Source organism: Cryptomeria japonica, chromosome 2 (assembly GCF_030272615.1).
Source record: "Cryptomeria japonica chromosome 2, Sugi_1.0, whole genome shotgun sequence".
In the NCBI taxonomy this organism is placed as follows: domain Eukaryota; kingdom Viridiplantae; phylum Streptophyta; class Pinopsida; order Cupressales; family Cupressaceae; genus Cryptomeria; species Cryptomeria japonica.
Window position 1 is genome coordinate 640,872,990 of NC_081406.1, and position 72,089 is coordinate 640,945,078.

At 36.3% G+C, this 72,089-nt stretch overlaps 2 protein-coding genes across 2 annotated transcripts; one reads left to right on the forward strand and one right to left on the reverse strand.

The window, feature by feature from the left end:
• Nucleotides 1-38,196: 38,196 nt before the first annotated feature.
• LOC131869174 (vegetative cell wall protein gp1-like) lies at nucleotides 38,197-38,892 on the reverse strand. Its single transcript, XM_059215730.1, has one exon. The coding sequence runs from the start codon at nucleotides 38,890-38,892 to the stop codon at nucleotides 38,197-38,199; it is 696 nt and encodes a 231-aa protein (XP_059071713.1).
• Nucleotides 38,893-41,400: 2,508 nt separating this feature from the next.
• On the forward strand, nucleotides 41,401-43,535 carry LOC131055199 (probable carotenoid cleavage dioxygenase 4, chloroplastic). Its single transcript, XM_057989800.2, has one exon. The coding sequence runs from the start codon at nucleotides 41,514-41,516 to the stop codon at nucleotides 43,320-43,322; it is 1,809 nt and encodes a 602-aa protein (XP_057845783.2). The 5' UTR covers nucleotides 41,401-41,513; the 3' UTR covers nucleotides 43,323-43,535.
• Nucleotides 43,536-72,089: the final 28,554 nt, after the last annotated feature.

Genomic DNA, 72,089 nt, shown 5'->3' on the forward strand with positions numbered 1-72,089 from the left:
GAGTCAGTTAGGAGATATGATAAGCAATAATTAACAGCCATAAGTAAGAATGCATGCTATTGGAAATGTATTCTTGTCAAGTAAAACATCTTGCAAATAGATCTTTTGTTTAATCAATTCAATTCCAGGATATCTAGCCTCTTGCATTGTCGTTGTCATTTGTTGGTTTTTCTAATCCTTGTTGTCTTGCTACTTGTTTGGTTTGATGTTTAAAACTCTCAAGGCGAAATGCCCCCAGCAAGGTCACAAACCTGCCCCCACTCTAGATAGTACTTGATATGGATATTTACACTGATCACCAAGCCATGGTGGGATATGATTTAGATTATCAAGGACAGTGACTACGCTAAGTATGTCCAGGATGATGTGGTGTGTATAAGTATTCTACGATGGCTATGGGCTTAGATCAGATGGATCAAAGATATGATATAATTACTGATAGATGGAGGAACCTCTCTCTCAAAAGTGGTGCTTGTTGCCAAGTTTTCATCACTTGTTTTTATTGCACTTTTGGATTTCTTTTTATTTTTCTTGTATTTTTCTGATTTTATTTTTTTTTGCTTTTTTTTCTTGATCTGTGCATTGGATGACTCAAGTGTAGAACTTATTCAGATGGATGTTGTTGGTTGGTTCGGCAAGCACGTCCCCTTCTGAAGCTGGCAATTGATATGCTCTTGATCCATAGCTGATATGATGACAAATGGTCCCAACTAGTTGGGCTCAAATTTTCCCTTTTTTTCTCGGTCTTGCTGATTTCTGGGATTTTCTTTTAGGACTAGATCACCCATTTTAAAATCCCTTGGGATGACTTTGTGATTATAGCTTTTGCACATTTGTTGCTGATATGCCTTGAGATGGTCATAGGAATGTTGTCTCTTTTCATCAGGAAGCTCTAGTTCCTACAACCTATTCACTCAATATTCCTCATCTAGTATGAGGCCCTACAAAGATACTCAGAGAGATGGGATTTACACCTCAAGAGGTAGAATTTATTTTGAACCATACACCAATGAATATGGTGTAGCCTCTATAGGTGTGAAGATGCTCGTTCTATAGGCCCAAAGTGTTGGATTGAGTTATACATGCCAATCCTTGCCAGCATCATTCACTGTTTTCTTGAGGATTTTTAGGATTGTTTTGTTTTATGCTTATGCTTGGCCATTTCCTTGTGGATAGTACGGTGTGGAAAAGCAATGTTGGATTTTGAATCGTTCACATAGCTCTTGCACATCTTGATTCTTGAAAGGACGCCCGTTATCTATGATGATGGAACTAGGAATGCCATATCTACAAATGAGATAGTTAAGGATGAATAATGAGATTTTCTTTCCACTCATGGTGGTCATTGGGACTGCTTCGATCCACTTGGTGAAGTACTTTGTGGCGGTGATAATGAACTTATGCCCATTTGAAGAGGAAGGATGAATCTTTCCCACTAGATCAAGTCCCCATTGATAGAAAGGCCAAGATGTGGTGAATGGTTGCAACTGCCGTGCTGGTGCATGTATCAGATTACCATGAATTTGACATTTAGGATATTTCCTAGCAAATTGATAGGACTCTCTTTCCATTGTCAACTAGTAATATCTCATTCTCAGAAGTTTTTTGGCAAGAGTAGGGCCACTTGAATGTGTACCACAAATACCTTCATGAAGCTCATGTAAGGCGAAGTCAGATTCGTCATGATCGAGGCATCAAAGAAGAGTATCATCTAGACCTCGACGGTAAAGTGTGTCGACAGTTAAGGTATAGCGGGCAGCTTGTCGGATGAAGCTTCTTTTTTGGTTGCGAGATAGGTCGAGTGGGAGAGTATTTTAGTCATATATCTTCTCGTATAGAGGGGAATCAGAACTGGTCAGGGCACAGATGACTTGGGATGTGGAATTTTCATATGCTAGGAAAAACAATTGCTCCACCTGGAATTCATAATGATTATGTTTATCTAGAGTTTGTAGAAGCGAGGTGATAGTGGCCATTGCATCGGTAGCTCTTTTTTCCAATCTTGGAATCTGCTCGAAGGTGATGTGCACAAAGTACTTTTTGAATTCATCCACCATTCTCTTGTAAGGCATTAGCTTATCATCTTTTGTTTGATAGTCGTCATTGATTTGATTGATAACTAATTGAAAATCCCCATAGACTCTTAATTATGTGATTCTCCATTCTATAACTACTTTGTTTCCTATTACCAGTGCTTCATATTCAGCAATGTTGTTGGTGCATGGAAACATTAGTCTATAAGATCTCAAAATTGTGTGCCCTTCTGGAGTGACGAATAGGATGCCAACACCCGATCCATGTTGTGTATAGGATCCATCAAAGTATAGGGTCCATTACTTGGGTGTGATAGTGAGTACATCCATATCTGGAAATTCCACCTATAGTGGGTGTTGGTCTGGTAGTGGTTCTTCTACCAGTTGATCCGCAATTACATGTCCTTTGATAGCTCGTTGTTCTGTGTATTGAATGTCAAATTCACTTAGGATCATGACCCATTTAGCTAATCGTCCTGTGAGAGAGGCCTTGCTAAGTAGATATTTGAGAGGATCAATCTTGCTACCATCTTGATTGTGTGGGATAACATATAGTGGTGGAACTTTTGAGAAGCAAACACCACTTCTAAGCAAGCCTTTTTGATGAATGTATAATTGAGTTCATATCCGTTCAAAGTCCCACTGATGTAATAGATAGCCCTTTCTTTACCTGTTGGATCCCCTTGTGCTAGAAGTGACCCCAATGATACTTTTGTTGTTGATATATAGAGCGTGAGTGGCTTGCCTGCTATTGGTGGTACCAAAACTGGTGGATTCATCAGATATTATTTGAGCTAATGGATTGATTCTGCACATTCATCTTCCCATCTGAAAGGTATATTTTTATGAAGTAGATGATTGAATGGAAGACATTTATCTACTAACTGAGTGATGAATCATCTGATGGATTGTAGCCTGCCCTGCAAAGATCACAGTTGGCTAATGTTTTTAGGAGGTGACATCTCCATGATAGCCTGAACCTTTGTTGTATCCACCTCTATGCCTTTTTCTGATGCAATGTAGCCCAAAAGTTTGTCGGATGTGACCCTGAAGATACACCTTTTAGGGTTTAATTTGACATTAAATTTCTCCAATCGTTGAAAGATTTTATCTATGATGTCGAGGTGTTCAACTCTTGTGAATGATTTAGCTAGCAAATCATCCACATAATCCTCCATGAAAGTATGCATCATGTCATGGAATATTGTTGTCATGGCTTTCTGATAAGTTGCACTGGCATTTTTCAAGCCAAAAGGTGTGACGTTCCGACAATATGTTCCCCATGGACATGTGAATGCAGTTTTATCTTGATCCTCTGGAGATATCTTGATATGGTTATAGCTAGAGAATCCATCCATGAGAGATAGCAATGTGTGCCATGTTGTTATATCAACAATGGTATCGATGCTTGGCAAAGGAAAGTCATCCTTTGGACATTCTTTGTTGAGGTCTCTGAAGTCTATGCAAATAATTATGCTTCTATCCAGTTTGGAAACTGGTACAATGTTTGAGATTCATTCGACATAATCTATAGGGCAGATGAATCTGACATCTAATAACTTCTTCAGTTCTGCTTTGGCTAATAATGCCACATGTGGATTCATCTTTCTTAATTTATGTTTGACAGGTTTATCTCTAGGAGTGATGGACAAGTGATGCATGATTAGATTCGGATATACTCCTAGCATGTTAGCATAAGACCAAGCAAAATTGATTTGCTTCTCCTTAAAGAATTTGATAAAATCTGATTTTTTTTTCTATTAGTGATTCTGCCAGATGTATGGTTTTGGTTGCTACTTCAGTGTTGATATTTATGGATTGAGTTGGCTCAATCAACATTGGTGAACTCTCCTAGTAATGTTCAGAAAGAGTGCCAAGTCTCCCATCTTTAGGTGCCTCAAAAAGGTTTTCACCATCAGATATGTCCTTTATTTTTACTTTTTTGCTTTTACGATCTAATACTGCCATTAAATGGTTTTCACCATTAGATCCATTTTTTATTTCATTTTTGCGACTGAGAAACTTGGCACTCCCCATATTGTTGATATTGTTATGGGGTTCACTAGTGGAGCATGTTTCTGGGTTGACTGAGCACAGGTATTGGACAATTGATTCATCATTTGGGAATATTGGTATATCATGATGTTCGGGTTCTTCCCAGTCTATGAGGTCAGGATATATGAGTGGTAAGGAGTCATTTGGTGGGTTAAGATCAGCTATTGTAAGTGTCATGATGGAGTCATCATCATAGTTGTTTGGGATATCAGTGAGGTCTATGATATTTTTGAGGTCTTCGATGGTACTTTCATCAACATTGCCTTGTTCGTATTGTTGTTTCTCATTCTCACTAGCCTCATAGATATGTTGTGGTCTGAATTCAAATGGTTGGGATCTTGAACCTTGTCCCTCATGAGAAATGGGTGTGTATGCATGGATTGTATCCACCTCAATATCTTCAGTAACATCAGAATAACTATCCCACTCATATTCATTGGAATCAGTTTCAGAATCATTGTCCCAAATTACCTCACTGAATCTGATAGGTATGTTGTATGGTGAGAAAAGATCACTGATAATTGACACAAGTTTAGTAGCTTGTTCTGATTTAGGATCGGTGCTTGCTTGTACTCTTTGAATTTGTTCATGCATCGTTTCCTTTCTTTGAGTAGAAATTTCTTTAGGTTGTGGCTCAGCCTTGGTTTGATTAGGTTCTTGTACATGATGTACTTTCTTATAAGAAGCTTTGTCCCTTTGAATAACGATTTATTCTTGTCATCTCTCATTTTCTTCATGTTTTTTCTCCTTCCTTGTCTTTTCCAATGCTTGGTTTAGTGCTTCATGCCATGAGTCTTTTCTATGTTTTCTCTTTTCTTTCCATTGAGGTTTTTGATGGTGATTTTGCTTTTGCACATGCAGAACATGTTGGCCATACCCAAGTCTTGTTTTGTCTTTTACAAATTGTGAATGAGGTTGTATGGGTTCTATGATGCCTTCTTGGCGCTTTCCAATAGGTCATTTTCCTTTGTATCCCATGCGTTGCATGATCTGGAACCCATTTCCATACTATTTTGTTGGTATGGATACTTCTAGGGTAGTGGCTCTGATTTCTTCTTCATCCTTGTATAGCCAGCTAAGGATGTCTTTATCTTCTGATTCTTCAACCAGTGTGCCCATTTGGATAAATTTGCTATCAAACTTTGTGATGGGTTGTGCTGCCTGATGCCTTGATGTGGAAGTTTGTCCATAAGACCTTGGTGAAATTGGCAACTTAGATGGACATAAGGGTTGAAAAGAGTACTCCCCCATGCCTTGGTCCTTTATTTTCATCTTTTGTTTGAAGTTCATGGATAGAGACTTGAGTTCTTCTTGATGGTTAGATGATGAGGAAGCTTGGGCCTCCCTATTGTGTGGAACCAGGCTATCTTGAGTTTCCCCCATAGCATTACAATACTAAAAAGGGTTAGTATCTACAGATGCTGAAATTTTATGTCCATTGTAGGGGAACTTGAGACATTGATGGTATGTGGAAGGTACCGCTTGCATTTCATGGATCCATGGATGACCCAATAGTATATTGTATGTCAAATCTATGTTCAAGACTTGGCACATTGTGTCTCTTTGTACAAGACCTACCTGGATGGGTAGTATCATAGTTCCTTTGGATGATCTTTCTTCATCATCGTAGGCTTCGATAGTGATTTTCTTTTTGGGATCAATAGCTTTCTCAAAGAAGCCCAATGCACGGATAAGCTTGAGGGCACATATATTGAGACCAGATCCTTCATCTATTAATACTCTTTTTACCTGATGTTTATAGCCTAAGACCTCAATATGCAGTGGGGTGTTATGAGGATGATTAAAGGAGACATCGTCGTGTTCATAAAAAGATATGTTATGTGGAACCATCAAATCGGCCACCATGGCTTGGAATCGATCAATATCCAGATCATTTAAAACGGTTGTTTCGACAAGAGCTTGCTCCAAGATATCCTTATGTTTTGGTGAAAGTTTGAGCAACTCAAGTATAGATATCTAAGTGGGTGTTCTTCATAGTTGGTCAACCAAGTTATATTGAGTCTTGGGGAGAGTTGTTGATGTTGATGCGTTCCCCTTCAAGACATATTTCTGAGCTCTTGTTGTCACATTTATCGACGCATGTTCTTGTTTGTCTTTCTTTTTTATGACATAAACTTGATTGTCATAGGCCAATATGTGATTGATAGTGTTTTTGTATATGTGATTGATACGAGCTCCTTTGGTGTTGTTTGGCGTTGATGCTTCTCCCTTGTCGTAATTGGGAAGAGGATTTTTGAAAGCTTCATGGTCACCATTGGTTTTATGACCATCGATTGTTAAGTCTCCCTTGTCTATCATGTCTTGAACTATGTTCTTCAACCTTATGCAATCATTTATGCTATGCCCCTTGTTTCGATGATAATCATAATAATGTGAGTCATTCCACCACGGTGGTTTGACTTGGGGTTCAAATTTGCTTGTGGCTAGCAATGTGATGATCTTATTTTCCAATAGTTCTTGAAATGTCGATTCCAAGTTTTTTCCTAATGGTGTATATATTCTTCGATACGGGAAAGTATTAGTGTTTCCTCTTTGGTTTGTGTTGTTCCCTTGGTTGTTGTTGTTGTTACCTTGGTGATTTTTGTTGTTTGACATTGAAGCTCCTTGGTTGGTATTTCGTTGATAAGTGTTAGTGCCTTGATTAGTATTTTTTATTAGTATTGGATGGTGGGTTGCCTGATAAAGTCAACACTGGTTGTTTAGACTTTACATTGTTGGCATCAATTACCCATCATTAACAACATTTTTGTTTCTTGTCCAAAATCTAGACTTGCCTGAGTTTTTGTTATTGTTTTGATTGTTAAAGGTGTTATTGTTTGACGAACTAACACCTTCCTTAAAGAATTTCAAAGTTCCTTTCTTCATGGAATCTTCCTCTACTTGGAAACCATTCTCTATTAATTTTGTAAAAGATGGTATACATTGTAGTTTGAGATGATAACTCATTTCACTATTCAGATTGTCTATGAAGATTTCCATCTTTTCCTTTTCAGGCACATCTCATGGATATCTTGTGACCATGCGCCTCCATAATTGTAGAAACACCATGAATGTTTCATTGTTCTTTTTTTTTGTATTGCACACATCAAGCATGGTGATCGCGTGCTGGATATTATAGGAGTATTGTGTTATGAATTTATACACCAACTCATCAAATGATCTGATGGGAGGTGTGAGTTTTGACAACCACTCCATTGTTTTCCCTCCCAAACTTCTTGGGAATAGTCTCATTAAGTATGTGTCATTGTGAGAAAATTCCAAGCTCATAGTACAAAATTCTTGAACGTGATCAAGGTGATCACTCTTAGGTCATCGTATTTGTCATACTTTGGTATATATGAATTTGGGGGAAAAGGTCCCATGTTCAATCTCCTATCAAAAGGATAAGGACAAATTTTGTCTAATGAGCATCATATCGTGGTTCCTTGTTGCATGTCCTGCATTTGTCTTTGAAGTGTTTGGAGTTGTTGTGTAAGAACAACTAGGGGTGCATTTGTCCTTCCATGGGGAATTTCCCCTCGTTCATTAAGATTGTCCTGATTGTGGGTATTGTCTTGTTCGTGAGTGTTATCTTGTTCATGGGTGTGATCTCAGTTGTGTATGTTTTCTTGATCATGTGTTTCTTCTTCTCTTAGTTGTTCTTTATTGTAAGCATAGTTTCTCGCCCTTGTTCGTGAAATTCTCTCATTTGTATTCCTTATATTTTTTGTGTCAAATATTGACTCCTTTACTAGTTAGCATGAGTAGATATTTTTTCTTATCCGCTTCTATAAGTCTTTCTACGAGTTTTTGGAAAGCTGCATTCTCTTGACATCCTTGGAGAAGCTCTTCTGTGATCTTTGTTTCTCCCATATTTGCATATTCATCAAAAGGATTAGACAATCTATGCCTCATACTTGATTCTGGTTGTGATTTCTTCTTTTTGTTTCTCTGAGATCGAGTGACAGTGGGCATTAATATATCTCTATAGTAGTGAATTCTTCTTCTTCTATTGGGGTTCTTGGGGGAGTTGGTGGCTCAGGTCGAGCTTCATTGTAAGTGATAAGAAACTTTTAAAACAAGTCGGGATTAATCCTTCCTCCCCTATTAAGGCGTTGGTTGAATGTCACTTTTTGAATGTAAGCCCTACTTCTCAAAGGTTCTTTGTCAAATTCGTTGGCTTTTCCTTGGATATGCAACCACATATGACACAAGAATGCACGATGTGATGTAAACAGTTGATAGTTGATATAGAGAAATTTACTCCTCTTGATAAGTTCCTTAGAACTAGGTTGTCTCTTCTTCAACTTAGTCTTTTGATGAAGACTTCTTCTTCTCAAAATATGGGGAGTGGTCATACACAAATGATCAAAGGTGATGTTGATGTTGGATATGGATACTTTGTTTTGGAAACTCAAGTTTACTTGTCAAGTAGAAGTTTAGTTTGATTCGCTTGTATGACAAAGTGTGCAAAATGATATGAGTCAAGTTTCACGATGTAGAAAACTTAATTTGACAACTTGAGAACCTAACTAGGTATTGTTTTGATAGGATTCGTTGGATGGTGGAACCTTTGATCACTATTTTGATACTCCTCAATTTTGTAGGATGAAATATGATCTCAAGATAGTTGAAGATTTGATATCTCTTTCTAAGGGCACTTAGTTGGATTTGAAAACTCTTCTCTTCAAGGTTTTCTCTTTGCTCTTTTTTTTGAACTTTATTGTTGTATTGGTTGATTTGCAAGATTTTTTAATGTTTATTACAAGAAGACATAGCACACATGAAAATAATGGTCATTCCTATGCTAAACATTGAGTGTATGTGTTTGTGAGGATGTTTTCAAATCCCCGATGTTATCACTAGTTTGATTTACAACAAAAGACACATCAGATAGACAATATTAAAAGGTCATTGACAATATCATAGCTCACTATTCTCGATACTCCATTAGCTCAAAAAACCTTGTCACCCCCTAGAGGGTGCCCATTTTTTTGTCTTTTGCCAGAAATTAACCCAAAGTGAATTGCTTCACATTTGAGTAGTTATCTTAGGAGATATATGGTGAGTGATCTTGGGGGTGGATTCTTCCCCACCCTTGCACTATGATATTGCCATAGTATGGCAACTGACTTGATTCAAATCTTCAAATTCTAAGGTTCATAGTAAGGATTTCATTTGGTGCAGCAAATGATAAACTCAATTAAGAGGCTTCCCAACCTTAGAACAAAGGCTTTTCGCATCACAAGGATACTAGGGGAAGGCTATCAAATACACACTTTTGTTGGAGGGGATTTTCATTAGCCTCCATGTTTTATTATAGTTGGTTGGTAAACTTGGCGATAAATTCGTTTCCCACTTGGGTCGTACCCTTCACACTAGCCTTTTTGAGGCTTCGGGAAGGCAGGCCCTCTAAAGGATTTAATGCTTGAAAGTAAATAAAGCAATGAAAAAGTGGATTTGGCTTTTTGATCACCCAATTAAGGGGACAGCATATACCTACCACTTAAGACAAAGCAAATAGAGTTCCTTTTAACTTGTTCAAAGCAATTGTTGGCTAAGTCCTATTTGGATATGTTGCTCCAACAAGCATGGTGTTCTTTTTATCCCACAAAGCAATTTGTTGTCTAACTAGGAAATTGAAATCTTGGTCGACAAAATGAAAGCACGTTTTTCTTGAAAGTAAATGGTAAATTGACAATTTGTGGCTTGTTCTTTTTAACTTGCAATAATAAATTTGAATGTTCTTTTTAATCCTTTTGCAAGAATTTGAAAATTTGTTGATTCTTTTTAAGCCCAAATCTGAAGTGTGAATCCTAACTTGCAAGAAATCAAAGTGTGATTTTGTTGTTCTTTTTACCTCGCAATGAGGTTCTTTTTAAGCCCAAAATTGAGGTGTGAAGTCCTTTTTATACCAATAGGAAGATGAGTTATTTTTAACCAACTTAAAAAAATAAAAATTAAAAAGAAGCTACTAAATCCTATCTTAACTCATTCAAGTCTGAAAGAAAACTGCTAGCAATCTGCAAAGAAATAAGTTAGCAAAATCCAAAAAACCTTAGGTGAGCTTCAACAAGCCTAATTTTTCAAAACCGAATTACAAACTTTTGCCTCTATTTCATATGCGCAAAAATAGAGATCATATGCCCAACAGAAACAATTGTATGTGCTACATAAACAGTTAAATGTGCTACAGAAACAATTAAATGCGCAATAAAAACAGTTGAATGCGCGAGGAAAACAATTTAAATGCACAATAAAGACAGTTAAATGCACGATAACATAGGTTGTATGCGTTGTAAGATCTGTTGTATGCGCGAAAAGAATTGTCGTATGTGTGAAAAGAACCATCGTATGCATGAAAAGAACCGTCGTATGCGTTATTTTGTGTTTGAAATCTATAGGCACGGATCCTATGGAAAAAATTAGAAATGTCTAAAAAAATGAGGTTTGAGCCCCACAGTGGATGCCAGAAATGTGAAAATGTGAGCTCAGATTGTGGTACCTGCATGAGAGAGGCAAACAACACAAACACACCAATGGGACATTATGTTAGAGATTAAAATCATTAGAACAAATAAGTGAAATAATAAAGATCTTAAGCACGTCTCATTGTTCTCTATCTCCAAGGATCCTTCAAATCAAGGTGTCTCTCGGCTTGGAAGAGCACTTGACCTACAGGATGACAACCAAAAGAATGAGGGATATGTGATGATTCTGAGATCAAAATGGATACAACTATGATCCTAGTGAATGATCTAGATGTGAAACTAAATAATGATATGATGCAAGATATTGATATGAAGCTAAAACTAGCATGAAAATAGTTTAAAATGACATTAAACTAGCATATAGATGAAGCTAACATGCTATTGATAATATGATATGTAAAACTAAATGATCTAATTACTATATTATTGAACAGAGGTTAATAATGATTGATGAAATGAGACTATAAGTTTGATGCACGAAGACTTGGATTCTGAGAATGAAGAATGAGAGCTCTATTTATAGGGAAAATAGGGCAATGGAGGGTTGAGATTGAATAATCTTAACAAGGGCTAGGATTAAAAGTTATCAATCCATGTTTACAATTTTCACCAATGAAATGGTGACAATTGTCAACAAGAGGTTGCATGAGAGGATATTTAAGAGGCATTAAATGCCTGAGAAGACATGAAGGTTACCTTAGGAGGTAAGGGTTAAGGTTAGGTTAGAGTTATCCATTGGATAAAGCTTTTACCCAAGGGGTAAACTTTTGTGCAATGGTCAATAGAATAACTAAGGTCAAAGCCTTAAGTTCTTGATGAGACCCTTGGGTTAGATAAGGGTTAAGTTAGAGAGAAAGTCTCTAACCATGTGGGAAGGGTTGAGTTAACCATTAATGGTTTGGAAGACTTTAAAGGTTAACTTGTTGAGGACATAAAGCCTTTAATGCATTTCAAAGACTTTGAGGCATTTTTGAGAAGTGACTTCTCTTAAGGAATGTCTAAATGTTTAAGAGAGGGATTAGGCTATAATTAAGATGGGGTTAGAATAATCTAGAAGGCTCTAGAGAGGTTTAGAAGGCAAGTGGGAGATGTAGGATTTTGCAAGTGGGGGGATTTAATTAGAAGGGGAATTTAATTAAATGTGAATTTAATTAAAAATGGTTAGAAGGGGGAATTTAATTAAATGTAAATTTAATTAAAAATGGTTAGAAGGGGGATTAAATTAAATGTAAATTTAATTAAATGGCTAGGATAGAAGAAGGGAAATATTAATCAGATCTTTAATTTGATTAATTGGAAGAATTAAGGATAATTAAATGAATAAAATTCACTTAATTTGTTGTGCAACTTTTAGGTGTCTACAATGAGCACCAAGTTGAGGGACAAAAATGTAGTCAAAGTAATATTTCTTGGCTAAGTATGTAACACTTTCCAAAACACAAGCAAGCCATTAATGTATATGTGTTATAAAGTGTACATGTTATAGCTTGGCAATAACCAAGCCATTACACATGCATGTTGTAATGCATATATGCTTTATAATGTTGCATTGGTTAAAAATATAAAGAAAACGTAAGCCATGGTTTTGTCATAACCTATAAGTTGAAAAGATCGAGTGTAATTCATATTATTGTGCAAGCACATTTTGGTGATTATGATCATTTATGAGCACCCTATTTTCATTATTCACAATGTCACTATTATCAACAAAGTGTGCACCCTAATGAAGCTATCAACTCAACTATTTGTTGAAACATGGGATCATCTTCAAGTTGTGGGTGACCTATAGTGGAGATGAACCTCCAAAGAGAATTGGTTCCCTAGGATTATCACCTAAACTACTTAAATCTATTGACTTGCTTGAGAAAAAAGAAAAGAGTGTTTAAAATAGAGTCTATGACTACTAAGGGGATGCACCAAATTTATATTTAGACCTATGTTATCCTGCATAATTTTTGATTTCCACAACCTATGAATCAGTGTTTTGTAAAAAATCATATATTTCACTATTTTTGAAGGAAAAGAAAGAGTTTTCATGGCTTAACAACTCATTGTATGCATTGCACAATCTACAACCTACATACTAGTGGGTAAAAGCACAATGTTGTGTCACACTTTTATAAAGGAAGTGGCCAACACAACTAAAACTATTTAACTTCAACTGCATAAAAGTGACATTTCTAAATTGAATTTCAAATTGAGGTAAACTGATCAAATGTAGAAATATTAATAAAATTTATGTCTATTATTTAAAAAAATTGATATTTTTTTATATATTCAAAGACAGATTTTTTTATTGTTGAAAAATGCTGAAAAATCAAGGGTTTTAGTTGGCATCACCAAAAAAAGTGAAAACGAACTTATTTTTTCCTGATTTTAATTTTCCAAATAGAGGACATATATATGCAGTGCTTAAAAAAAAAAATTAGATTTTTCTCGTAATAATATTTTTAAGTCTAACGTAGCTGAATTTGGTAGTTTTCATTTGGCGTCACCTTTTGTCTACTAAATTTAGCATTATCAAAAAGAAAAAATTATACCCTTTTGGAGAAGATTCTCTCATCTAGTGAAAACTATTTTTTGTAAAAAATTTTAATATCATTTAATATATATTTTTTAATTTCAAATTAGCCTCTTTTTTAACTTTAAAAACCTACTCACAATGTTTAAAAATTAAAAAAATAAATTAAAATTAATCAAAACATTTTGAAAAGAGCCAAGAAGGATGAATGGACCACTGTGGTTCGTAAAGGAAAAACCCCTGCGGTTTCGGCCCAAAAGACTCCCATTGGTTCCAATTATCAACCACCGACAGATCTTCCTGTGTAGTCTTCGTCCTCCCAGGCAGCTCTCACTCCGATTTCAAACCCTGCTCAATAGGGGAATGCTTCTTTTGAGGGGGTTGCCTGCCCTCCTTAGGTGTGCACCCCTGAGGCTATGTCTGCGATTTCTACTCCACACTCTCTACGCTGTTCTTGCAGCCCTTCAAGGTGTGCTAAGATTGTAGATGGTGGTTCAGAAAAATGATGAGTCATTTCTAGTGGGGACCTGGATTTTTTGCGCAATAGCTTCTCATCTCTTGGGGACGAGGAAGATATGTTGGGTTTGTCATGAATCACATTTCATAGAATGTTCGAGGTCTCACTGACCTTGCCAGAAAGTATTATGTTCGAGATGTTTGTCAACGTATTGTAGGCCTAGATGTTCTTTGCCTCCAGGAAGTTAAAATAGCAGGTTTCATGCTCAATGCTGCATGTCATGTTATTTGGCCCGATAGCCTTGTGTTTCTTCCCAGCATGAAGTTGGTCGAGGGGGAGTTGTCACTCTCCTTTCACCTCGATGGTGCATTGCAGTTATTTCTCATGGGGTTGATCCCATGCAACGTGACATTTGAGTTTTGCTTTCAATTGAAAATCATTCTATTGGGATCGTTAATGTTTATTCTCCCAATGATTCGGTTGAAAGATCATACCTCTGGCAATGGATCGCGGATAATCTTCCACTTGCCACTTGGTTTATGTGTGGGGATTTCAATATGGTTGAGGTGGCTTCTGATAAGGACATTTTTTTGCCTTTCCGTTGGACAGTTGGAGAGCGGGAAGCCTGGTACTATATGCATAATAAATTGGGTCTTTTCGACCCCAACACCAACTGTCATCATCCTAGTGGGGTCTGGCACACTTGGTCAAATTTTAGAGATGGCTCTGACAGAATTCTTAAAAGGCTTGATCATGCTATGATATCTATACAATCTTTTTTCTCTTTTTTTGAAGATCATGAGCTGCCTGTCACTCCTCTTGTTGATGTGACATTGTTAGACCACTTCCCCATAAAGTTTAGCATTGAATGGCAGACAACTAGGCAACATCCTTCCAAAATGTAATTCTACCTCAACCTGTCTCTTTTGCACCATCAATCCACAATGGCCCACATTCAAAGAGTGTGGAATCTTGAGCCAAGACCTCGTCATCACACTAGTTGGATTGAGTGGTGGAATGATGTCATTTCCCCCTCTGTGAGGTTTATGTGCATTTATGGTAGGCAACTTGCCATCTACCGCAGGCGGTTGCATGATGTGACCACCAAAGCTCTATGTGCTGCCACAAAAGCTTTGGCTTTGAATCCCTTTGATTCTACCCTGCAACTCCGTTTAGCCTAGCTCTAACATCAAAAGCAAGTTGTTGATAGTCACTCTGCCAGAGGAGCTCAAATTAAGCCAGATTACACTGGCTTAAGGTGGGCGATAGGGCTTCTAAGGAATTCTTCCTGGCTCTGCATGCACGTCATGCCTCTATTGGGATTAAGAAAATAAAAGAGGGACATTCTCTTCTCACCAATCTGCCTGACATATTGCAAGCCTTTGTCCGTCAATTTGAGGTGTTCACAGCGCAGGGAGATTCTCCGGCCATAACCCAAGCCTTACAAGATTGCTTAGCTGTTGTTCCCAAATGGCTCTCTGACTCGTAGCGGGCCTTTTGTGATCTCTTATTGAGCATTGATGATCTCAAAGAAGCCACTTTTTCTATGGCAGATGACAAAGCCCCAGGCTGTGATGGCTTCCCCTGTGAATTCTACAAATCTCTTTGGCCTTGTGTTGGTCTTGACCTTCATAAGGTCTATCTGGAAGCTTTTCATTATTGCTCCTTGGGAAAATTGATTAATCAAGGAAACATCATGTTTATCCCTAAGGCTAGGGACCTAGAGGACATTTGCAATTGGCAGCCTATCACCTTTCTTAATGTCTCTTATAAGATCATTGCCAAAGATTTGGCCCTTAAGATTTGGCATCTCCTACCACTTATTGTCCACCCAGAATAGACTAGATTTATTAAATCCAAGTTTATTCTGGACAATATTATTGTTGTTTGGGAAGGAATAGATTGGGCTAGACACTTTCAACAACATGAAATCTTTCTTAAGATTGACTTCGCTAAAGTGTATGATCGCATTGAATGGCCTTTTATCTTGGCTATGCTCAAAGCCCTAGGCTTTGGTCCCTGGTTCATCCAGTCTGTGCAGATGTTATTCAAGGATGCCTCGGCTTGCATCACCATTAATGGCCAGTAGTCTAAGGCTTTTGGCCTTTTTTAGATCCATTTGCCAGGGGTGCCCTCTGGTTCCTACTTTATATGTTCTTGCAGTGGAAGGGTTTGGTTACTTACTTGCTAATGCTATCGTTGTTGGGCGTGTTCGTGGTATCTCCTTGCCTGATTCACCTTCCCAACTTGTCAATGGCCACTTTGCAGATGATTCCTTTCTCACTCTCATTGAGGATGAAGATAATGTGCAGTCCGCTCTTCAGTGTCTTAACACTTTTTGCTTGGCTTCTGGTTCGGCCATTCAATGGCACAAGACGCAATGTTATAGACAGTCCTTTCTTCCTACTTCGCCTTGGATCCTTCAGTATGATTGGAAATGGCTTCAGCATGGCGAAATATTTCACTTTCAGGGCATTCCTTTTATCTGCCAAGCTTCACCTTTAGATCTCTGGCAGGCAATCTAAGCCAAAATCGAGAAAAAGCTTGCCTACTGGATCACCAAGCCTCTCTCTTTGGCTTGTAAATTCCAAGTCTGTTCCAAAGTGTTGGCCGCCACCCATGTTTACTATTCTTCATGTTGGGCTCCTTCAAAGACCTCCTACATGAAGTTGGAAAGACTTATGTGGGCCTTTCTTTGGGCCTCTGAGTCTAACCATCATGGTTTTCATAGGGTTGCTTGGGATTACTGTTGTGTCCCCAAGGAATATGGAGGACTCGGCCTTATTTCTACCCAGAACCAAGGGCTGGCCTTATGTGCTAAATGGGTTATCAGAGCCTTATCTGGTGACGAGGCCTGGAAAATTCTTCTTCGGCATTGCATTTCTTCAGGATTTCCTTCAAAAAGGCTAGCCTGGAAGGGATTAGGCTTGCAAACCTTGCTCACCATGACAGACCCTATTCAGATACAGGGTACTTTTATGGCCAAAAGTATCTGGCATTCTTGGGAAGCTATAAAGCCTTGGCTAGGGTGGGCCAACAATGGCTTTCGGGATGGCTTATCCATGAATCAGCACAACCTTTGGTGGTTCCCTCTTTTTCAGGTGCAAGGGTTACCTTTGGCCAAAATTCAAGGTGTCAGTGCTCTGAGATTTCACAAGCGTGGAATTCATACCCCTAAGGATATTTTTTCCAGATCTACTATGAGTCTCCAGTCTTGGGAGGACCTCCACGTCTAGTTTTGCCTGTCTCAGTGAGATCAATAGACTTATGACCTTCCGGTCTCGACCCTTCCCTCAAATTTACTTCATAAGCTTGATATTTGGTCTGTTAGACCTTGGTGGAAAGACTGGAAGTGGTATCCTTGGACTCCTTTTACCAACTATAAACCCAAAATGGGTTATCTCTGGCTGGTTCCTCACTTGCCTATGGCTCATACTCTCAATTAGTGGTGGCACTTGCAGTCTTCCTAGACTGCCTGGAGATTCAGGTTTTTGGTTTTCTGGTCTACCATCACCGAGCCTAAGATTGCTCACTTTGCTTAGTGTGTTCTCTTTCAAGGTCTGCCTTTGGGTTCCAGACTCAAGCATTTGGGAGTGCATGATCCTCGATGCCCTTTTTATGGTCACCCAAAAAAAATTATGCACATCTTTTGGTTTTGTAGAAGAGCTCAATAGTATTGGAGCTGGATTCATGACTTTTTTCAGCCTTTTCAGCCTGAGCCATTTTCCTGGCACATGGCTCTTTTGGGTGATTCGCCTAGAATCCCCTATAAGTTCTCCCAGATATGACATACTTTCAGAATGGATATCCTTTTCACTCTTTGGAAAGATAGAAATGTTGTTATTTTTTCTCACAGCTGCTTGAATATTAATGTTTTGCTTTATGCTAAAGCTTGCATTTGTAACAATGTATTAATGCAGATTCAGGTACAAGTTGACAAGGTGGCCCACCTTCAGGAGCTCCTTCAACACTGGGGCAATGCCCCTTGTGTGATTGCCCGAGTATCGTCGAACTATATCTTTGTCGACCATACTCCTCCCCGTGGCCGACGACGCGGTCGTAGCTCTTCTACCTGCCGCTCTCAGACCCCACGGTCCCTGCCTCCCTGGCGCTACCCCTCGGGCGGGAGAGATGTTTCTTGGCATCATCACTTGACTTCCCTGTCGTGGCATGGATCTGGCTTGAGGTGGCCCTCTGATGCTCTTGTGGCCTTTTCTCCTCATGCTGCTGATTCTGGGTGGCTCTCTGCCACCACCTCCAAGTTTTCTCGCCTAGCTTTGGCAATCTCGCCTCCAAGGCAAGAGGAAGGAGAAATTGAAAGAGATCCTGAAGATGGGTGGTCTGTGCCAGACCCGACTCCTGGCCCCATTGATGTATGGGGCAAAAAAGATGACCCTGATCCTCCACCCTCAGTTTCCTCTGCTTTGGCTGCCTGAGGAAGTTTTTTGATGAGTAGCTTGTTTATTTTTTGTTTCCGACCGCTGGCCGAGTGACTCTCGCGGGGTGATCTTGTATCCCCTAACCTTTTTTGTGAATATGTAGTTTAATATTTCTAATTAATAGAGAAGGCCTATTCATCAAAAAAAAAAAAAATTGAAAAATTTATGTGTCCAGATTCGTGACTTTGAGCTCTACAAAAGGGTATTTTTTTTATTTTTGTAAAAAAAAAAATTTCTTGAAGAAAAAATACAGCAAAAGTGAAAAGTTTCAGAAATGCGGACAAAATGTTGATTTTGGTGCCACATCACATGACACGTAGGATAGTTTGGTCGAACTAGGTTTATATAAAAAATAGTTTGTCCAAACTTTTGGTGCCATCTAGGTGCCATAGTTGCACCAACGGGCGCCACACGACAACAAAAAAGTTCAGTCGAACTACTCTAGTTAGCCCCAAGTGTGATACAACATTGTGCTTTGGCCCTAGTGTTTCTTTCTATTTATAGGTGTTCAAATGAGACATATTTTAAAGGTTTTGAAGATAAAACACAAGAAAATGCATACATATTTTATCAACACACACAAATAACACATATTATAGTCAAATATAACTCTTTATTGAGAAAACAGTGTTTTACAATAGTACATAGTCTAAATTTTTTTTTGAAATAATGTATTAAATAAAATAGTCACTAAAATGACTAAAAATGAGTTACAAACTAAACTTTTTGCTAAAATAATTTTTTGCAACAACTACAATGTTACAAAAAATTGTAAGAACTAACTATTTTATGTTGTTAGGCATGGTGATATTCCTTGAACAACTTCCTCAAATCTAGGAGAATTCCTTGAAATGCTACTTGATACATGTCCCACCTTGTTTCCTTGGTCAAACTCCCTCTCTTCCGTGTTGGAAATGTTCATTTTATTAATCAACTCCTGAAAAGGCTACAACATGGCATTGAAGATGGTTGACCAACTCCTATTTTTGCTCCAACTATTCCAATATGTTTGTAATTGTTGTCTCCACTCTCTAGATGGATGATTGGTCAAGTTACTTCCTAGATACTTTGCAATGGTTCATATCTACCATTTAGTTCTCTAGTTGCCATTATTCCATTTGTGTGTACTTATAGTACATGTATTTTAAAGAGTTCAAAATGATTAATACTCCTTGGAATAGCATAGGATAAGCTCTACTCCATTATGGAAATCATCCCAAAACCCCTAATATGTTATCTTTTCTCTACAAAATGTTCTAACACTATTCCTTCATGCACTTCACTTGTATATATTGTGCCACTATCATGCTATGTTTTGAGAATTCATATGGTCATATTTTTCTTTGGGTAGGATGTCCTAAAATCTATGTTATGAAAGGTATTCCATACAAAATACTATCATTTTCTCATTTATTGTTCATTCTATAAGTGTGTCACCTCATTCATGTTGAATTTGTTGGTGATTCCACTAAACCTAGGAGCACAAACTACAAACATGCCTTCATACACATGAGAGAAGCACGAGGCTATTTCACCAATGAAATGGATGAATTGAGAATGAGATGCAAACAATGTATAAACACTTTGAATATATAACAAAAGATGAGACGAGGATATGTCCAACCACCAACTAACTACCTCAACCATAAAAATTAAATGCACTAAAATTATAAAATACTAATAATGTGATGCCGGTTGTCTAAGTAAACTTAATCCTATGTAAATGGGAAAATCACATTTGCTCCAAAAATATCTACCCTATCACTATTCTTTGTTAATAGTGTCTTTTGATACATCTTTTTTTTAACAAACTTAGCTTCATATCACTATCGTTATCACTCTTATAAACACCATAATAGGTTTAATGAACCCCTTCTTGCTCAGCTATGCCATATCCGACACCTCAATAAGCCTATGTATCTAGTTATCTTTCTTTGTAGAATTCATTGTAAGCACCACTTTTCGACACTTCTAAAGCCTTATTCTTCCTCAAATGTAACCCTTCCAATATATGCTCATGATACTTTCTTCATGAAAGTAGAACTCTATTTACTTCTTTGTTGCATCTCCTTGTTCACTATAATAAATAGGTTTGAGACCATAGTCACATGTACCTTTTTTCTATGGCCATCACATTATAGAAAATGAGAGAAATAAGTTTAGGAGAGAAAGAGGAGTAAGGAGGCAAGAAGAGAGATGGAGAGGGTGTGAAATAACTAGAGGGGAGAGATATAGAGGTGAGAGACCTAGAGACTAGTGAGAGAGTGGTGAGAGAGCTAGGGGAGAGATAGAGGTGAGAGGGATAGAAAGGGAAAGATAGGTGGGTAATGAAATAGGGAGGGACATGTAGAGACGTAAATATTGAGGAGGTCCAAGAGACGTTGGGATTGGGAGAGAGAGAGGGTGGGAGGGAGAGTAGTGATCAAGAGAATGGAGAGAGGGGAGAGAAACAATAAGAGAGGGAGGGAGGTAAGAATAGAGATGGGGGTAAGGAGGGAACGTGAGGTAGAGAGGGAGAGATGGTGGGAGAGACCTAGATAAATAGAGGTAGGGAGGGAGTGAGTAAGGGGGAGGTTTGTAAAAAGAGAGAGGAGACATGTAGTAGAGAGTGAGGGGTGTGAGAGAGAGAGAGAGTTATAGAGGTAGGACTAGATCTTGAGGGAGAGAGTGAGATAGAGAGAGGTTGAAAGGGGACAGAGGAAGAATGATAAAGAGAGATAGGTATAGAGTTTGGAGGAGATAAAGAGATTCAAAAAATGTTGATAGGAACCTAATGAATACTAAAATTTGACTGTTTGAAAATTCATAAGATCTTCTAAAATCTAGAATCTACATCATAACTCCTAGAGATTTGAAATCACTCTCAAACATCTTATCAATACATACATTAAAGGTATAAGAAAGAAAAAAGACATACTAAAATGTGATTTATACTTAGATGTTATATATTTCACGTATATATTCTTGTTGGGAGATTGAGTCTAGCTTGAACACAATAAAAATTCATTTTCATTTGGTGCTCACCATATGGTTTGAATTAAGGCTTGGTCACTTGAAACCAATTTAGCAAGCGCCAAATGCTTTGATGGGGGCCACAAAAGAAAGTGGCATCTTTTTGGTACCACAACTTGGTTTATATACCCATTTATGGAATCAACTTGTCCATTTCGTTGAGGATAATAGTTGGATAAAGTGGTCAAATGAATGCCATTCCTAATAGCCCATTCAGTTATCTTTATCCCTATGAAAGCTAATAAATTCTCTGACACAATAGATTCAGCTACACTAAACCTTGAAACCAAGTCCTCATAAAAGTTAAGGACAACACTCTCATTTTCTTCTTTCAATGCTACAACTTCTATCCATTTGGTGAAATAATATGGTTAATATTCACTAATGCCCTGAGCTTTAGGATCAATTAATGACTCCAACGAATTCAAGATCCACTTCATGAAAGGTTGATCCACTTGTATTGGGTGTAGATGTAGCGCTACTAACTTTTGTTTTCCTACAAACATGGCACACTTGTTGCATTCTCACCTATGCATGTGTATCTTTAAACAAATTAGGCAAATAGTAAGAAAATTTTATTATCTTGAGGGTTGTTGTTCTTGGGGAAAAATGACCTCTTGTTACCCCATCATGAAACTCCTCTAGAATCTTGTTAGTTTGATTAGATTCAAGACATCTTGAAGATAAGTGACCATTAAAGTTATTTCTAAACAAAATGTCATCTAAAATGAAATAAGGAATTGCTTGCAATCCAAAATACCTTCTTTTAGTATTGGTTAGCCCTTTGGGACTTTCACTTGTTTGGAGATAATGAACCATTTTTTGTGTCCAATTTATTGTATCTGTAGGTGTGGTAGTTTGTTGTTCATTGTTAAGCATTAGGACAACCTCTTCTCCCACTTCTTAAGCACATTCAATGCTAATAGCCAACTGTTCACAAAGGCCCTTACTTCTTACAAGATTTGTGACCTTTATTTCTACATCATATTCCATGACTTTGGTAATCCAACCTAGCATTTTTTCATTCAAATCCCTTCTCAACAAAAACTCTTTGACACTAGGATGAGCAACCATTAGATTAATCTTTTTATTTGAGACCAAGTGCCTAAAATTTATCAAACTTCTAATCATAGCAAGAACGTGCTTTTCAACAAATTTTATCTTTGTTCATACCCTTACAAAACTTGACTAGATAAAGCTACTGGCTACCCAAATCCTTCCTCATTCTTCCACACTAACATAGTTAAAATGGTGTCAATATTCTCATATGCATACAAGGTAAAATCCTTAGAAAAGTGGTTGTTTTGAGGTGACATCTGATACATATTTTCTATTGCCCCACTAACCATTTATTTTGACAAATACAAAGTTTACACAACTAATCTAACACATATTCATGTAATAAATATTTATGAATACTAAATTTGATCTCCTATGTATTAGCATAATTTTTTAGTGCTTCAAAGCCCTCTTTATCATAAAGTAAAGTGACACATTAACAGACAAAAGGAAAAACTAAGTTCCTTGTAAGTTGTACAAAATATGCATGTCTTGTTCACGTTGTTGTACCTGGATCGTACAATCAAGATTAAATTTGATGCATAATTGCATGGCCACTATATATGTTTAATATACTAGACATGCAGACAAGATAATGGTTAAACAAAAATACTTCGCTTTGGCCTTATTCATACGAATGCCACACAAATTTTGTGGATTGCCTTGTCTTGTAATGAGAATTGATGGCCTTTTGGACCTCACAATGACTTGTCCCATTCCAAACTTGTCCTAAAAAAACATACTAAATTCATCAAGGACGGAGACAAATTTCAACTATTTTATCTTTATTGGTGTAGTTTTTCAGCAAACTTGTCAACCACACTTAATTATATTTATGGTCTTCCTACGAACGGTAAGCAGTGGCTTTCTTATTATTTTTACCTTTTCAATATATGCAGTTTTTGTATGTAGGGTAGCTCTTTGCAAATTTTGTTTGAGTCCTTGCTTATTTTGTTTGGTTTCTATTATTTTTCTTGTTTGGAAGTTTAGATCACTATCATAGATCCCTATTATTCACGAGAGTTGTAACTTGAACAATATTAAGGATATGGGTCCCTTCGATTTTAACAACTATATTTGAATATCTATTTGCTTAAAGAGTAATATGAATCTCCTAAATCACTATAAAAGTCTCTTATATATTTCATTAACACCTTATCATCCTTCTCTTAAAGAGTTTTTAAAGAGTTTTATATAGATCAAAAATTGATTATTTTCATTTAAATGATGTAAACATTTTTTATAACAATTCAGCTCCTACATGTATATTAGAATAAAAAATGTATATCCCCGTTGTTTTGTATGAGGCCATCAATGCATAATGTGATTAAAGGTGTGGGACTCAAGACTTATCCCACTCTAAGCACTTGTCATACCTTTGAGCAAAAGTAGAACCATCACTCACTTCAGTGGTCAACTTGCTCACTTTATCTTTAAGATTGAGTAAAGTGACAAGTTAAAAACAAACACAAGTTCCTTCTAAGATTCCTTTAAATTGGTAAATAAAGTGACACATAAGTAAATAAAAAATGAACACATCTTCAATATAAGATTCTTTGAAATTGGGTCTAAATTTCATGTTATTTGTTGAATTCTATTTTATATGTATTTATAATTATGAGTAAACTTATAATGGTATTCCATTTTTTACTTAAATGAAATATTAAAATCCATATTTTAATCAAAATGTTAATTTATATTGTTTATTGCAAATGAACTATTAAAATTTTTAAGATGGTATGAATATATATATATATATATATATATGGATTTTAATCAAAATGTTAATTTATATTGTTTATTGCAAATGAATTATTAAAAATTTAAAGATGGTGTGTATATATATATATATCATCATATTTGTAATAATTCATTTGTTTTATATATGTGTATGTATATTTATATTTATATTTATATGTATATGTATATGCATATGTTTATGTATATGTATATGTGTATATGTATATATGTGTGTATGTGTATGTATATGTATATATGTGTGTCTATAAATATGTACATGCATACATACATTATGTATGTATGTAATTTCTAAATCCTAACTTTACATCTTACATATATCTTAAGTTTTTCAAATTTAATTTATCTATTTTTTGTAAACATATTTTAATAAGAATGAAAATGTCATTATGCATAGCTATTTTTAAAACAACATAGATCACTAACACTAATAGTATGCATACATTTTTGTACTTTTTTGTTGCACATTTTATTTGTTATTAATTTTTCAATTTGAGTTAAGTATTATTTAAAGTAATATTTAAACATGGAGGTTTCATTTATTTATTTATTTATTTCTACATTTTTTATATTTTCACTTGCATTTAAAACAGACTAATATGTTTGCTTGAAGCTTTATATTTACTGGAAAACGGAAAAATTAAATAAAATATATTACAAACTATATAGTTTGGAAAACTTATTTCAAATTTTATGGTCCTACAAAATCTCATATCATGGTGACTCCATTTAACAGTCGAAATCTTGTTGTGAAGCAAAATTATTTATAAAAAAATATGTGAATAAAAGAAAGAGAGCAACATAAAAATCTTTAAATTGAAGGTATTTAATTCAAATTGACTTTCATTAATAGTCCTTTCTTATAGAGGTTTTCAATGTGTAACATTTATAAATAGAAAAATGATCTTCATTCAAAGCCTATTTATATATGATAGACATTTTACCTATAAATGCAATACCTTAATTCAAAAGTAAATTTATGCCTTCTAAAACTCATATTTGCCTTTTCTATAGAGTAGCCATATTTAAATTTATGTGAATTTTTTTTAGGGAATGCCTCTTTAGATCGTATTTCACTTATTAAAAATGTTTACAATTTTCTTTGGATAATAGTTTTTTTAATTTAAAAATAATAATCAAAATTTTACTACAAATAATAATATGGTTGACATTAGTTTCCCATCGTTCATGAATAATTATTTTGATTTCTTTTGGTTCTAATTAAGAAATTTATTAAGTCAAAATCAAAAGTCATAACAACAAATGGTTATTATTTTATAATTAAATACTAAGAATTTATAAACCTTTTGTAAATCTAAGCACTTTAATAAAAGATAAAATTTCACTAATCAAACTCCATTTAATATTCTTATCAGTTCTTGCCACAGGCGGGAATATTAATGCATTCACCCAAATCTATTAAATGTCAAAGCATCAACCAATCAGAATCAAGAATTAAAATAGGTTGACCAAATTTCCTAATGTTTATACTGTTTTCAAATTTATTTTAAGATATACAAATTGCTTTATCTGTTATTCTATTGGATAATAACTTACTCTATATTGTTATTGGCGTGATGTCAGTTTTGACTTGTTTTATTAGTTTTTTTTGTAATTTTATAGTACTATTGAAATAATATTCGTATTCAGACAATATTACTACTATTATGGAATACTGTTTGAATAGTGAATTTGTTATGTATGAGATTCTTTTCCTTTTTTCTTTGACCATGCAATTGTGATAGATAGATCCATTTGATTATTTTGTAGCCACAAATTTATATGATACAAAAAAACATTACAACTATATATATAGAATGCAAATAAATAAATATTAAAATTGGTATGATGTAGGCCTTTGTCAAATTTTCTACCATTTTCATACAATAATATCACTATTCCATAATGGTAGCTAGTTTTGTCCTAGTTCTTTTGACAATGTAATGGTTGATAAAGCAATTTGATTTTTAGTAAAAATAATAATTTATAAAATATATCAAATTATAAATATCAAAGATATAAAAAGTTAAATATGTAGAGCATTAATTAACTTATTTATATAATGATGAGATAATAATATTTATAGAATATTATATAATAAATAAATTATTAGATAATAATAATATATTAATTAACATATTTTATATATATTAATCAAATAATTACAACTCATCAATTATATGTAAATTAAATATATTTAAACAAGTAATACTTATAATTATATATCATAATTAATAATTAATATACTAATAAATAATTATTATAACTATATATTTATTAATTTTAATTAAATTATAAAAATTATTGTGCAAAGAGCTTTAATTTTAATTTTACACTCTTTTTTTCAAAACATCTATGACAAATCTAGTTTTTTAACACGTTATAAATTTCACTAACAAGAATCATATGCAATGCATCTCTTGTTACATATAGATGCTTCAAGGTTAAACTTTCCTCAATATTGTTTGTGGGAAGATTTACAATTTTTTAGATGTGTAGACTACGTTATTTTGTCAATTTTGGTTTAATTCATGCTCACAAGGCTAAAGATGGAGTAAAAGAACTTTTTGGGGGGGTTTGAAATGTTCTCTATTTTGTAGATACATTTTCTAATAATTTTACTCTCAAATTTCACTGTCCTAGAAAAACCTAAACCTGTATACAAGTTTGTGAAATCATGTGGTTTATTTCTTTTATATTTTCATATTTAATAAAAATATGTGGTTTATTTCTAATATAATAAAAAAAAATCTAAATTATTATTTAAAGATGTTAAAATTGTAATATTTTTGCTAGAATTTACAAAAGTTTCAACCTTGAAATAAAAGCATTATGATAAGAATTAACACAAATGTGTCTCTTGTTTTAAACAACGACATTTAATAATTATCTTTAGTATTGTCTTCTAAAGATTACACATCAAATGATATAAAATGTGACATTAAGATATCATTCTATCGCAAACATGTAATTTTAAAATTTAAATTTCCTAAATGAATTTATTTATCAATTTCTTTTACAATTATCTATATAAAATTATTTTTTAAATATTAAAATATAAACTATACTAATTATTTTTAATGAATTGTGATTATAATTATATTACGAGTATAATTTATTTCAAATTTCTTTACCTAATGCATTCTTCCTAAACTTTAAATATTTTTTTTTTTTGGATTAGATATCAAAAAAACTTTACATAGCATCAGCAAAAAAATGAGTTCCACAGAGTCAAGGGCACCAAGAGAAGGTGCATATACAAAATATATAGTTATCAAGCACCTCCACTATATCAGGGATGATTACATTAGATATACATAATTGTAAACAAAAATATCAGTAAAGAGACCTAAGCATCAGTCTTAGGAAATTGAGATTTCAGCATCTGGTGAATTGTTGTTTCCCAATGGGGGGAGCCATGCCACCCACCCCATATTTCCATCTTACCACACTTCCACCCGACCATCAAGTATATCCTTTTTATGAGGATGGGAGGTGTGCTCACAAATCAGGTCAACCTCCTCCTGAATAATCTCCATGTGCATCTATCTACGATCCAATTGCCTCATAAAGGCCATCAATGCTTGTTCAAAAGTTGCTTTGTCTGGTTCATCCCTCTCCCAAGTGAATCCATGTGAGAGTTCACAGATGTAAATAGTAGTAGCCCCCTCCTTCATCCACCTGTCAAACTTGTCCGAGTCGAGCTTAAGTATAACAGTGACCTGCATGGAAATAGAATGAACTATGAGTCTCCTAAGAGACTCGGTGAGGTGCCTGGTATTGCTATTAAAGATGTCATCATTATGATACTTCCATATGAGCCAAAGAACCTCCAAAGAAAAAAAGACCAAAAGATATTTGTAATTCTCCTACAGCCCTTGATATAGCCTAGAATAATATCTATGTATTCAAAAGAAAGGGATTCTAAGTTAAAGCCAAACAGTCTCCTTATATCTTTTGCAAAATGGCATTAAAAAAAATATGTTTCACAGTTTCAGGCACTCTGCATATGTTACAACTCAATAAAGTACCTTCCTTATTTTTTATGGGGAGTTTATTTAATAGCAGGCACCAGCTAAAGAATTTTTTTTTTGGTTCATTATGGGCCATCCAAAACCTACTCAGACTATCTTTCCAGGTCTTTGGCTCCCAATTTAGGTCCCAACATTTGTTAAGGTGCAAAAAAATGGTATCAGCCTCAGTGAGAGTACAATATATGCATTTGGCTTTAAGGGAAGGAAGAGGTGTGCCATCAGTCCAACAAAGTGCAGTCATGGGGGGGGCGAAGGAGAGGGGGGTGGGAGGGGGGGAGAGCAGAGGATAAGCCATTTTAAGTATGTTATACGTCCTGCTCTGGGATGACGGGATAGAAAAGGTAAGTTTCAACTCCTCCCACAATCTCAATTGGTCATTTGCAAACAGCTGCTCAAAGTGTTTAATACCCATATTATGCCATTTCAATGCAGAACAACCTTAGAGAGTGGCTAATGGTTTCCCATTATGAAATAGATTCCACCATATTGATATGTTATTAGCAATATTTCCCTGTTTAGTTCCATTAACTTTGATATGTACCAAGTGTTTCACATGTTCCTAGGCCTTCCATAAGGACTTGAAGATATCGAAACCATCTGGAGCTACCTCAAACTGTCCCATAAGAATATCCAGTATTGGGAGGTCTTTCCATTTCTTGGCTTTCTTAGGGACTGAGCATATAATATTATTTCTTATAAGAACTTTTCATGGCTCATTACCTTCCATGGCCTTAAGAATCCACTTGGAAGCAAGAGCAATGCCATGTAGCTTCAGGTCTTTCAACCCCATCCCACCAAATAGTTTATTCATAGTGCACCACTCCCATTTGACTGCATGTTGCATCTTAGTACCCTTGCCATCTGACCATAAGAATTCCCTAATCTGTTTTTGAACATAATTAAATTGGTAATTCTTAAAGAGCTAGGCTGATGAGAAATAGATATTATATGAGGCTAATATTTTTTGACACACCTGGAATCTTCCAGCCAAGGAGAGAAAGTTCCTGTTCCACTTGGAGAGTTTCTTATCAATCTTGTTCCTTACCCATTCTCACATTTATTTTAGATTTGGAAGAACAGAAAAGGGAATACCTAGATATTTTACAATCTATGTTGGGCCCAACCAATTGAGAGAGAACTTTGAGAGCCATCTCGGAGGGTTGTCATCCCAACCAAGAAGATTGGACTTGTGCATAGCAATGTTGCTACCAGATGCTAGACAAAAGAGATCAATATTCTTCATTAGGGCAGAAAGGTTCTCTTCCTCAAGCTTAATTAATAGTGCAGTGTCATCAACAAATTGGATATTACAAATTTCCCCCTTGTTAGGTAAGGAAATACCCCTAACTGGGGGAGTAGTAGAGGAGTCCTTAATGAAGTAGAACATTGCATCAACAGCTAGAACAAAGAGGGAAAGGGCTAAAGGGCACCCCTATCTGATGGATCTATTTAGTGCAAAATTGGAGGACCTTATCCCATTTACTTCAACAACAACATTGGCATCACATAGCAGAGTTCTGACCATATTACAAAATCCAAGGGGAAACCTAATGATTGAAGCATCTGAATGATATAGTCCCATTCTATCATGTCATAAGCTTTCTCAAAGTGTATGAGCAACATGGCTCCACTTTGTCCTGATTCCTTAGCCTAGTGGAGCGACTCCCAACATGTAATTAGATTTTTCAGTATATAAAGTCCTTTAACAAACCCTGTTTGAGTAGTACTAACAATCTTAGGCAAGATTTTCTCCAATCTGCAAGCAATCAACTTAGCTAGGATTTTTTATGACACATTCAACAGTGTGATAGGTCTCCAATTTTTACGTAGGGTTTTGTCACCTTCCTTAGGAATGAGTTTAATCAGACCTTGGTTAATATTCTTTCCCAAGGAGCCAATATGTATCGCCTCAGTGTATAGGGAGTGAAGATCATCAACAATCCATCCAATGTTTTCTTTATAAAATTCTACTGGAAACCCATCAGGGCTGGGGGATTTATCATTGCTAAGAGCCAAGATAGGTCCCTTGATTTCTTCTTTTGAAATAGTCATTTCAAGTATCCTACTATCCTCCTTGTCAATAAGTTTAGGGACTAAGGACATAACGATCTTTTTGGCATTTTCCTGTTCCTCCCTACCTGGTTCTGTAGAGAACAGGTTCTTGTAGAAATGAGAAAAGCACTCAAGAATTTCTATTGGTTCAGAGAGGTTCTTATTCTGCTCCTAGATAGTGTCAAATTTTTCTCTGGTTTGTTTCATTTTAAGAAAATGGAAGAAGAATTTAGATCCTCGATCTCCAGTGTCTAGCCAATTTAATTTAGCCCTAGTTCTCCACCCTTTGATTTTCTGATTATGCAATCTTCTAAGATCAGTCTTGACCCTAACAAGCTGGATGGTGAGTGATACATTCTCAGGATCCCCTTGAAGTTCCAGTTCAGCCACTTGGAGGGCATTATGCAGTTGTAACTCAGAGGCTCTGGCATCCTTAGCCTTATTTTTACCCATAGCTTGATAGAGTGAGGTCCAGGTTTTAATATTCTAGTTCCATCTATCTATGTTGGACATTTGGCGATTACCATATTTATTAAACATTCTGACCAGACACATAACACATTTCAGGTCCTCATCCTTTAGTAGACTAGTGTTCATTCTAAAGTTCGAGCTAGGGTTTGGTGTGGTCACCCTACCATTAGTTATCTTTAGCCCAATCATAATAGGATGATGATTTGATAATGTATATGGTATGACAGTATATTGAACCCCCCCATCATTTTTAGTAATTTTGAAGAAATCTTTGTTGAAATAAAATCTATCAAGCCTGCAATAGACTCTTTTATTATACTGTTGATGATTACACCAAGTGTACCATATTGATTTATACTCACCCTTCTTTCCTGCTAAAGGATCGATCAATCTCATCTTGATAACCATCATTTCCCACTACACTCTCTCAGCACCCTTCCATTCCACCTTATTACCTCCCTGTTTATCTTGAGCATTTACTACCATGTTGAAATCCTCTCCCAAGAACCAAGGGATATCCTCCAAGTTAGCAATCCATTCCCACATACTCCCTCTTTCCCGGTAGTCATTGGAGGAATAAATTGAGCAAATTCCAAAGGTGGAGTTATCATTTTGAATGATAGCCCATACTGCCCTTGCACAAGGGGATTGCCCCCATTTTTTCACCTTATTTGCCCAATTAGGGTTTAATAGAATTTTAGCTCCCCCTCTTCGTTTAGGGTGGTTGGTATAGATGGGAGTGGCCTCCCTCCAAATGGATTTTAGTCCAACTTCTAAGGTGAATCCCACTGATTTTAACTCCTGGAGCATAAGACAGTCAATATCTTCGTGCATATTTAGAAATCTTTTAACCACATATTTCCTATCAGGGGCCTCAAGGCCCCTGATGTTCCATGAGATGGCTTTCAACATTAGGAGGATTGTTCAGTAGTATCCATTAGGGACTTAAACCCCTCGAAGCACTTAGGCCATTCCTCAGGGTTAGAGAGGTGACTAGCATCAAAAGCCACTGTTGAAAGTGGTCTACCTCTTTTTTTCCTTAGTTCAGAGAGTTGTTCGGGTCCCAATGATTCCTTCCTAACTGATGCCTCCTTAGATACCTTAGGAGATCTTTTCCTCCTTTTTTTCTTAGATTTATTTCCAGATAGGTCTTCTTCCCCATTATTAGAACCAAAATCAAAGACTCTAGAATCTGGGAAAATGGCTTATCCCCACCATTGTTGATAAGCTCAAATTCATCAGATTTCACATAGGGTCGAGTGCCATGGTCATCCTCTATGGTTTGGTCAGAAGGGGGGATGGTAAGCCCCAAATCCCCATTGATGTCACCTGATGCTACTTCAATGGGTGTGGTGGGGTTTTGTGTTCCCTCACCCTCAACCTTGGCCTCCAAGGGAGTATTTGAAATGGCAACTATGGGAGGGATGTTCTTCTCCCCAAGAATGTCTCAATTGCCCCTATATTCAGCCCCCGGAGGGGGTTGCCCTACAAAGCAATTGGCATTGGTGGTATCTTGAAGACCACCATCATCCCCTTCAATCAACTCATGGAGGAAGGGCATGGTATTGGACTTAATCTCCTTTTTCTGATTACTTAATGACAGTTCAAGTTGTTTTTTTGTGTTCTGCAGCCATTTTCAATTTTTCAAGGACAATTTGTTGTGCATTTTGGGTTCTAATCCATCATTATTACTGGGAAACCCAACCACATCAGGGTCCAGTGGGCTAGGGATACTGGCAGCCAAATTGGCCTCTTTTATGGCCTTCTGATATTTAACTAAACACTCTGCAATTGAGGGAGGAGCACTGGGTGGGTTAGGGCAGCCTTGAGGGTGGTAGTTAGAGAGTGGGGGATCAGGGTCGGGTGGAGGTGGCGGGTCGAGAGGGTTAGGTTGAGAGTGGTTGCGGGGGATGGGAAGTGGAGATTCAGGGTGAAATGGGGGAGGAGTAGGGTCAATTTGTTTAGGGTTTGAGGGGTCTTCAGAGGTAGAGTGTAGAGAATGTCGAACAGAGGTCTTATTGGAATGAGTGACATTTTTCCCCACTAACAGAGGGCAATTTTTTAGGAAGTGTCCACTTCTTCTGCACTTATGACAAGAATTAACTCCCCCCAAATACTCTAATGGACATAAAAATAATTGGTTTTCAATGCATATATCAATTGCAGAGGGAAGAGTTGAGCCAGGATTGAAGGCAATGAGCACTCTCGCATCCATATAGGGTAATAAAGCAGCAGAAGAGTCAATTTTAATCACTTTCCCTAGAGGTTCGGTAATTTTTGAGATACAGTTCCATAGAAAAGGCAGAACATTTTTAAAAACTACCCATTTAGGGCTAGATAATGCCATGATTTCCTCATCACATGCAATAGGATTCCAAGAAACGGCCCTACAACAAGCATTTCCTACATTCCAAAATTGTTTTTCTAGCACTTTCTTCCGTGTTTCTTTATCATTGAAAAAAATAAGGAATAACCCTTTTTGTAACATTCTACAGAAGGAAAAATGAATGCCAAGCTTTGAAAACCAGATATCTTGAAACCATCAATTTAAATGTTGTCTAGACGACATTCTATCTACATCAAGGGCTGCTAAAAAAATCGCAGAATCCCTAAGTCTAGAAATTTCCCTAGAAATACATTCTACCATGGAAGTATTAGGTTTAATGACAACTTTGGGTGCCGAGGCAACCTCACCTTCTTCACAGGCCTAGCTTGCTACTGCATCATGGAGGACCTCCGGCTCGAACCTCACATCCTCCGGGAAGGTGGTGCAATGTCCTTCAACAGCTTGGCGGAATGATTTCTTCCCTCCGGTGTTACTCTAGTTGGTTTTAATATCGACCCCAACCCTACTTTTCTCCATTAATGGAGACACAAGCCGAAGTAAATGCGGGGGCCTCCCAATATGCTTGGGAGCCCCCAACTAGAGAGTCGACCTGCTTCCAAGGACCGTTCATATTCGTCCTTGGTTGCAGAGTTCTTCTCTATTCCTCCGTCTTTCTTTCACTTTTGGCTATTATAAAAATATTTTTTAATAAGAACATTTAAATATTGTAGTTTTTTTAACCAATTACATAAAATATTAACATCTTTATCATTTCAAAAAAGTCAAATGTGCATTTATTTCTTGAATTAGAGATTTTATTTGAGTTGTGTTTGGATCCCTGTAAGTAAATGCATAGTTGATTTGAAGCTAGCACTTCTCAAATTATTTAAAACAATTTCTAATTATATTAGAATATAATTTATCTAAAATTTCTTTACCTAATAATTCTTCCTAAACTTTACTTATTTTTTAATATTAAAATATTAACATCCTTAACTTTTTCCAAAAAGACAAATGTAGATTTTTTTCTTCTATGACACTCATCTTCAAATACCGACAAAAAAACCGAATTCCACTTATTTTTTTTGTCATGACACAAATTATTATCCCATCGACTCATCTAAGCAATAAATAATGTGAGATTGAAGACAAAAAATTGTGCGACTGCAATCCAAAGTTGAGAGATATTACTCGAAATGATAGAAATGGACCTCACAAAATCATTTTGGCATCCAAACAAAAAAATGTTCATTTGAATAATGTAATCAATATTTCCCCTCACGAAAGATTCAAGAGAAAACTATACTATATAAACGAATGGATTATAAACAGGCTTCAAAGTTTCTAATGCTAAGGTTTCTAATCCATAATGCTAAGGTTTTCTCTTAAATCTGTACGGATGCGGTTCAAAGTTTCTAATGCTAAGGTTTTTAATCAGGCTTATGTTCAGTCTTCAATGATAAACTCCCTCAGGAGGCTTCCCAACCTTTAGAAAAAAGGCTTTACGTATATTAAAGAAACTGGGGGAAGACTAATCACTGCGAAAAACCGTTGAAGGGAACTTTCGTCAGCCTCCACATTTGATTATAGTGGGTTGAATACTTGGCGATAAAGCCATTTCCCACTTAGGTCGTTCCCCTCTCACCAGCCATTAATGGTGCCCTAAGGGAAACTCGGGAGGGCAGGCCTTCTAAAAGATTCAATTGCTTGAAGTAAAATAAAGCATAAGAGTGGTTTGGCTTTTTGGTCACCCAATTAAGGGGAGAGCATATACATTCCACTTTCGAGACAAAGCAAACAATATTCTTTTTACCATCAAGGCAATGATTTGCTAAGATCTATTTGGAGATGTTGCTCCAACAAGCATGGTGTTCTTTTTATCCTTTCATAGCAAAAATGTATGTTTCAAAACTTTGGAAAATAAACCTGGTCAACAAAATAAAATCATGCATTGGTCAACAAAATGAAAATCGTGCAACCAATCGTCAATGAAGTTCTTTTTATTTTGTATCAAAATGAAAGTGAGGTCCTTTATAACTTTGCAAAAATAAAGGTTTGTTTGTAGTTCTTTTTAACCTTTTGCAAAAATAAAAAAGTAAGGTCTTGTTTTAAGCACTAAAGAAATGATGGTGAGATCCTTTTTAACTTTGCAAAAATAAAGGTTTGTTTGTAGTTCTTTTTAACCTTTTGAAAAAATAAAAAGTAAAGTCTAAGCACTAAAGAAATGATGAGGTTCTTTTTAACCAACAGGAAATGAAATGTTTTTAAACTAACTTGAAAAAGATAGGAAAAAAAAACAATCAAACTCCTAAATCTAACTCCTCCAATCTGCAAGAAATGATTAATAACTTGCGATAAAAAAAAGTTAGTCAAAAAAATTAAGACCTTAGGTGGGCTTATACAAACCTAGTTTTCTAACTCTATTACAAATTATCTCTTCTTTCTTCAGGAGTCACACGTTGAACTTATGCACAAATGCGCTACAGAAAGGTACCAAAGCGCTAAATTATGACTCCTACGCGCTACGTTGATTTCCTAATGCGCTATGTTGATACCTCGATGCGCAAGAAAGAAACAGAAAGTGTTATGCACTAAAAGTAAGCTCTAAAGCACTACCAGAAGGCTCCTATGCGCCAAACAGTGCAATGAAGGTGCTACTATTTGGCATAGATGCACTAAAGTATACTCTGGATGCACTAAAAGGATATTCCAGCGTGCTTGTAATCCTTGTCCTGCACAAAAAATGATGTTGTTTATGAGGATGTTCCCCACGGTGGGCGCCAGAAATGTATGCGAGGAAATGTGGCAATGAAAACAAATAACTCAAATCTAGAATACCCACACACCAATGAGACTCTTGGTGCAAGTATATGAACTAATTCAGTCAATTCAACTTCCCAAGGGGTGTCCCATTGTTCTCTATCTCACAGGATCCCTAAAATCAATATTTTGCTCTCAGATCACTGAGCAAGGAGACTTAGGAATGACAACTCCAAGAACGAGTGATGTTTGATTTATATGCATGAATGCATTCTAAGATGTATGATATTGAAACTATGATGATTAAGCTAGCATAAAGATGATGATAAGATTAGCAAATTATCCTAGCAAATGATATACTATCCTAGCATGAATATTCTATGATATATTAAAATGCTTCTAAATGCTATTATGGTGATTTAACAAAGAGAGACTGAATGTTTAGTAATTTAGGTTATAATGTAGATGCATGAAAACTTGGAGATTATGAAAATGAGGAATGAGAGCTCTATTTATAGGGAAAATAAGGCAATGGATGGTCAATATTGAATAATCTTAACAAGGGTCAGGATCGAAAGTTAATCAATCCATGTTTTTCAATTCTCACCAATGAAATGGTGACAATTGTCAATAAGAGGTTGCTTGAGAGGAGATGTAAGAAGCATTAAATGCTTGAGAAGACATGAAGGTTACCCTAGGAGGTAAGGGTTAAGGTTAGGTTAGGGTTATCCACTGGATAAAGCTTTTACCCAAGGGGTAAATTCTTGTGCAAGGGTTAATAGGATAACCAAGGTTAAAGCCATGAATGTTTGATGAGACCCTTGGGTTAGATGAGTTAAGGTCTATAAATGTAATACCTTAATTCAAAAATGAATTTATGCTTTCCAAAACTCATATTTGCACTTCATCACAAAAGTGGGATCTCTTATCCATTCAAAGGTTGTTATTCAAATGTTAAGTCGTGACTTATAAAATGCTAATGCATACACATTACTTAATGTTGTACTTCAAAAAAGATAAACAAAACATAAGCCATGGTTTTTCAATAATCTAAAAAGCAATTTATGTTATTATACAAACATATTTTAGTGATTATAATAATTTACAAGCCCCTTTTCAACACTATTCAAAGTTTTTCCCTAACCTGAAAAGTTTATGTTATTATTATAGGAGTTGAGAAATACAACCGCACAGTAGCCCGAAGATCTTCTGCAAGCTGAAAAACCTGTTACGAGGAGAAGCAAGGAAGCAAATCACAGAAGGAAAGAATACACAGGAAAAATATGCTCCAAAAGATGAGAGCTCAATAATCTCCAAAATGTATTGTCAATAATAATCCTTCTTCATACAATGAAAAGAAAGAACTCAACCTTTAATAGGTCAAGAAACCCTAAAAGGGAAAACCTAGGTTTGCACATAATAATTAATTAAAATAATTAATTATATGCACCTAAAGTTAGCTTAAGTGTAAAAGAGATAAAGGGAACTTAAATAATTAAACAAATATTATTTAATTAATCAAGTAAATACCCGAATACTCTAACACCCCCCCTTAAGCTAGACTTAGGGAGAAGCTAAAACCTAGAACAGCTACTGAAAGCAAGAAAGATGGGTCCCGGCAACAAGGCCTAATCAGGTACCCAAATACAATGAAATCTCTATGAACTAGAGAAATAGAGAAAACCACATGGGAACAAAACTCTACTCCAAAAAGAGATGGAAAAGAATACCACTGAAGCATGAAGAACTTGCAAACTCTGTCAAAGAATAACTACTGATCTAGAGAACCTCCACTGAAATAGAACATGACCAGGTAGAGAAGACTGTAATCTGTATGAGTGCCCTCAAATGACACTACTCGAATTAGGAGGCAAACAAGGCAAAAACAACTGAAATCGAAGATACAGATGGCATGAGAAACCAAAGCCTGAAGAGCTGATCAATCAAACCACAGAAGCAGTAGAACCAACAAGATAAACCTCCCCATAATGCGGAAGTGGGAGAGGGACAGGAACACTAAAAAGGACAGCCAAAAACAACTGCATGACGAAGAACCAAGAACATCAAAGGTGCTGAGATACATCATCATGAGGTGAATGTCGTGGAAGGAACACTCACTGGACAAAGCAAGATGGCAAACAACAGGAAAACATCAACCCCCTCATGGCACTTGATTAATAGTGCATGTACAACAAGACACAAAATATGTAAGATGCCAAGTAAACAATGCATGATGGCACTTTATCTCAGTGTGTTTGCATAAATACAAGCTACAATGATAAGAAGACTGGAAATAGAAATGTGAACCAAAATAGAGACATCCTACTTAAAGAAGAGATCCCAGGACCTGAAACAACCACGATATCCACCAGAGTGCTGAAAAGAAAAAAACTGAATAAAATATGCATGGAACAGAATCTAGAAATAAAACTCAGATGGATGGAAAGTACACAGCACATGCTTTCCGAAAATATAAAGTTTTCAAAAAATGGAGGTTGGATGCTCATTCTATGGCTCCCGGAGTGCAAAAACTAGACATCACTTTGACTAGAAAAAAACACAATCAAACAGCAAAATTGGAAAAAATTACCAACACCATGAAGTTGGCCTCGGAACCAGCTTTTCGACGCCTATTCGTTTTCAAAAAAATGACTCTGTATGCCCAAGATAGAGCCAAAAAAGGGAGTCTGGTGGCTAGGGAGCGGCGCTCCGATGGCCGGCAGCTGAGCTAAGTGGTCGGGCAGCGTAGGGAGGTTGTGGGCGGCGCTAGGGGGCCGGGCAAAGCAGGGGCCGGATCGGCGGGCATAAGGGCCGAGTGGAGGTCGACGGCTGGGGGCCGAGCGGAGTGGCGGCTGGGAGCGGAGCAGGCTGGGGCTGAGTGCGAGGGCTGGGAGGTGCAGCAGCGGCGGGGCCGGGAAGCGGCGGCCGCAGGGAGACTGTCGACGGGAGCTGTAGGTGGCGGGCTCTGGTGGAGCGAGGGCCACTTGGGCGGCGGGCCGGAGGGCAACGACAGGTGGCAGCCCGAGGAGCCGGCAGGGGTAGGGGGAGCGGCGGCTGGGAGCGGAGCAGGCCTGGGCTGAGCGCGGGGGCCGGGAGGTGCAGCAGTGGCGGAGCTGGGAAGCGGCGGCCGTAGGGAGACCGCCGGCATGAGCTGCAGGCAGTGGACTCTAGCAAAGCGGGGGCCGCTTGGGCGGCGGACCGGAGGGCAACGGCAGCAGGCCGAAGGGTAACAGCAAGCGACGGTCCGGGGAGCCGGGGGGGGCAAGGGAGCCGGTGGCCGGTAGGGAGCCGGAGGCCGGTGCCGGTGGGGGCCAGGGGCTGGCGGGGGGCCGAGGCACTGGAAAATACCTGCAGTGTGCTGCGTACAAGCCTGCAATATGGCAGGGGGCCCACGATACCCTGCGTACTGTGGGAACCCCCCCATTAAAACTTTGCTAAAAAACAAAAAAAATTTGAAAAACCTATTTTCGCCTTGATTTTTTTTTTAAGATTTTTTTAATAAAAAATCAAAATCTGGCCTGCATGCCGTAAAAAGGTAAAATATTTTTTTTTTGAAATTTTTTTCTCGAAATGCTTGCCAAGGTCGTACGACCTAGATCTGAGAAAAAAATTCACCCAGAGGCTCAAGAACCAAAATAGGTCAAATTTTATATGACCATAGGGGTTTTCAGGCCTTCTGAGCACGATGGTGAGGTCCGTTTAGGCCCAAAGTGCTCAGAAAAAAGGTCAAACCCTAGGTACATAAAAAATTCCTGAAACCCCAGATCTGCTTCCAAAGCCAAAAATTCTCAAAACAAGAACAGGTAGCTGCAGATCTGAAGCTCTGATACCATATATGAGTTAAGAAAATACAACACCATAGGAGCCCAAATAATCTCTGCAAGCTGAAAAACCTGTTACAAGGAGAAGCAATGAAGCAAATCACAGATGGAAAGAATACACAGGAAAAATATGCTCCAAAACATGAGAGCTCAATAATCTCCAAAATGTATTGTCAATAATAATCCTTCTTCATACAATGATAAGAAAGAACTCAAGCTTTAATAGGTCAAGAAACTCTAAAAGGGAAAACCTAGGTTTGCACATAATTATTAATTAAAATAATTAATTATATGCACCTAAAGTTAGCTTAAGTGTAAAAGAGGTAAAGGGAACTTAAATAATTAAACAAATATTATTTAATTAATCAAGTAAATACCTGAATACTCTAACAATTATATAAGCATATAATTAGTATTTTAATAATAAACTAAATATATTTATTGTAAATTAAAAATTTTAAAAATTAAAAACGAAATAATAATTTAAGAAATATTGATCAATGTATTCTTTATGATTTCACCAACCATTTTCTTTGGGAGATAATGATGGATATTATGGTTTTTTTCAATGTGAAGAAAAAACAATGCATATTCAAAGGCAATATTATAGGCTTTACGCTGAGGAGGATTTACAAAACATGATTTATGATTCTCTTGCACATAGTATGCATGGTGTTGGGTGATGCTTTTCCCAACCTTACACATGTATAGAGTAATTTTTGACAATTCATCAATATTAGTTGCTATTTTGTTGTTGGATTTGGGTGAGGCTGATGAAGCCTTCATGGATGTGGTGGACACATTAGTTTTCCCACATTAGAGAGGAGGCCTAAATGTGGTTTTGTGTATTTGTTCTAGGTTTGGGTTTTGTGATTCACTCTAGTACTTGGTTAGTGATTCATCAATCATATAATGTTTTTTGGGTGTCTTTTTATGATTTGCATTATTCATTGTGATGAGAACACTCGCAAATAGAAGGCTAGGTGGCCCGCCAAAGGTGGATTGTTCTTTCAACCTTTTTTTGATAGCTTGGACTCTAACAAAGACAAGGAAGATGTGGTTGTGGTAGCAAATGCGGAGCAATTTGAAAACTAATAATATTCAAATATAGCTATAGTATATGATACTCAAATATGTATAAACCTTAGGAAATTTTGTTATAGGTTTTCCTATAGAATAGCCATATTTAAATTTATGCAAATATTTTTTAGGGAATGCCTCCTTAGATCATATTTCACTTATTAAAAATTATACAAATTTTTCTAGATAATATTTTTTTGATTTAAAGAAATAATAATAAAATTTTATTGCAAATAATTGTATGGTTGGCATTTGTTTCTCACAACCCATCAAGAATTGTTGTGATTACTTTTGGTTTTGATTAAGAAATATACAAAGTCAAAACCAAAAGTAATAACAACAAATGATTATTATATTTCATTAATTAAATACTAAGAATTTATAAACTTCTTAATGATGAAAAAGTGACATTGTTAATGGTGTCATAAAGGTTCAGATCCAAGGGACGACAAAGAGAGAATGAAGAAAAAGAGGACACCACAAAGGAGGAAGGAGGAGGTCATGACAAAGAAGGATGTGAAGAATAGAAGGATGGCTAGCATTAATGCCAAGAAGGAGAAGGAAGGAGGCTGAGTGTTAATGTTGGGGAGAAGGTCCCCATTTGTGGCCTCACCTAAAGCAAGGGCCGGACTAAAAATCCTTGTACTTTCACCAATCAAAAACAAAAAACATCTTTACCATTTTAAAAAGACAAATGCAAATTTATTTCTTCACATAAAATATTAACATCTTTACATTTTGGAAAAGACAAATGTAGATTTAAATAATAGTTTTTCTTTACCAATTACAAAATATTAACATCTTATCTTTTTGAAAAAGAAATGTAGATTTTTTTTCTTCTATAACACTCATCTTCAAATACCGCCAAAAAAAAACGAATTCCACTCTTTTTTTGTCACGACAGCAATAAATAATGTGAGATTGAAGATAGAAAATTGTGCGACTGCAATCCAAAGTTGAGAGATATTACTCGAAACGATAGAAATGGACCTCACAAAATCATTCTGCCATCCAAACAAAAAAATGTTCATCAAAATAATGCAATCGATATTTTCCACTCAGGAAAGATTCAAGAGAAAACTGTACTATATAAACGATAGAAACATTGGGGTCCATAATAACAAAGCAGCACTTTTGGCAGAGCATGATAATGGAGGCAATTTTCCCCTGTTCCCCAAAATCCTGCTTTTACAATGCCCCAAAATTCTCTCCACTCCCTTCTCATCCGCGGCGCCTGGTTGCATGCAACGTACAAACAGAAGCAAAACCCCCTGCAACTACACCCACAGACAAACCCACTTCTCCGAGCAGATCTCCTGGTTCTGCAGAAGATTCGACGCCATTAAAGCCCTTGAATGTGCAGTCGTTTTCGAGCCTAAATTCTTCAGATTTGCAATCTCCACGGCCATTAACTGCCCTTGTATGCAACGCAATCGATGACTTCATCAACAATTTCATTGACAAGCCACTCAGGCCGTCGGTGGATCCGCGGTTTGTCTTGGCCGGAAACTTTGCCCCAGTGAAGGAAACAGCACCGACAGAGTGTGTAAATGTGCAAGGAACTCTCCCACCATGTCTGGATGGCGTATACATACGCAATGGCCCCAATCCCAGGTACGTTCCGAGGGCCGGCCACCATCTTTTCGACGGCGACGGAATGTTGCATGCGCTTCGAATCAAGGGCAACCATGCAACTTTCTGCAGCCGATTCGTCCGCACGTATAAATACGCTCAGGAAGACATAGCAGGAGGTCCAGTAATGCCCAATGTCTTCTCAGGCTTCTACAGCTTTGCAGGCGTGGCCAGAGGCGCGCTAATCGCTGCCAGAGTTGCTATGGGGCTCTTCAATCCTTTCAATGGCGGGGGGCTGGCCAATACCAGTCTGTTGCACTTCGACAACAAGTTAATGTCTCTGGGTGAATCCGATCTGCCGTATGTGGTTAGAGTAACGGACTCCGGGGACGTTGAAACTGTCGGGCGTTATGATTTTGATGGGAAACTGTTCATGGGTATGACAGCGCATCCTAAGCTCGATCCCGAGACTGGAGAACTGTTCGCATTCCGTTATGGCCCTGTACCGCCGTTTCTCAACTACTTCAGAGTGGCACCCAATGGGGAAAAGGAGCCCGATGTCGGAATCCTCTCCATGCTGCAGCCCTCGTTTATCCATGACTTCGCCATTACTGGTAAATACGCCATTTTTCCCGACACCCAGATCGTGGTGAAACCTCTGGACATGATCCTCGGTTCGGGATCCCCCATCGGCTGCGACACCGGAAAAGTTCCCCGTCTCGGAATCCTCCCGCGGTATGCTACGAACGACACTGAAATGAAGTGGGTCGAAGTTCCGGGGCTCAATTTCTTCCATTCTCTCAACGCGTGGGACGAGGGAGACGAAATCGTGCTCATTGCTGCGAATTCGTACCCTGTTGAGCACATCCTGGAGAGGACCCATCTGGTGCATTCCACGGTGGAGAAAGTGCGCATAAATTTGAGCTCGGGCATCGTCGTCAGGACTCCTCTGTCTTCCAAATGCCTCGAATTTGGTGTTATTAATGGCCGGTTTCTGGCCAAGAAGAATCGATTCGCTTACATGTCGATTGGTGCTCCGCTGCCGAAAATTTCCGGCATTGTGAAGCTCGATTTTGAGAAGGAAGAGATGAGCGATGTCAAGGAGTGCGTTGTGGCTTCGAGGCTGTATGGCCCAGGCTGGTTTGGTAGCGAACCTTTTTTTGTTCCCCGGAGTGAAGAAGATCTGAATGCTGAGGAGGACGACGGGTATGTGGTGGCTTATACCCACCATGAGAGCACCGGAGAGTCGCGTTTTGTTGTCATGGATGCGCGCTCCCCAACGCTGGATATCGTGGCCTCTGTGGAACTTCCTGCGAGAGTTCCTTACGGCTTCCATGGGCTCTTCGTCAGCGATAGGGAGCTCTCCTCCAGTCGTTACTGATGGTGTGTTTGATTGTTCATGTATATACTTCGCTTGTAGTAGTTTTTTTCCACCTTCCGCGTCGTGACGACGTTGTAATAATTCTTTTGATGTTTCTCCAGAAGCATCAAAAGAATTATTGCATGGATTGTTGAAATTTGATAGTATTAGACGTTGTAATAGTTTAATCTTGATTTCTGGTCGAAGTTAAATACTCAAGTTGTTCAATGTGCATATACATCTCTGAGTGAGTTCTGTATAAATAGTTTTGTATCAAAAACTAAATTCCACATAAAATGGTATATATAATATAGTTTTCAAAAATCGTTAAACATAACAGATTTATGTGAAATTTTTTGGAGTTAAATCTTCATGCTCTACATCTTCATTTCTATTAAACCACAAAAAAAATGACGTAAAAATGTCGTGTTTTGATAATCTGAAATATTTTTGGAATGTCATTTTGTGTGAAGATTAGCCTATACCCTTTGTATCTGTTTTTTTAATAGGAAACAATATATGGTAGGGGGATGGTGGGAAACTATAATTCCAAGAAAATATGGTTGGCGAGATCGTCCACATCATCCATTCTGCCATCAATTTAACCATAGCCAGAGGTTACTCGGATGGGCTCATGCAAGACCATTGACCCAAAAAAAACTGGATAACCATATGAGAAAACAAGACATTATAATTGAAATTTAGGATTAAAATGTTATTATACAACTATCACATTTAAAAATAATGAGTTTCAAGGGTGAAATAATATTTAGTTTAGATGAGAAGTTTCATTTAAAGATCTTTTTCTTTTTCTTTTTGGGTGTTGATAAATTGTTAGTGGTCTTTGATCTATTACTAGCATATATATCTTAAATTTAATCTATAAAGTATGTCAAGATATGTCGAGGCATTGAATTTTTTTAATCTAATAATTTTTTATATATTAAAGTTGAATGATGAAAAAATTAAACGCCTCAATATATCTCAGTTACTTTTACAAATTAAGTTTAAAATATATATGATAGTAGTGGTCATGCCACAACATGTAAGACATTAAATATAATAATAATATTAAATATTATTAAACCCTAACCCTAATTAAACTTTAACCCTATCCTTATTTGAACTCTTCCTTATATTGAACCCTAATTATACCCTAACCATAACTGACTATTTGCACTTATTAAACTTTAACCCTGATTGAATCCTCATCCTAACCCTAACCCTAAATTAAATTCTAACCTTACCTGTAATCCTAAAATTATGTTTAGTGTTAGGATTAGAATATAGTTAGCATTAACTTGATAAAATTAAGGTTGGAGTTAGGGTTTGAATGATAGTTAGGGTAAGTTTTATGATTAAGGTTAGGATTAAGGTTAGCATTAAAGTTAAAATAAGATTAGGTTTAGGGTTTGAATGATAGTTAGCGTTTATGACTAGGGTGATTTGAATTTAGTTTTCTTTAGGGTTAGGGCTGACTTTGGTTTAGTGTTAGGGTTCATTATGATTTAATATTATGGTTTGTTTTGGTTAAGTGTTAGGGTTAGGGCTAGGTTTAGGGTTTAATTTTTTGTTTCATTTTTAATAGGGTTCAAGTTAGGGTTAGGATTATGGTTAGTTTCATTTTAATACACAAAAAATAATCCAACATGGGAGTAGATTTGTTAAGTGAAATACTCTAAATCTTATAGTAGATAAGCTTGATTATGGTGGTTCATGGTTAGGGTTTAATTCAGCTTGAGATTAGGGTTTATTGTATTTTAGTATTAGAGGTAGAGTTCAAGTTGGTTTAGGGTAGTGTTGGTTAACAGATTTGTCCTTCTTAAATACCTTTCAAAAATTACTCATAAATGCCCAAATTGAAAGACAAACAAAAATAACCAACAGTTGAGTCACTTGCAATAGTATATGCAAGTGCTCTCTACTTGTTTTACAAGGCACAATTGTTGGCAATTGACACTCAATTGGTTGGTTTCACTATGTTGCCATTGATGGCAACATGGCATTGTGTTTCGGCTTCATGTTTTGGTTCTATGGTATACCAGTAGGCACTTCACAGATACTTCACCGGCACTGACACCGGTAGGACGGGAGGATTTCTTTGGTTACCGACAATGCAGGCCGACATGGTTTAGTAAAGGTTATGACATTATGGATATGTGAATGTAATATGATGTGAAATATATCAAAGAGATCATGTATGCGAGGAAATTCATGTAAGGGTTATTTCGGTAAAGGGTTTAGGGTTTCAGATCGGATCAAACAGAGCTTAAAACGGAACTATATACTGGCATAAAAGATGTTATCTTAGCAGTTCACACTTATCTAGATTGTAGTTTGGAATTTTATGTAGTCAGTGAGGCTCCTTTTGTGATTGAGTAGTGTGCTCTAGGCTGTAAGCCTTCTTGCAAGTAGGCCCTCATATTTTGTAATATCTCTTCATATGGCCAGTGGATTGATATTGTGGGTCACAAATCCCACTGTGGTTTTTCCTCTTTGAGGTTTGCCACGTATAAATCTATGTGTTATGGTTCTCATTTATGTGATTGTCTTATTGGTTGCTTTACTTCTTTCAATTTTGTATGTACCGGTATACCGGTTGGTGTGTGCATGTTTTGATAAGGCTAAAATTATCATTTTGGTATAACACTGATTCACCCCCCCTCTCAGTGTTATTTGTTTCCAACAGCAACTACCTTCGAAAGTTACACAATGAATAAAATTGCAGGTTATGCCTTTAACCAAAAGGTAAAGAAGGCAAACAATCATCTACCCATAGCCATGAAATAGATGTGAAACTTTATATTTAGAATTAAATGAATGCAAAGAAGTAACACACAGATCACCCCTTCTCACACTCGTGGATGAGAAACAATGAAAATGATGAGAAGCAAACTTTATAATAGATTGATTATTTTGAATTCACAGATTCAGAAACACAATCTCCTTTGTTTTATATAATGGAATTTGCATAAAAAATGATCACAGAGACATTCAGAATTTGCAATCTAAAAGAAAACACAAATGAATACACAGATTACTCTGCATTTGTCTTATTCCTCAATGAAAAATCAAGCCCACAGACTCAGATCCATGTACATCAAAACAAAATGGTGACTGATAAAAAAAAAAGCCCCCTTTCTCCTTTACAACATCAAATTAACAACAGCAAAAAAAAAATTACAGCATCAACCACTTTCTTCTATTTTCTATTGCATATATATAGCTCCCTTTTTTGTTTGAGATTTTCATTTTTATAGCTGATTATTGATAAAGGGAATAAAATTCACATTCCCATGAAATTTCCTCTCTCAAACATATTTTAAAACATCTAAAAATGTTTTCAAATATAAAACATAAATAAGTAAGAAAGTCTAATTTTTCTTGCAAACACTTTTTACTAAATTCACCCTGGATTAACCAAGAATCCTGGAGCCATAAAAATTTGTGAGAAGTTATGATATTTAAAATTACAAATGGTTTTTTAACAACTCACCAAATCAGGGTACTTCCTTTGTAAATTGACCCTGCCAACCATATTGCATGCACTGAGAAAATATTAAAATAATACATCATATGAGCTCATATAGTCATAAAATTAAATCTGGAAGAATTTGAGACCAAAATATTAGGTGGGTTGGCTTTAGATTTTTAAAATTTTCAACTTTGTTTGGGCTGCATTTTTGGGTTGGCGGATATATGTGCAGAATTAGACTATCAGACTGAACCGTTGAACATTGAACCTTGGACCACGGGGTTCAATCAGAAAGTTCAAAATTGTAGATTTCACCCACAATATGCTTCATTAATCACTTTTCCTTTGCATTCTCCTGCGCATTGAACCTTTGAACTTTGAACTTTTTGAAAAGGTGTAATAGTTCAAGTTCAATGACAATTGTTACAAATAACTTTAACTTTTTTTAAAAACAAGGCCATGATACAACATACTCCACTTGAACTTGAACCTTGAATTTATATGAGGTTCAAGTGAAAGGTTCAGTTCAAGAAAAACTTCAACAAAAGAAAAACCAAGACTTACACAAGGCCAAACTAAATAAAACACTCTTTATTTTTAAATAATGTGAGAACAAAATGCCTCAGGAAAATGAGGAGGGTAACAGGTAGAATTAGATTTATGGATAGGGTTCATTTTTGTTTTGAGTTAGGGTTATAGTTCAAATTCATTCATGGTTAATGTTACAGTTAAATTAGCTTTAGGGTTAGGGTTCAATTCCTTTCAACATTAGGGTTACAATTCAATTTGGTTTAGGGTTAGTATTTGATTTGATTAAATGTTAGAGTTATGTTCTAATTGGTTTAAGTGTTTGAGTTATAGTTTAATTAGCATTATGGTTCAAGCACAATTATGGTTAGGGTTACCATTGGGTTAAGGTTGGAGTTCAATTAGAGGGAAATCTTTTATTTAGGGTTACCTTTCTAGGATAATAATTGGGGTAAGGGTTCGGTTTCAACTAGAATTAGTGTTAGGGTTAGTGTTAGGGCTATGGTTTAATTAGGAATAGTGTTAGTATTAGAATATGTTTATGGTTAGAATTAGTGTTAGGCTTCAAATAGGGTTAGGGTTTAAGGATAAGCCATGGTTTTAGGGATAGGGTTCAATTATATTTAGATTAGGGATAGGGTCAAGGTCAGATTGGATTTAACGTTAAGGCTACTTTAGGGTTAGGGTTCAAGTTCAAGATATGGTTTAGTTATGGTTAGGCTTAATTTTAGGGCTAGGTTATCATAAGGGTTCAATTACATCTAGATTAGGGTTAGGGTTAAAGTGAGGGTGAAGGTTAATGTTAGGTTGCGATTAGGCTTATTATTGTAGGATAAGTATTGGGGTTAGGGTTAGTATTTAATTAGAGTTTGTTAAGATTAGGATTGAATTAAGATTTGAGTTAGTATTAGAATTCAATTAAGTTTCAATTGAGGTTAGGACTAGCGATAAGATTTTATCCTAATAATTTTAATTATTATATCCATTGAACATGAAGAAAACAATGATTGATTAAAAAAACTTACATTAAATATGTTTTGTTTAATAATAAAAATGTTTAGACAAAAGAATAAAATCATATATCTCATGTAAGAGATAAACAAAACTCAGCCTAAAATAACTTATTGCTTAATCTTGTCTCTACTGAATGATCATAATTGAATTTAACCTAAGAGTGTGTTATGTGGATTACTAACTTCAAAATGACTCAACGTTATGTGCTTTTAACTTTTGAGGTACAGAAGGATTTGGGAAGGGAAATCTAAATAACAAACATTAATATGTATGATGGAAAATTACATTATTGCACAACAAACGAAACCTCTCAATTAAAATACTTACAAATTATAGTGAGAGCATGAATTGAACTATTTGTGTGAAATGATTTGCAGATCTAAAAATAAATCTTATAGTTATGTGCTACACATAATTCATTAACCTAGGTAGGTTGAACATGCAAAAAGGATGGGGAAGAAATGTGTTTTAGTGGTGAGTAGTTTGAAGATGATTTGGCAAGGACACGTAATCAAGCTATCCTGAGAAATGACTTGTTTTTGTTGAGTGTTGTAGTCGAATCTGGATTTTATATATTCACTCATCTTTCACTTATGCAACATGGGGTGAGCTTTACTTTCCACTTTGATATACGTCCACAATTAGGAGATTTGTTGTATATTTCACTAATTTCTATTTGATTTTTTTTTTCCTCCTTGCTAAATTTTGTTTGTTCAAACAAAATACTCTGAGATTCTACCAATAACTCATTAAGAACCTTGGAGCAGCTTGTAAATGTCGACCATGATTTCTATGCATTTCGTAATGCACAAAGTGGTGGGTTAATGAATGAATTTTCCACATAATGTGCATGTTTTGAGGTTTCATTCATTTGCAGACATTATTTCTTGTATTCTAACTGCTAACTTTGGTTTCCATCATGCAGGAGAAATCAATATTATTTACAAAAGAAAACATGGTGGTTCTGGATTAATAGTTCCAAATCATGATGAAAGATGTTAGAATCCAAGAATAGAAGTTCTAAATAAAATAGCTAAGGAATCTCATCGCTAAGTATAATAATTGATAGTTTGTCTTACAAAATGGTCTTGACAATCTATTCATTATATCGAGTTAAAAATCCATTGAAATCCATTTCAGACAAGGAAATTATTATACGGGGAAAGAAATCTTTTTATAGAAGACATAGCTAGAAATTATTGTTTTGTGGGAAACCTCACAATGCATTTTTTGCTATTTCATTGTTTCCAATGAGCTTCAATGCTTGAGTTCATTGTCTCAGCTTTTAAATCCCATGCACATTTGTTCCTGTAAATGGAAGGAAAGCAATGTTCAACATTTCTCATTACTAAGCCAATGAAAGAGAACAGTTAAAAACTTTGAATCCAGAATATAATACCAATAGTTTTGGCACCCAAGAAAGATGGAGATGTGTACGGATTCAAGGGTTATCAGCAATTAAATATATTTTCCCAATACCACATGGATGATTTGATGGATTTCCTGAGTGGAGAGAAATACTTCTGGAGAGGAATACTTCATAAAAAATGATCTAAAAAATTTGGGTATCACCAAATAAGATCAAAGCGATGAGTAGAAGATCAAGATAAGACAGACGGGTCGTATGAGTATTCCGTCATTCAATTTGACTTCACAAATATTTCAATTACATTCATGAGATTGATGAATGTGGTGTTGAAGTCATTCTTCATTATTTTTGTAATTGTTTATTTTGATGATATTTTGGTTTTCAGTAAATAAAAGGAAGAACATGGGTTAGTGCAGGATCAAGGGGGGCCAAAAAGTGGCGATGTGAAAAAAATAGCCTTCCTCACTCACTTAAAAATGCGAAAATCCATGTTGACTTTTTGCTTGGCTTGGGTGTCAGTACACCTTGGCCTGGTAATTACCTATGCAAATCGGATATCCAATTTTTATTTGTAATTTTAATTTAAAAAATATATTATATGTTACATATTATATAATATATAATATATTATTATATTATATAATATATATAATGTAATAATATATTATATAATATATTATTACATTATATATATTATATAATACGTATTATATAATATATTATTATATTATATTATATTATAATAATATAATAATATATTATATAATACAATATTATATATAATATAATATAATATAGTATCACCCCTTAAGACACCCTATGACCCCTAACGACACCATAGGACCCCTTAAGACACCAAATCATGTCGTTAGGGGTCATATTGTGTCCTATGACATGATTTGGTGTCTTAAGGGGTACTATGGTGTCGTTAGGGGTCATAGGGTGTCCATAGGGGTCATATAGTGTCCCATGAACCCTTATGACCTCTTAGGACACCATATGACCCCTAATGACACCATATTAGGTTGCTTTGGGTCATATTGTGTCCTAAGGGGTCCTATGGTGTCCCAAGACACCATAGGACCCCTATGGACACCATATGACCCTTATCGACACCATAGGACCCCTTAAGACACCAAATCATGTCGTTAGGGGTCATATTGTGTCTTACAGGGTCGTAGGACACAATATGACCCCTAACGACATGATTTGGTGTCTTAATGGGTCCTATGGTGTCGTTAGGGGTCATATGGTGTCGTTAGGGGTCACCATAGGACCCCTTAGAACATAATATGACCCCTTAGGACACAATATGACCCAAAGCGACCCAATATGGTGTCATTAGGGGTCATATGGTGTCCCAAGAGGTCATAAGGGTTCATGGGACACCATATGACCTCTAATGACACCAAATCATGTCGTTAGGGGTCATATTGTGTCTTACGAGGTCGTAGGACACAATATGACCCCTAACAACATGATTTGGTGTCTTAAGGGGTCTTATGGTGTCGTTAGGGGTCATAGGGTGTCCATAGGGGTCATATGGTGTCCCATGAACCCTTATGACCTCTTAGGACACCATATGACCCCTAACGACACCATATGACCCCTAACGACCCCATATGACCCCTATAGGACACAATATGGTGTCCTAAGGGGTCCTATGGTGTCCCAAGACACCATATGACCCCTATGGACACCATATGACCCCTATGGACACCCTATGACCCCTAACGACACCATAGGACCCCTTAAGACACCAAATCATGTCGTTAGGGGTCATATTGTGTCTTACGGGGTCGTAGGACACAATATGACCCCTAACGACATGATTTGGTATCTTAAGGGGTCCTATGGTGTCGTTAGGACTCATAGGGTGTCCATAGGGGTCATGTGGTGTCTTGGGACACCATAGGACCCCTTAGGACACAATATGACCCAAACCGACCCAATATGGTGTCATTAGGGGTCATATGGTGTCCATACAGGTCATATGGGGTCCATAGGGGTCATATGACCCCTTACGACACCATATGACCCCTAACGACACCACATGACTCCTCTCTCTCTCTCCCTCCCTCTCCTCCTCTCTCTCTCTCTCTCTCTCTCTCTCTCTCTCTCTCTCTCTCTCTCTCTCTCTCTCTCTCTCTTTCTCCCTCTCTCCCTCTCTCCCTCTCCTTCTCTCTCCCTCTCTCTAAAATATGACTAATAATATCCGATATCCGATTTAATCGGATATCAGATTTCTACAATGTGGCAGTTTACTAAATAAATGGCGGCAACGGGAATTTTTTGTACTAAAATCGGATATAGGATAAAATCCGATATCCGATTTTTGTACCATATGACCGAGAAAAAAAGGGTTTGTGGGCCATTCTGTAGATTCCAACGGCCCACAGTCTGCATATATTTTGTTTTCTATCGAGGATCACAGGTTTTTAGACAGCTAGAGACAAATTTGTGCTTTTGGGAGATTCTTAAAGTGAAAACTTACATTGTCAATCACGAAGGAGCATGTGTGGAGGGAAATGGGGAGTAGTAGTCGTCGGAAGTCTAAACACAAAAGAAAACTTTCAAATGAACAAATTGAAGTGTATAGAGAAAGAGATAGAGAATGTCATAGGAGGAGAAGACAAGGTATGTTAAATATTGCTAATGTTACTTCAACTGAAGAGGAAATTGAATTTGAAAATTGCCACAAGTTATTGAAAATGAAAATGTAGATTTTGAAAGTGAAAATATTGAAAATTTTGAAAATGTTGAAAGTGATAATGAAAATGCTCAACATGTGGAAAATTTTGACATAGGAGGTGAAAATGTGGAAAACTTTAACGTTGAAGTTGGAATTTCTCAACCAAGTGAAACATATGTAACACCTAATTACTTTAGAAATGAAGACCCTCTCATGGATGAAAGACAAATTCCAAATCCAAGACCTTCAAGAACCCCAAAATGGTTATTTGAAATCGATGAGAACATTATTGCGAATCTTGAAGGGAAGAGGTCAACAAGAACCGTTTGGTTGTGGGCTACACAACTTTTCAACCAAAATTTTAGCAATAAGACATTGACCGAGCAATGCCAACTCTTTGTTCAATTGCTAAAGATGATAAAGATGAGACCATTGCTAAACAAATTGAAGATTCATATGAACAAGATGGAGAGAAATTCTATTATTGCAAAAAATCTATTTGACACTCTCAATTCTATTATTGCAAGTTCCATGTGGAGTTTTCAATGTACCATGAACTTTTATGTAATATTCATTCTACGATGCATACTAATGAGACGTTGTAGGAGTGTGGTGCAATGCTATTTCCAAGATCATCAAGAGACTTGAAAGATCTATTTTTATGCCCTAGAGATGATGGCTGCTATTTCTATAGAAATGATTGCTTGAATGAAAAGTGCTCAGAATGCAGTGAGTTGTCAAATTTTGTTTCGTGTTTTCATGAGGGTAGCGAACGCGAGTTTGGAAATAATTATGTTGAGAAAAAAAGATACGAGACAGTGAAAAATACTTTGAAGAGTGGAGGTGAAGGTTCTAGATGCGAATTAGTCTCAAGAGAAGTGAGTATTGCTGATTTTATTTTAGATTTTAAGGAAAATCTTTTCTACAAGTATGCAAGGCACACCCATAGGTCTCAGTGGTTGGATCAATAGTTCAGGATGTGTAAGAACACTTTCCCGATTGGCACTATTGTATCGGTGGTTGATTTTGCAGAGAACTATACATTGCAACCACAAAATGAGGTACAGTCTCAGTACTATAATTTAGTCCAGATTGCTACTTTTGTTCACATTACATATAGACATGCTCCTGATAGTATAGAAGAGGACAGGAAGATAATCAGGGAGTATCATTTTTATATAAGTGATGATAGATCACACTCCTGCGAGTATGTGCAACATTCTTTCGAGAATTTTTTTGAGTTCTTGCATGAGAAAGATATTGCAATTGACCGACATATAATATGGTCAGATAACTTTATGGGTCAATTCAAGAATGCCCGTATGTTTTATTGGTTGAGTAGAATGCATGTGGAGAGGCATAAACCTCATATTTGGTGTTTTTTTTAGGTAGGGCATGGGAAGGGAGAGCATGATGGAGCAGGTGCATGTTTGAAGAGAGCTCTAGTTAAGGAGCAATTGAGGATTTCAGGTGCAAATTTCTCTGATGCACGTTCTATTGTTGATTGGTGTAGTTCAACATTGTCACATGGAGGTACTCTTGATTTAGTAGTGAGCAGATTCTTTTGGTTGGTTGAGGGGGGAACAATGGGAGATAGATTGGATTGTCAAACAATTAAAGATTCTTCAAAAATGCATTCATTTCTCAGCTTAGATGCAAGTACATGGACCATTTGGACATGAGCGTTGGCTTGTTTTTGTCAGAGTTGTGTTTGGTGTGATTGGGATCAGTGTGAGTCAAGTGAGTGGGTTGATACGTGGGTTCCCCACTATCTAACTCCTTTATCTCAAACAATATCCTTGTCAAACGATGACATGGAAAGTTCACTTGAGTATGATCGTCTATCAGATCTTGTACAATCAGGACATGTTTTTGCAGTTGTTGCACTGCAAGGGAATGAAGAGAGATCAAAATATTGGTTGGCACGATGTGTACAGGGAAAACACAAGCTAACACAACTAGTGATAGATGATGATGGGTTAACATATCCTATAATGGTGTCATATGGTGTCGTTAGAGGTCATATGGTGTCTTGGGACACCATAGGACCCCTTAAGACACCAAATCATGTCGTTAGGGGTGATATGGTGTCCTAAGGGGTCATATGACCCCTATGGACCCCATATGACCCCTATGGACACCATATGACCCCTAATGACACCATATTGGGTCGCTTTGGGTCATATTGTGTCCTAAGGGGTCATATTGTGTCCTAAGGGATCCTATGGTGTCCCAAGACACCGTATGAACCCTATGGTGTCCCAAGACACCATATGACCCCTATGGACACCCTATGACCCCTAACAACACCATAGGACCCCTTAAGACACCAAATCATGTTGTTAGGGGTCATATTGTGTCCTACGACCCTATAAGACACAATATGACCCCTAACGACATGATTTGGTGTATTAAGGGGTCCTATGGTGTCGTTAGGGGTCATATGGTGTCTTGGGACACCATAGGACCCCTTAGGACACAATATGACTCCTTAGGACACAATATGACCCAAAGCGACCCAATATGGTGTCATTAGGGGTCATGTGGTGTCCTAAGAGGTCATAAGGGTTCATGGGACACCATATGACCCCTATGGACACCATATGACCCCTTAGGACACAATATGACCCAAAGCAACCCAATATGGTGTCATTAGGGGTCATATGGTGTCCTAAGAGGTCATAAGGGTTCATGGGACACCATATGACCCCTAACGACATGATTTGGTGTCTTAAGGGGTCCTATGGTGTCCCAAGACACCATATGACCCCTAACGACACCATAGGACCCCTTAAGACACCAAATTGTGTCATTAGGGGTCATATTCTCTCTCTCTCTCTCTCTCTCTCTCTCTCTCTCTCTCTCTCTCTCTCTCTCTCTCATATATGGCAGTTTACCAAATAAATGGCGGCAATGGGAAATTTTTTGGGGACCACAATTTTTTGTACTAAAATCGGATATTGGATAAAATCCAATATCCAATTTTATTTTATCCGATATCTGATTTTTGTAGTCAAATTTTCAAATTTCAAATTTTGGCTCAAGAATGCTTTGGTATTTGGCTTGGAAGGGAAAAGCTTGGAAAGTCAACTAAAAAAACGTGTTTTTCAGTATTCCTTGATTTTCCAGACTTTACACTGGTGGCTGACGACTTTTTTTGTAACCAAAATTGATAAAATGAAAAGGTTTTTTTAAGGACGTTCCCAGCTTTCCAACAATATAAGGCTTGTCTTATTTCAACTTTAATAAATAATTATTATTTATTTTCTAATTGAATTCTGACAATAGTCCTGATTGATATACTTATTGAAAAACACTCATAACTTTCAAACGGTATAACATTTTTTGAAACCGAAACATGTGTCACATCCTATGCTTTGTCTAATATAGGGAAAAATTAAAAAAAATTAAATTTCATAAGGTTTTGACCAAGTTAAGGTGTTCAGACGTAGGAGTTTCTGAATTTCTAAAAAGATGTAGTAAAAAATTCATAAATAATTATTTAATTTATAAAAAATTTAAAAAAAATATGTGTCACATCCGGACATGAGTCTTATACTTATATTATAAATATTATAAAAAAATATTAATATTTGATTGTGATTATGGTGGTCAGACATATGTCTACTTCTTATTTTTTTCCTGAAATTTTAGTACCACTACATTGAAATTTGAAATTTTCATCAAATAGGATTTTTTTTTTCCAAAAAAGAACTAGTAGCTTAGAAACTTCATTCAATTTTCTATATATTCTCTTCTTACATATTTTAAAAATAATGTTCACAACTTATTCAAATTTTCATGTCAAGCTACATAACTCTGATTTTCTGAAATTTCATTTCCACTTAAGGGTCTATTTTGGCACACCATGATCCTACACATACCCACATTTAGAGCATCTATGAATTATTTTATAAAAATTAAAAGAAGAAAATTAGTTTATTAATCTTAAGAAATGTAGTTTTAGGAAAGAAGAGTTATTTTATTATAGATTGACCCAAAAAAAAGTTAAGGCAATATTAGATTGGCCATCACCTAGACATGTTTGAAGCAAGTAGTTCTCATAGTTCGAATAATTTTTATAGGAAGTTTATCAGAAATTTTAGTGGCATTTATGCTTATATCATTGACGCGATCTAAGAGGGAAGAAGATAATTCAAGTGGATAGTTGTAGCAAACCATTTAGTTTCGATATATTGAAAGATAAAGTGATAGAACAACCCATAGTAAATCATTACCAGAATTCAACGAAATATTTTGAAAGTTGATTGTGATGCAAGTGGGGCAGAAATAGGCGGACTTGTAAGTCAAAAAGGAATACCCACTGCATACTTAAGTGAAAAAATAAATGAGGACAAGATAAATATTTAGTGTATGATCAAGAATTTTATGCTATTGTGCAAGTACTCAAGAAATGAATGCATTATTTGCTACCCAAGGAATTTATTCTCTACACTCACCATCATGCATTATAATTTATTAATAGCCAATGTAATTTTAAACATAAAAGTGAAAAATCAAACCAAGTAGCTAATGCATTAAGTAGAAGTTGCTTGGTATTGAATGAGATAAATATAAATGTTATGGGATTTGAAATTCAATTAAAACAAATACGAAAAGGATCCAAATTTTGGTGAAGATAGGTAACTTGCATAGTTCCAATTGAAAGAGATAGAACACAATGGCTAGAATACTTCATTCAAGATGAATTATTTTTCATTAGGGTAAACAGGTTTTGAGGGGACCAGAAACCCCGTAGAATAGGTTTTGAAGGGACCTGAAACCCTCAGATTTTTCACAGATCCAGAACCAACAAAGGAACGTTGCAGAAAGATACATCAAAGACCAATAGCAGCCCAGCCACAATCACACATGATGGATCAAACGTTATAAAACTAGTGGCAAAAGAGGCTGCAAAAAATAGAGCAACCACAACCAAACTAATGCCATCCAGTCAACAAAAGTAAGCCAATACAAACCAGGTTGACAAAAACAACATATCTAAATCAACTTATAGATCTAAAAAATAGAGAACAAGAGTTTATTAGGCACCCTCAGCCAACAAGAAGGGTTTTACTAGGCTCCCTTAACTTGTAATAGAGTCTCCAGGCCACCAAAAGCAAATTCTGATCCTAACCAAAACCAAATACTTGCCAAAATGGACCTTTGAAAACTGCCAGCATCCAACCTGTCCCAGATACGAACAAAATATATAGGGTTTTTCCAGGCTTCCTCAACCTTGAGAGTGGGTTTTATAAGGCTCCTACAACCAGACAAGGTTTCGACAAGGCACCCAAAACCTTCAGCACAAACAACCATGATGGTATGAAACTTCCAGGCATAACTAGCATCATTTGACTCCACCTCAATAGGAGATGGGTCAACTCCAACCACATCCATCTCCCCCTCCATAGAAGATAGGACCACCTCAATAAGAATAATCGAAGAAACCCCAAGATGCAGAAAATAGAGCATAACAAACCAAGCCATGGAATCAAGAAAGAGAGGGATAGAAAAACCCTCGTCATAAAGGGACCCAAGAGAAACATGACATAAACAAGGAAGATCGGATCCCAACAGCAGAATAAATAAAGGTTTTAACAAGGTTCCCTTAACCTTCATCTGGATCAAGAAAACATGGGTTATCATAAAGATCCCAAGTCCAATAAAATCCACCCCACGAGATTTAACCAGGCTCCCCAAACCTAAAGCACTGGGTTTTAACATGGATCCCATAACCATGACAGAAAAAGACCAAAGAGATCGTCAAAGGAGAGCAGCCACTCAAAACCTCTCCCTACATCTACCATGGGAAGATAAGCAAAACACATCTCCACCTCAATAGGAGATGGAATCACCTCAATAAACAACTCTGCAAACAACCCATGAGAAAGAAAAAAGAGAGAGAAGCCAAGATAGGACACAAACCACAGACCAACCTCCAAGAAGGTGAAGAGCCAAAACCCTCTAAGATCTCTATCGTCCAACACACCCACGAAAGACCAAAGCCCAGGCGGGAAGCCATAGAAAGCAAACAACAGAAAAACCCTCAAGCTGAAATAGGGGCACCAACACATCATACCAAAATGAAGGCACGAGAACGAAGAAGCACCGATAATAATAGATGGAATAGAATCTAAACCATCGACCTAAGCACCAGCCCGCAAGGCACATAAAAACTACCATGGCCAGGACATAGAGCAGGGGCCAAATAGGAAACATACAAGAAAAGAAGTGAACACCCCCAATCAAAAAAGAACAACCCAGAATGTCGAGCCATGACGAAAGCAGACCAACCCATCGGTTGAGCAAGGGAATAGGAACCTAAGCCCTTCAACCAACCAGCCGAAATAGGACCAGATTCAATCACCAAGGATGCCACCACCGCCCACCAGAATTCCTTGCAAGCAAAAAGCTCGATTGAGAAAGAAGCATACCAAACCGTAGGCCAAGAAACTAAGCACCTAGCAGGCCTCATCCAATCATCTTCATCACCATCAGATTCATCATCCCCTCCTCCATGACTCCCCCTGCAGAAACCCTAACCCCGCTCCCTCCTCTCCCTCCATGCTCCATTGTAACAAATTTCAAAACTCCATTCAAGATGGATTTTTGTTTAAGGAGAAAGTTATACACTTCTTAAGGGACAATGAGGGAAAGTTTGATTAGAGGGAAGCATAGAGGACTTGGAAGGTATTTTGGAGTTAATAAAATATTGGGGTAGCTGAGTGAAGGATATTATTGGTTGAGAATGAATAATAGATGTGAAGAAGATAGTGCATAATTGTTTGATATGTCAAAATGCAAAAATAACAAGTCAAAACATATGTTTATATCAGCCTTACCTACACTATAAATAACATGGGAGGAAATGAGAGTGGACTTTGTTCTTGGGATACAAAAGACTCAGAAAGGTAATGACTCCATTTTTGTTGTGGTAGATAGATTTTCTAAAATCACACATTTCATCACATGGAAGAATTTAAATGATGCAACACATTAGGTTACATGTATTGACCAGAAGCATTATTTAAGATAGAGATTCAAAATTTGTTGGTCATGTTTGGAGAACATTACGAAAAACGTTAGATACAGAGTTACCTTTTAACTTATATTATCGTCCTCAAACAGATCCATGACAAACAAAATTAGCTGATAGGAGTCTTATAAATTTGTTGTGATGCTTGAAAGGTAATAAGTCAAATAAGTGAGATGTAGTATTCATACAAGCTAAATTTAAATAAAATAATTCAATAGAATCATTAGTAAGAACCTCTTTCATGTTGTAAATTATGGATTTAGTCCAAGTTACATGTCCATGAATTGAGAAATAATACAAACTTAGGAAGAAAAAGTGTTGTTGAAGACTATGTAGAGTATTTATATGAGTCGCACATAAATAAGTAAAAATATATTTGGAAGAAAGTACCCTGAAGAAATATAAATATCGTGTTGATTTGAATAGGAGAGAAGATGAATTTGAGGTGGGAGACTTGGTCTTAGCTCGTCTAGATGAAAGGAGATATTCCCACAAGGTACGTACGACAAGTTGAAGTGGAAAAATATTGGGCCATATAAAGTTCTTAAAAAAATCCAAATAATGCATATGAAATAGAATTACCAACAATGATAGATATATCTCCAAACCTTAATTTCGTTTATTTGTATTATTATTACAAAGAAGAAACAATTAGGAAAAATGATATGGTTTTAGATTATTATGACATAACACATTGGGCTCATTACAGTTGTTGAAAAAGAAAAGTGATAAAATTGATGAAGTAATAGACTTTAGAGCGGTCAAAAAGACATGAGACAAAGAGTATAAGGAATATTTGGTGAAATGGAGAGGATAGAATATGGAAGAGGAAACATGGGTGGCAAACCTAAACTTCTAAAGTTTTTTATTCCAATACTAGTGTATAAATCTTCATGAGTTTTAGATTTTGAAATATTTCTTTCTATCGGGAGTGTCGAATGTAGGAGCATCTGGGTCCATATGTGATATTGCATTATACAAAAAAAATTCTATTTGAAAATTATGGTTTGTTTGATTTTATTTTTGTTTCTTGCAAGAAAAATTCCTTCAATCAATGAACACATACAAAACATAGAAATTAAATATTTAAATTTGATCACTTTGTGGCTCCAAAGTTTTAAAGATTAATGATTTTAATACATATTTAAATGATATTGTAGCGTCGTAAAATTGCGACACTTGCAATTTCGACTGCATTTAAGTCTTCACGATGGCGGCGCAACGTTGAACCTAAATGGAGACCCCGAAACCTGTTTACGACATCAAAAACTGCATCTTTCTGCACCTTGGCCTGATCCTCCTTGCACCCTGCTGTCCCGGGAGGTGGGACCATGGCGCCCAGCGCCCTGGTCCCTGGCCCTATTTTGGGCCCGGTCTCTTGTTGGGCATCGGGTCTTCAAGTTTGCAATTTGGAAAATAATGCTCCTAGGTCGGCCTAAGGTCGGAAAAATCAGTCTCCTAACCCTAATTGACAAGTATATAAACTACATTTCCCCTCCCACAAAGGCGGCGAAAAATATATGTGTGCAAGAGGCGGAAGCGATAGGCAAATATTCAAACATTTAAACATTCAAGCATTCAAGCATTCCTTCAAGCAATTAGGCATTCTAAGTCTCCAATCAAGGCTAGGTGTTGCATTCAAGACAAGGATTCAACCATTGAAGAGGAGATCACCTACAACATACAACATCATTACACCTTCGTATGTAAGAATACAAACATTCTTACAACAAGGTATCAGTACTGGATTACATTACAAACATTTACATTTACAACATTCTCATTTCTTGGTTAATTCCAAAACCGGGGTTTGACCTGAAGGCAAACCCCTAATCCCTAACCTCCCAATCTTCCTCTCTTTTCTATGTGTAGGTTGCAGGTACGCGGTTGTAATTGAAGATTTGGAACCCTGGTGCAGAGATGAATAGATCCCCCTTCGTTTCGCGGATTTTTCAGAGGACCGTGTGCACTCCGGGCACCATCGTCCCATCAACTTTCGCTCAAACTTGCAGGACAGCATCGTCTCGACATTTTACTGCTAATTTCAGGTCCATAGCTTCATCCTATGTCCCTATCTCCGTCTATAAGCGAATCTTTCTTACTTTTACATACACTCCTAGTTCAATCCTTCTATCTACATTCTTTACAAAAGAGGGTATCCTTGTTGTCTCAACCCTTGAAACTCATTTAGAATTCAATCTTGCATTGTGTGGGATTAGATCTTATGAGTTTCAACCCCTCTTTTGAATGTAAAGTCTCTCCTAAGTGAAAACCGTCAATCCTAGTGACCCCCTTTCTCTCTCCATGGAGTGGGGGAACACCTAGGGTTCAATTTTCCGCTTTACATTTTGGTGAACCCGACGTGAACATCCTAATTCTGATTATTCTTGGTTAGATCTGAAAAAATTTTGCTTCCTTAATTACATTTCCATGTTTGATCTTTTGCAAATTTTAGAGGTTAATTGCATAAAAACCCTAAATTTTCTTTTTAGTAATTGAGCTTGTGAAATGTTTAATTGTTAATGCTTGTTTCAAATCTACCCTTCTATTGCAAATTGTCAAATCATATTTGTGCTTTAATTCTGAAAATTAAGTGGTTAAGTGTCAAAACCCTAATTTTTAAAACCCTCTTGATTCAACCTTTGACTGATGATTTCACTGATCAAAACACCTCCAAATCGGCTGTAACTTTGGATTCCGCAACAAAATCATAATATCTCTCATCCCTAAAAATTTTGAAAAAAGTTGCGAGGACCATGTGCACCCCGAGCGCCATCGTCCCCGACATTTTTTCTAAAATTTCGGGAGCTAGATCTTACTGTATTTTTCTGCTAAAATCCAGAATCTTGGCTGATTTCATCAATTCTAACCCTTTCAAAATTAAAGTCAAAGTTGGTCTAGCGATTGCTTGGATTAAGGCTTATAATCATTCAAAAATTGTTGAAATTGAAATTTTGTGTTAAAATTGTGTTTCTTACAGTCCTAAATCTGAAAAGTGTGTTGGCATTCATTCAAAATTTCAGTGCTTTATTCAAATTCTTGCAGTTTGTGACTTTTGAAATTGAATTTTGCATGAAATTGAGTCAACTTTTAAATTTCAAAGCTTGCATTGCTTTTAGGATTCCCTCTAAAATCATAAAATTCAAAATTTCAGTTTCCCTCTCTTTTTCAAAATTCAAATTTTGCATTTTTCAACAATCTTGGTAGGATTCAATTTTGAGATTGTAACTTTAATTTGGCCTATCTACAGATCGTAAAATCACTCAATTTTTTCAGATTAGCTTTAAAATCATCATAACTTTCATACCTAAAAATTTCAAAAAAAGTTGCGAGGACCGTGTGCACTCCGTTCGCCACGGTCCCCGACATTTTTTCTGAAACTTCGGGAGATTGTCATGATTGCATTTAACAGCTTAAATCTAGGAGATTGGCTGATTTTATTGAAATTTGCTACCTCTAAATTCGAAAATAAATTCAAGATCTCAATTAAAATTAAGTGCTACCCCCTTGGCCCTAATTTTCAATTGTGCCTACCTTTCTTGGAAGTTGTGCATGAGTTTTACAACAATAAGCCCTACTTACACTATTCCCGTTAGACGAAGCCTTAGAATTAAGTCTTTCCAAGGTTTAATTACCAAGGAGATGGAACCTAATTTAAATGGCCTTTTTAACGAGGACATGGGAAATTCCTTTAATCCTCTTAATGATGAAGAAGCTCTCCATGAGGTTTCTGTAGAACAACTTTCGAAATTGGATAACCAATTTGATGATTTTCAGCAATGGATGTCTCAAGAATACCCCGATAGTCAAGCTCTTTCATTAATTGAGGGTCTAAAACGTATGGTTCAAAGTGATAAGAATGGAATTGATATTTTGTGTAGTATTGCACACATCGTGGATTCAAATGTGATGCCTATGAAGAGTTGTGCCGAAACTTTAGGTTATACACAACCTCCTACTCAAGTCAATCATTCTACCCCTTTGACAACTTCTATTGCTAGTATACCTACTTTTACATCAAACATAATGACTACTTCAATACAAAACATTCCACCTATGATCACCAGTCATGGGGGCAATCCTTCTTCTTCAATCAACCCTCTGCCTTCATTCAATCCGACTTCTTCATTCATTCCTTCAATGAGTGTCCCTATTACATCTCCACAAATGAACATGACGCAAGGGGGCAATTCATTTAACCATTCCATTCCTCCTTGTAGTGCTCCTTTTTTCCAATAATCTCCTATGACTAACCATCATAGTGTCCCGCCACCTTACTCTCAATCAATACCTTCTTTCAATAACATAATACCTCCATCACAATCTAACATGTCTAATATGAACTCTTCGACTGAAGCGACCATTAACAATCTTGCACAAACTGTCTCTTCTTTACAGCAACAAATTGCCTCTATGAATCAATCTAAGTTTAGTGTGCCCACATTTGATGTTGCGATCCCACTTTCTCTTGACATTGTTCGAGCTATCCCCCCTAAGCATGTTGAAATCCCGCAGTTGGAACTTTATAATGGAAAAGGTGATCCTCTAACACATGTTAAGACCTTTCAAACAATATGTACCGATTTTGCTCATGACCAAAGGTTGCTTGCAAAACAGTTTACTAGAACATTAAGAGATAAGGCTCTACAATGGTATTGCTCATTGCCTTCCTATTCTATTACTTCGTTCCAACAACTTGCAAATGCTTTTATTCAACAATTTCAAAACAATATAAGTCCTAAAGTTACTTTGATTGATTTAATGCATTGTAAACAAGGTGTTAAAGAAAAAGTGACTGATTTCATTGGTAGATATAAGCATTTGTGTGCTCAAATTTCTTTTCCAGTACCTGATAATGATATTCAAAGAATATTTATTTCTAATTTACAAAAAGATATTAGAGAAAAACTTTTGTTTTCTGAGTTTACTTCTTTCCAACAGTTGTGTGCAACTCTTCACAATTATCAACTGACTGTGAGTCAAATGGAACAAGCAAATCCTATGGCTCCGAGTGATAAGGGTGATAGTAGTCAACAACCATTTGGGAAGTTTAAACCGAACAGAGGGTTCATTAAGTTCAATGAAAACATCACCAACAATAATGTGAATGTAGCATCAGGTGTGCCTCCTATTTCTAAGTTTTTCAAGAAAGAAAGAGAGTTTACCCCTTTGAATGAATCATTGCATAGTATTATGAATAAGTTATTGGAACAAAATGTGCTTACCCTCCCTCCTATAAAGCAAATAGATCCTGCAAAGATTAATTCACCCTATTTTGATAACAAATCTTTTTGTCAATTTCATCGTCAACCGGGGCATGATACTGAAAAATGTTTTGCTTTAAAAGGTAAAATTCAAGATTTGATTGATAATAATACTATCTCTGTTTCAGGTGTGAATGATAAAGGCAACACATCTATAGCTCTTCCTAACCAAAATCTTAAGATTTTTACTGATCCATTACCTTCTCATACCTCTAATGTGATTGAGACTAATGATTCCTCTTTCTCACCTGATGGTCTTGTGTCTATGACTCCGAATGTGATTAACTTTGTGGAGCAGCAGAAAATCCCTAAAGAACCTTCCATCACATTTGACTCCAGTGAAACTATCAGGGCACCTGATGGTCCTTTATATATAGTTGCAAAAGTCAAGAATACACCTTGTCGTGGAGTGCTTATTGATCCTTCTTGTATGGTTAATGTCATTACTGAAGAATTTCTTTTTACTTTGCAATTGAATCAAGTGATCTATGACAAAACAAATGTGGTTGTGAAATTATTTGATGCATTTTCTTCTCTTGCAATTGGTTCTATTACATTACCTATTGAGGTCCATAACAAATCCCTTGATGTGAGCTTTGCTATTATTCCATCATCTGAACAATTTCGTGTGAAGCTAGGCTATCCTTGGCTATCTTCCATGAAAGCTATTGCTTCTCCTATTCACAAGTGTTTGAAATTTCCCCATAATGGTGAAGTTGTTACTGTCAATCATAGTCTCTTTAAACTAGCTGAAAGAATTTCTAGTGTTCCTATTGATTATTTTTGGCCTAAACAATTTCAATCTCTTCCACCGCGAAGTGATCATCTTTTCAAATCCTATCAAAAGTGGAAAAAAGATATGATCCTATCTCTAAGTGAACCTAGAATACCCAAACTTGATATTCCTATCATTCTTGAGAAGGAAGTTCTTCCTTTGAAAGATAAAACTAATGTCTTTCCTCAAGAAGATTCCCAACCCATCCCTATGGATGTGACTATGCCTATGTCTAATAAACTTTCTAAAGGTAGACCTATACCTCCTCGTCATGATGGACTTGGTCTCCTTCCTAAACCAGATATTCCTCCTTTATATGGAGCAGTGCCTCCTCCTTCCTCTTATAGAGAGAAGAGACCTTCCTCTTCTCCTATTATTCAACCTAAGAGACCACAACCTAAACACCCAAGTGATAAGGATGAGAACATTCCTCCTCCTCAATCTTCTCAACTTCCTACTAAGACTAGACGAAATCGTTCTGCGCGTGAACGCTGACGAAAGCGTCGTCTTAGAGCTTGTGCAGCTGCTTCTCAAACTTTGCAATCCCCAAAAACACCTTCAGCTAGCATTATTCCATTTTCTCCTCAGCCGAAAATTGAGTCAAAATCTCCTAAACATAAGATGCATGATGGTTTTGATCCTGTGCGAGTTAAAGATCCTATTTTTATAAATCTTGATGATGATATAGATGAAAATGTTATTCATGATGAAAATGTTACTCCTCTTTCTTTTGATAGTGAATATGAATATGTTGATATTGATAACCATTTATCTAACGAATTTTCTAAAGCACTTATCCTAGCTCCTAGACAAGAACAACGTGGCTTGGAACATGAACATAGCCCTTGTTTGGATCTTGTGATAGCTCCATCTGCTGTGTTGGATGTTCCTCCTCTAGCGTGTTTCCTGCCTTCCCGAAATATTGATCAGCAAGATCGGGGGGTGGATGACGTGCTAGACTAGTTCATTAGCATAGCAGACTCTCTCCTCCTCTCTTGATCTCTTTTGTTACTTCTTCTATGTGTTATTCCCATTCTTCTATTTGTTGTCCTTAGTGTTGTCTACTTGAGGACGATGCAAAGCATTGAGATCTCTTTTGGTCTCTCTCATGTTGACTCAAAAGACACGTGTTCCCTTCTTCTAGGTGACCTTCCTTGATTGGGGAATGAAGAACAATTATGCATACATATGATATACATGAATTATCATACAACATACTGACCCCAAGGAAAGCGAAGTCACCTCGTGCTTTGTGTTTTGTGTCTATTATCCTTGGGTTTATCTCACACTTGGGGGCTAAATCTTTGTGATAACATGCTCCTTTCCCTTCTCATTTCTTATGTGTATCACTACCTTAAAGCAATCACCCCTGATGAGGTGTGTGCGATCGCTTTAACGTAGGGGGCATACACTCCATTCATATCTCTCCAAGATACTTGAAAATTTTTGGTATTTTTCTTGCATGACTCATAGTGAGGGAACCTTACTACTGACAGTCATGGTTCTCCCTCGTGATCTTCCCTTTTAATTTGTCAATCAAAGTCGTAAGATCCTTAGTCCACTGGGGGCTTGGTGTATCTTGCCTCCTCGACGTGGTGAAAGTCTTTCAATGTTGTTTCCTTGTACTTTACCGGAAGTATGGGCGTACGCTTATACTCCCGCTAAAGTGGGGGCTAAATGTAGCGTCATAAAATTGTGACACTTGCAATTTCGACTGCATTTGGGTCTTCACGATGGCGGCGCAACGTTGAACCTGAATGGAGACCCCGAAACTTGTTTACGACATCAAAAATTGCACCTTGGCCTGATCCTCCTTGCACCTTGCTATCCCGGGAGGTGGGACCATGGCGCCCAGCGCCCTGGTCCCTGGCCCTATTTTGGGCCCGGTCTCTTATTGGGCATCGGGTCTTCAAGTTTGTAATTTGGAAAATAATGCTCCTAGGTCGGCCTAAGGTCGGAAAAATCAATCTCCTTACCCTAATTGACAAGTATATAAACTACATTTCCCCTCCCAGAAAGGCGGTGAAAAATATATGTGTGCAAGAGGTGGAAGCGATAGGCAAATATTCAAACATTTAAACATTCAAGCATTCAAGCATTCCTTCAAGCAATTAGGCATTCTACGTCTCCATTCAAGGCTAGGTGTTGCATTCAAGACAAGGATTCAACCATTGAAGAGGAGATCACCTACAACATACAACATCATTACACCTTCGCATGTAAGAATACAAACATTCTTACAACAAGGTATCAGTACTGGATTACATTACAAACATTTACATTTACAACATTCTCATTTCTTGGTTAATTCCAAAACCGGGGTTTGACCTGAAGGCAAACCCCTAATCCCTAACCCCCCAATCGTCCTCTCTTTTCTGTGTGTAGGTTAAAGGTACGCGGCTATAATTGAAGATCTGGAACCCTGGTGCAGAGATGAACAGATCCCCCTTCGTTTTGCGGATTTTTCGGAGGACTGTGTGCACTCCGGGCGCCATCGTCCCGTCAACTTTCGCTCAAACTTGCAGGACAGCATCGTCTCAACATTTTACTACTAATTTCAAGTCCGTAGCTTCATCTCGTGTCCCTATCTCCATCTATAAGCGAATCTTTCTTACTTTTACATACACTCCTAGTTCAATCCTTCTATCTACATTCTTTACAAAAGAGGGTATCCTTGTTGTCTCAACCCTTGAAACTCATTTAGAATTCAATCTTGCATTGTGTGGGATTGGATCTTGTGAGTTTCAACCCCTCTTTTGAATGTAAAGTCTCTCCTAAGTGAAAACTGTCAATCCTAGTGACCCCCTTTCTCTCTCCATGGAGTGGGGGAACACCTAGGGTTTGATTTTCCGCTTTACAGATATAATGCCTTCAAATATGGAGGAATGGAAATCCAATCCCAAAGCATGGAATTGGATTATTTAATGTCGATTTAGACTCCATTTTTAAGTTTTCAAATGCCATTATTTTGCCAAAGAATTATCCTACGTGTCTAGTGGATGCAGGAGAATGGGAGTTACAAAAATTAACGCTTGCAGGGAGTTACCAGATGAATTAAAATGACTAGATTGAGAGAAAAACAAACCAAGAAAAGAAGATTTCAGAAGGAGAATCTAATGCCTAGAGGAGAAGAGTTGTAGGTAGTTGGTGATAGTTAGACATGAAAAATAATGAGAGAATAATGAAATAAGAAACTTCAACACCCAGGTTGGAAGATTCTAGTGATTATAAATGTATTAGATTGGGTGTGTTTTGTTGATTTCAAGGTATATGTCCAAATGTATAATGAGGTTTTTAGTGTTGTTAAAGTTTTATAAATAATGGTTGTATTGAAGAAAATAATATTTGAATTTCATGTTTCTTGAAATTAATATTGTCCAATTTATTTATTTTTGAGCTATATTCAATAAGATTATGCAATTATTGGATTCCAACTATAACAATTGACATCCACTAAGGGTTCTCATCTATTGATATGCACCAATACATAGTAACTCTAATAGCTTTGACATGCAAGTTTAGTTATGGGAGGTGCATGTATTATTCCATGTTAGAGCTAGATCTAAAGGTAAAGGCTTATTGCTAACAAAAATAAAATATAGGATTCAATGGGAAAAAATTAATAATGAACTCAACCATAGAAATGTTTTAATTTAGATCACACATTCTCATTTCATGTCTACTTGTAAATTGTAAATAATAGTGATCATATGGAGCCATTCAATAATAAAAAGTCAAAATAGATTCAAATGGAAAATGGTATTTATTTTTGTACTCAATTGTAACTTTGATATTTCTATTAAGTCTTAACTAAAAACGAGTTTTCTTCTTTCTAATCATAAACTTTGTGGGAAAGAAATGGATAAGTGGGATAAGCTCATGAGTTTTATTAGTCTAAAAAAGTTAACATTTAAAACATTAATGAATACATAGCCAATTTTTAATCAGATAATCAAATGGGCAAAATTATTGTACGATGAAAAATGTGTGTGTGAATACAAAGCATTAAAAAGTAAACTAATTAACCAAGAAGACACAAGATATCATACGCCTCAAGATAAGAATGATGGAATTAAAATGACAAAACAAATGCAAACCATAAGCCACTTGGATTTGATAGTTCCTCGATTTTATGTGTGCTCAATGACGTCTTTGAATGCTCGATATTGCTCCATGATTATTGATACAAATGATAATGGATGTGGTTGAAATATGAGATATGGGTGATGAGTGATAATTCCAACAAAGTAACAATATGATTGGATGAAGGTAGATTTATTTTGGCATTATAATGGTATGATAGTGAAAGAGTGGATGATTTGCTAATAAAAGGGAGGGTTTAAATCTAGGAATTGGAGGGAAGATGAGGGGTTCTCAAAATGTAACACTGGCACTCCAAAGGAAGCCATGTGGAAGAAGAGTGGCTCAAGAGGGAAGACAAGTGTCCCAAAGGAGGGACACATGTCTTGGGGAGAAATGACATGTGTCCTTGAGGATACATGTCTATTTGGGGAGTAACCACCCAAAATGGGGAATATCTTTTATTTAAAATAAAAGATATTTGGGAATGTGCACACATGTGTGAGGGGAGATGGTTAGGATAAGGTTGGTTGGAGAGGATAGGGTAGTTATAACCCAAGGGTAAGGATGGGGGGTTAGGTTAGGTGGTTAGAAGTTAGGAGGAAAGGGACATATCTAGACAATTAATTAATTGTTTAGATGAGGGGAGGAATTAATTAATTTAGAATTAATTTATAAAAGGGGTTGGAAAAAGAAAAGGGGGGAGGATTAATTAATTAATGTAACCGGGGAAAAGGATAGTGAATTAGCTAAAATAAAATAATTATTTTATTTAATAGAAGAAGGGTTGAAAGAGGATTTAATTAATTAAATGGTTCTAGGTTGTCCATTAATTAATCAAATAGGACTGTAGAGTAATTAATACAATTAATTAGCTAGATAGGGAAAAGCACTAATTAATTAAATTATGTGTGAAATTATTTAATTTAAGAGCATTTGGGATAATAAAATTTAATTAACTAGATTAATCAAATTTTAGGTTTCTACAAATATTTCTTAACTTAATGAGTTCTCTTAGGCAATTGAAGATTGAATGATACATATGAATAACAACTAGACTCTATGTAGCTTGAAACCACTAATATAACTTGCTTAGTGCACAAACAATCTTGTGGTATTTATATGCAATATTAAGTAGAATTCAAAAAAAATGATCCATGACCCACAACTATAAAGAATACCATATCAAGAGCTAGATCTAGAGATGAAGCCTTACTACTAACAAAAATAAAATAGACGATTCGTAGGGACAAAAAATAATAATGAACTCAACAATAGAAATGTTTTACCCTCAAACAGACATTTTGATTTCATATCTACTTGGGGATTGTAAATAACAGTGATCATGTGGAGCCCTTCAATAATAGAAAAACCCAAATGAATTCAAATAAAATAATATGGTTTTTATTTTGTGTTCTCAATTGTAACCTTGGTACTTCAATTAAGTCTTAACCACAAATAAGTGTTCTTCTTTCTAATCATAAACTTTGTGGCTACCTTGGTGGCAAAGACATGGTAAGTGGAACAAGCTCACGAGTTTTATTAATTTGAAAAAGTTAACATTTGAAACACTATTGAATACATAACCAATTTTTAATTAGATAATCGAATGGGCAAAATTATTTTCCAACTTAATGAGTTATCTTGAGTAATTGAAAATTGAATGATGTACTACATATGAATAACAACTACTCTATGTAGCTTGAAACTACTAATAGAAAGCTTAGTACACAAATGCACTTGTAGTATTTATATGCAATATTAAGTAGAATTAGGAAAAAAAATGATCCATGTGACCCACAAGTATATAGAATACCATGTCATTTTTATGTTCGTTAGAACTTACAATCAACTCTTTTAAATGCATTTTGAATATGAAAGAAGCTTAAAGTATACTGACTAATATTCAGTATTAAATACTTTTTTACAAATAACCACCCATTTAAAATTATTTTATTTTCATTTATTTAAAAAATCTCTAATTTTATTTATAAAAAAATTTATAATATACATGATCATTCAATCCATACTCCCAGTAGATGACATATCAACATAAAATAGAAGAAGAAGAAAGGTGGACCCTCTTGTAAAGATAACTTTAATTGCCAACCATACAAAAGTCAAGATACTTATGACAAAAGATAAAGACATCATTACTTACACCGAAATGGGGTCTTATTGGCCTTTCAAAAATCATTGACAATTCAAATGCTAGTCAAAATAGTAAGAAGAAGGATCATTTAATATCGTATTTGAAAAATAAATCTAAATTAAACTTCAACTTGGAAGTAAAGTTATCTTTACTTGATCCTCACCAATACACAATACACAACCCATAATATTTCATTCTTAGATTTCATTGTATGTAATAATATAAATAATATAATAAATTTTTATTTTTTTTTAAATATAATTATTTTTTATTAACATTATTAAAAATTATTTATAATATTTTTTTATTATTTTGGATGTGGTTAATTTTCACATAAAATTGCATTTTGTATGGTTTCTAAAATTCGCAAAACATAAAAGATTTTTGCGAAATTTTCAAT

Coding starts and splice junctions, on each gene's coding strand:
- LOC131869174 (XM_059215730.1), bottom strand. CDS start 38,892: ATGGGGGGGTTCCCACAGTACGCAGGGTATCGTGGGCCCCCTGCCATA.
- LOC131055199 (XM_057989800.2), top strand. CDS start 41,514: ATGATAATGGAGGCAATTTTCCCCTGTTCCCCAAAATCCTGCTTTTAC.